General features: G+C 42.5%; 1 protein-coding gene across 1 annotated transcript; it reads left to right on the top strand.

The window, feature by feature from the left end:
* The first annotated feature begins 17,171 nt into the window (after window positions 1-17,171).
* Window positions 17,172-43,724, top strand: LOC311100836 (26S proteasome regulatory subunit 8). Its single transcript, XM_084141811.1, has 12 exons — window positions 17,172-17,245; window positions 17,817-17,888; window positions 17,998-18,067; window positions 18,318-18,415; window positions 18,531-18,587; window positions 18,909-19,139; window positions 19,550-19,676; window positions 20,010-20,200; window positions 29,326-29,424; window positions 37,960-38,070; window positions 39,141-39,227; window positions 42,686-43,724. Exons 1-12 carry the CDS (start codon window positions 17,219-17,221, stop codon window positions 42,737-42,739), a joined length of 1,224 nt encoding a protein of 407 aa, XP_083997937.1. The 5' UTR covers window positions 17,172-17,218; the 3' UTR covers window positions 42,740-43,724.
* The last annotated feature ends 28,365 nt before the right edge of the window (window positions 43,725-72,089 follow it).

The raw sequence follows: 72,089 nt of genomic DNA, 5'->3' as shown, positions 1-72,089 counted from the left end.
TCTTTTACCAGATCTAATTTGTTACATTCTCTTACATTATTTTCACATTTCCACAAACTTCAAAATGTTTCCTTTAAAATGGTATCAAGAATATGCATATCCTTGCTTCAGGTCCTGAGCTACAGGCAGTTAGATATGGGTATGACATTTTAGTCGAAAATTGGAAAAAAGGGTCAGATCGTTAAGAGGTTAAATGTGTGTGTGCATGTGAGTGTGTGAGAGTTAGGCTATGTGAAAGAGATTACTGAGTAGTTTGGTTCATCAGGCTGACCCCCAATCTTCGCTTGAAGTTATTGAGGGATGATGATGTTTTGGCAATATGAAGATAAGAATTCCAGAATATGGTACCTCTATATCAGATAGAGAATTGACTATGTGAGGTGCGGCAGTGGGGAGGGTGAAGGTTATCGCAGGATCTTGTGTTATATAGATGGATTTCAGAATTAACCTGGAAGAATACATTGATGGGTTTAGGTAAACTGATGAAAGTGCATAATTGCTGTACATTAATGTCGTAATTAGACAAGATATTGAGTTTCTTAAACAAAGGTGCAGATGGAGCCAGGTAATTAGAGGAGGTGTCTAGTCTTGCAAATGTATTTTCTATGATGAGTAATTTGTGTAGGTAGTATGTACTGTATGTACTGGCCCAGACAATAAATATGAGATATGGGTCAATTCAGCTTTAGTATATAGTTAGGAAGCAAGCCTGATGAACCAAACCACTAACCTTTCTGATGATACCAACAGATGTCATCACTATGCTGCAGACAAATCCAGGATAACTTTTCATCAATTACAATTCTGAGTTATCTAGTGGATGTGACTTGATCCATTTCATTCCCACCAATTGAGATTATGGCTCTTTTTTTGTAACAATATTTATTTATTATTAATATTTTTCTCCCCAATTTCGATCTTGTCTCATCGCTGCAACTCCCCAACGGGCTTGGGAGGCGAAGGTCGAGTCATGCGTCCTCCAAAACATGACCTGCCAAACCGCACTTCTTAACACCCGCCCGCTTAACCCGGAAGCCAGCCGCACCAATGTGTCGGAGGAAACACTGTTCACCTGACGACCGAGGTCAGCCTGCAGGCACCCGGCCCGCCACAAGGAGTCACTAGAGCGCGATGAGCCAAGTAAAGCTCCCCCGGCCAAACCCTCCCCTAACCCGGACAATGCTGGGCCAATTGTGTGCCGCCCTATGGGACTCCTGATCACGGCTGGTTGTGATACAGCCCGGGATCGAACCCGGGTCTATAGTGACGCCTCTAGCGCTGCGATGCAGTGCCTTAGACCGCTGCACCACTCTGGAGGCCCTACAATATTTATTTTTATTACTAGTGAATACAATAAAGTTAAATTTGTTAACATTTAAAGATTTGTTTATCTGGAACCATTCAGAGAATTTGGCTATGCCTGAGTTGTATGATTAAATCAAATTGGTATCATCAGCCAAGAGAATGGCAAGTATGGTAGAATACACAGCAGCAAGGCACGCCACAGGATATCTTGGCCCTGGTAGATGCACAGCCGTTTGTATAAACAAATTGTTCTCTATCATAAACATAACTATATATCCAATTATATGTATAATCATGAAAACTGTGATAATGCAATTTAGAAAGAAATATTTCATGATCAACCATGTCAAACGCTTTGGATAAATCTAAAAAGATGGCAAGTGCGTATTCGTTGTTGTTCAAGGCTGTACAGATTTTATCCACAAGTTCCAAAAGAGCCATATTTGTGGAGTAGGTTTTATGAAAACCATATTGGTGCTCATATAGAATACAGTGTTGATTTAAAGGTTTCAACTTCCTCTTATACACCACTTTATCTAAGATTTTAGTAAAACATGGTAGTACAGACATTAGGTTATAATTTGTAAAAGATCTGGGATCCCCAGATTTTTAGAGGGGCATAACTTTGGCAATTTTCAAATCTTTAGGAACAATACCATTTTGCATTGATTTGGTGAAGATGTACACTACCAGTAAAAAGTTTGGACACACCTACTCATTGAAGGGTTTTTCTTTATTTGTAAAACATTTAACATTGTAGAATAATAGTCAAGACATCAAAACTATGAAGTCACACATTTGGAATCATGTAGTAACCAATAAAGTGTTAAACAAATCAAAATATATTTTATATTTGAGATTCTTCAAATAGCCAACTTTTGCCTTGATGACAGCTTTGCACACTCTTGGCATTCTCTCAACCAGCTTCATGAGGTAGACACCTGGAATGCATTTCAATTAACAGGTGTTCCTTCTTAAAATTAATTTGTGTAATTTCTTTCCTTCTTAATGCGTTTGAGCCAATCAGTTGTGTTGTGACAAGGTATACAGAAGATAGCCCTATTTGGTAAAAGACCAAGTCCATATTATGGCAAGAACAGCTCAAATAAGCAAAGAAAAACGACAGTCCATCATTACTTTAAGACATGAAGGTCAGTCGCAAAAACCATCAAGTGCTATGATGAAACTGGCTCTCATGAGGACCGCCACAGGAATGGAAGACCCGGAGTTACCTCTGCTGTAGAGGATAAGTTCATTAGAGTTACCAGCCTCAGAAATTGCAGCCCAAATAAATGCTTAACAGAGTTCAAGTAACAGACACATCTCAACAGCAACTATTCAGAGGGGACTGTGTGAATCAGGCCTTCACTTCATGGTTGAATTGCTGCAAAGAAACCACTACTAAAGGACACCAATGAGAAGAAGAGACCTGCTTGGGCCAAGAAACACGGGCAATGGACATTAGACCGGTGGAAATTTGTCCTTTGTCCTTTGGTCTGAAGTCCAAATTTGAGATTTTTGGTTCAAACCGCCGTGTCTTTGTGAGACGTGGTGTGGGTGAACAGATGATCTCTGCATGTGTATTTCCCACCGTAAAGCACGGAGAAGGAGGTGTTATGGTGTGGGGGTGCTTTGCTGGTGACACTGTCTGTGATTTATTTAGAATTCAAGGCACACTTAACCAGCATGGCTACCACAGCATTCTGCAGCGATATGCCATCCCATCTGGTTTGGGCTTAGTGGGACTATCATTTGTTTTTCAACAGGATAATGACCCAACACACCTCCAGGCTGTGTAAGGGCTATTTTACCAAGAAGGAGAGTGATAGAATGCTGCATCAGATGACCTGGCCTCCAGACCTCAACCTATTTGAGATGGTTTGGGATGAGTCGGACGACAGAGTGAAGGAAAAGCAGCCAACAAGTGCTCAGCATATGTGGGAACTCCTTCAAGACTGTTGGAAAAGCATTCCAGGTGAAGCTGGTTGAGAGAATGCCAAGAGTGTGCAATGCTGTCATCATGGCAAAGGGTGGATATTTGAAGAATCCCAAATATAAAATACACTGGAACACTTCCAAGTCAAGGTAAGCTTACTAATTTATTGCCACCGGGGCCCGCTGGTGTAACTGCTTACTGACTGTACACTTAAACGTTACTGCATGATTGTATCGGGTTTACTAACACATTAGTTCTATTAGATATGTTGACTATGACGTTACTTTAGCTAATATGGTGACAACGATGTTGGCTATGTGTAGCGGTTATGATATGGTTTGGCTTGGAAAGGTTTTTTCGCCTGGTCACATACGGTTATGTGTTTGTGCATTGAATTCCACAAGCAAAGGGACAAGGTGAGAGGAGGAGAGCGCATAGATACGAGAAGGAATACAACGTGGCTGCTATGAAAGTGAACTGTGTTTACGCGTGATCAGCTGTGAATTTTTTAGCCGATTCTGTTGAAAAAAAATCTTAAACGGAACAAAATATGGATGAACATGCCTGAATTTGTCCAATAGAAACCCTCTTTTGCAACTGTTGGACTAACGATTACACCCTATATCAGCTAGATGCAGGCAAGAGTGTTCAAGTCGGTATTGAATGTGTCACTGTCTTTCCATGTGTCACTGTCTGTCAGCTCAAAAGAAAATCACAACCTGTGTGCACCTAAGTTGTAAACTTGAATTCATAGGCTAAGTTGTAGCAACCTCATGATGGGTATGAGGAAAATTTGAGTATCATGTAGTAGCCTAAACCTATCGCTTTTACATTTAACTGGGTGAATGGAATATGAATGACAGTCATCCAATATGCTGTAATAGAAATAAGGCCATGCTCATGAAAAAAAAACAACGTCATCCCTAATCTTAAACGTCACTGACCGCCACTGCTGCCTACTGAATTTGAAACGCGGGATAGCCAAATAAAAAATGGATAAGAAAAGGAAATCAAGTTTGATTGCATTTTTCAAGTCCAAAAATCCAGAGAAAGATGGTGAATCGAACCCAGAACGAGCCAGAGAACTGTCAGTGCCGGAGGAGAGGAGTAAGGGGCAAACTGTTCCTGATGGCGATGCCTTAATTAGCAGCGCTGCTAATCCCAGCAGTTCAGCATCGCCACCGGCACCTCCACTAGCTAGTAGGCCTACTAGTGAGTCAGACTCAGCGGGAGAGGGAGACAGGGTGTTGGGGGGGGACCATGGCCGGCCCGCCTATTAGGCAGGATTTGGAGGCCGGTTATGGCGGCAGATTGATGAGGGCGGCATTTTCTGAGCTAAACTGACCAAGACACACCTCCAAAAACACATTAAACGTCACATAATTCTGCCCAAAAACAATGACAATTTCTCTCAACCAGTGGCATATGGGCTTTTTAGGTGAGCTCTGATGCCGCCCTGTGATAAGCAGTGCCCACTTTGTCAAAGGCAGGGGCACAAAATATTTAGCTTGTCCATTCCCAGCACGCCTCTCCAGGGTGCTGATGGAGACACGCATCGTTGTGGCGCTCCACCAACATTCCATCCAAAAAATGATCTAACAAAAATCATGTAGCAGATATACTGTAGGATATGGTAGAAAGAGTATGTGGCCTTTTCTGTAGCATACAGGCTGGAGATAAAATGTATGACAATGAATTGAGATGGAAACTTTTTACATTATGCAGGTTTCTCCGATCAAATAGCCTAAACTAAATGGCACCCAATCAAATAAAAATACGCTGTAATGTTAACAAACAACATATCCTAAAAACAGGACAGGTCAAAGTAAAATGGACAATATGGAATGGACAATCACAAATGTTGTCCAGGAGTTTCACCCCATTGTCATGATCAGTGGTTTCATGTTTGTATCCATACATTTTTGACAAGCTGATCATAGCGAAAAATAAAATACTTCTGCATTTCCCGCTGTTTAAACACATTGCAAATAGGCTCACGATAACTCCTGATAATGTTGGGTAGCTGATATTGAGAGCTTAAATAGCCAAATTGATTAGTCACAGGAATCAAGACTAATAAAGCCAATGCAACGGCCTGTTTTACAAATGGTGGGTCTACCACATAGATGGGCATTCATACAATTATATTGCAGGCCGACATGGTAGGCTACACCCCAGTAAGCACGCGCCGACATCTTTTGGACGTCTTTATTTGGTATTTTACAAACGGTAGGCTTACCACATGGATGGGCATTCATAAAATTATATTTCAGGCAACTCTGTAGGCACCTCAGTAAGCACGGACCGACGCAGACGCCTTTTGGACGTCTTTTTTTGGTGCAGTCCGGACCGGCCTTGATCCATCCACGGACATATATTTTTGGTCCGTCCGGACCAGCCTTGATTTGGCCCAAACACAGACGTGTATAAATTACGTCTTTTCAACTTTCATTCAGAACCAAATATGAGCCTGATTTCAACAGCCGGAAAATACATATTTTCAACTTTCATTCAGAACCTAAAATGAACCTGATTTCAACATCGGAAAATACGTATTTTTCAATGTCCGGAAAATACACCTTTTCAGTGTCCTAGGGCAGCAGAACGGCAAGGACCGGCCCTGGGGGGGACAGTGTATCCACCAATTAAGTGCTTGGAGCAGGTGCAATTTGCAGTTCAAGAACAAGCAAACGTATAACGCCTGGCTTGTCATGCAGAATTAATAGTTGGGCTGTACAACATGCAAAAAGGTAGGGATCTTGGGTCTAGAAACGACTGGAGGGATTAAACTAGCAAAAGAGTGGGTGGAATGTACAGTAAATTAACATCCTCTGCCTCAGACGTAAAAAAACAACAACAACAAAGAGCCCTCAGAAAAAAGGTTTTTGAACATGCCCGAAGCAAGGCGCATTTGGTGGCAGCAAGCCTTGTAGACAAGGCTAAAGAGGACACCCAGGATATAGTTAAAACTCAAAATGAAAAAAATAGACACTACAGCCAGTGTCTTCAGAACAGCCTTAGAATGAGGCTAAACATCACAGCCACAGGCCCGCTCATGGCTTTGAGCAAGAAAATGAATGGACTTGACATGGGGAGAGTCATTGTGGGAGGTTTTGAAAACTAAGGTAGGATTTTTTAATTTATTTTTTACTTGTTCTGTACTGTGAAGTTAATGTGAATATCAATCAATCAATCAAATGTATTTATGAAGCCCTTTTTACATCAACAGATGTCACAAAGTGCTATGCAGAAACCCAGCCTAAAACCCCAAACAGCAAGCAAATGCAGATGTAGAAGCACGGTGGCTAGGAAAAACTCCCTAGAAAGGCAGGAATCTAGGAAGAAACCTAGAGAGTCACTTGGCTTTTCATAGCCGGGAATTTAGAGGTTGAAATAGCAGGTGCGGTAGAGAGAGAGAGTTGAAAACAGCAGGTCTGGGACAAGGTAGCACGTCTGGTGAACAGGTCAGGGTTCCATAGCCGCAGGCAGAAGAGTTTAAACTGGAGCAGCAGCACGACCAGGTGGACTGGGGACAGCAAGGAGTCATCAGGCCAGGTAGTCCTGAGGCATGGTCCTAGGGCTCAGGTCCTCCGGGAGGGGAGGGAGAGAGGGAGAGAGAGAGAATTAGAGGGAGCATACTTAAATTCACACAGCACACTGGATAAGACAGGAGAATAACACCTTATGTGCTTCATATTATCACATAGGCAGGAGGAGTACAGTATATTCTCATATGTTTGTTCTGCTGTAGTCTACATTCATTTTTTTAAATCTGAAGTTATATTCCAATATTGTGATATTTGTTCTACTGCTACATTGATGTCCTGAAAATTATATGAAATTCGGGTCTTGTAAGCCCCACAGCTGAGTATGTGCGAATATGCATATGGCGGGTGTTCTGCAGTGACGTCAAACATTTTTGCTGTACATTGATGTCTAGAAAATTAGGCTATAAGAAATTCTGACTTGTGTAAGCCCCGCAGCTATACTCAAATATCTGGGCATACTGCAGTGACGTCTAAAATGCTTTGAATTCATCAGCACCTTGGAGAGTGCTGTCTGTTTCACCACCATAGACAGTAGGCTATTTGGCTGTTTACTCTGTCTGCTGCGCTGCTATGTTGTGTTTGACACTTTTTTTCTCAAAAGCGCTCTGGTACCTCAGAGCCCCCTGGATAACCCCCCCCCCCCCCTCTCGCGCTCACTATGTGTTCCGGGACCTCCAGATTTACAAATTAAGCACTGACTATAGATCTTATTTCCAAAAATAAATTGAGATGGGATAGTTGTAGATGGCTTTTTCTTATTCAACATGATTTTTCAAGTTTACTTTACATTATTGAACGATTCTTGAAATTTGTTAGTAAAATATATTTCTGGGGATATCCAAAGTAGATGAGTGAATTTGTTATCATAATTTGCAGAATTCAGGGGCGAGGGATTTGTGAGAAACGTTTTATTCAACTTGTTTCTTTAAATTGAGGATTTTTTTAGACCGATTGTAAACCAAGGTTTCCAGAACCCATCTGCTGCTGTCTTACGTGGTTTAACTAAGGGAAAGCAGTGGTGAAATACAGAATTGAAAGATGTGAGAAAAGTATGGTAAGCAGACTCCACATCCGCCTGATTATATATTTTTTCCATGAAATATCATCAATCAACATCTTAAAGCGCTCACAATTACTTTTGTTAAATATTCTACCCTTAATACTACTAATCATTCCCATCTGTTCATTTCCAGCTGCAAAAAGAGTAGTGGAAAATTGGAAAGTGGTCAGAAATGTCAATATAAAGTACACCTGTATTAGCCACATTATTCAAAGAATTTAAAAAATATATTTTCAATAAGTGTGGCAGATGAGGGGATACAGATAGCTGGAGTATAAAGTATTCAAAAAGTCAGATGTCAGTGAGTTTATGTTTATGTTGTAATCACCCAATAGAAAACACATTTTATCTTCATTATTAATCAAATCCAAGGTTGATGCAAGGATTTCAATGAAACTACCAATGTCAGAGTTGGGGGGCTGATAGATGCATACAATTACCACTTTTTTACCACCAAGAAATTAACAGGAGGGAATTTCTATGAAAAGAGATTCAACATCAATATTATCAGATGTAAGTGCGAGGTCCTATCTTACAAAGAATTGAAAATGTTTATGAACAAAAAATGGACACACCTCTTGAGGTTCTACAGTGCAGAACAGCATTATAAGGAGACATGTCATAAAGCATGGTTGTCTCTTCAGTCAACCATGTTTCTGAAAGGGTAACAATGGAAAATTCACGATTGAGAGAAGACAGATAATGAACAAGGTGGTCGTGATTTTTAGGAAGACTGGGAACGTTCAAATGAAAGGTAGAAAATAAACTTGTCTTGGAATTAGATAAACCGCTGTACATAAATTGCTTAACATTATAGTAATCACAAGTGATAAACTCATCTCTGGTAAATCTCAGGAAAACTAGATCAACACAATCATTATATTTATCGTTCGCTTCATTAATATCTAATGGGTTAAAGACCATGTTATCAGGGTTGATATCCTGCCCAACTAAGAGAGATACACAGTCGGAATCATCCAGAGAATGGAACGTAAACATAGAAGTGCATGCCCCACATGTCCAATACAACCATACATTTGTGATAGTTTTATCAATACTGGTGCACTTCCTATGGAATTGAGAACACATTTCACTAGTTTTCCAATCTGATATAAATACTATTCTAAAAAGAAGGCATGCTGATTTCCTGCCATGCATTTCTCCCTATGTTAGAGCTATTTCTTCCTCTCTCCAGACCATCTTGATTTATGTTGCACTATCCACCTTTACAAATTACATCACCATTTTTAGGTATATCTCTCCATTCTCTAACTTTTCCACTGCACCTGGAAGGCAACTGTAAAATAGTCGCTGGGGCAGTTAACATTGGCCCCACCCAGGACCTGCTGGACTGTCGATTTCCAATCATTAGTGACCAAAGTGAATATGCTGACCATACAATACCAGGAACGTTTCCTACTGTACAAGCAAACCCTACACACAAACAACAGGACATAAAAAAAACAATCCTAAATAGTGCCGCGCTCCATGGATCTGGCCATAGACAAGCCATATGCTGTGCCCATTCTTTTTTTTCTTCACCTTTATGTAACCAGGTAAGCCAGTTGAGAACAAGTTCTCCTTTACAACTGCGACGTGGCCAAGATAAAGCAAAGCAGTGCGATTAAAAACAACAACAACACAGAGTTACATATGGAATAAACAAAACGTACAGTCAATAACACAATAGAAAATCTATATACAGTGTGTGCAAATGTAGTAAGTTAGGGAGGTAAGGCAATAAATAGGCCATAGTGCAAAATAATTACAATTTAGTATTAACACTGGAGTGATAGATGTGCAGAAGATGATGTGCAAATAGAGATACTGGGGTGCAAATGAGCAAAATAAATAACAATGTAAATAACAATACGGGGATGAGGTAGCTGGGTGGGCTAATTACAGATGGGCTGTGTACAGGTGCAGTGATCGGTAAGCTGCTCTGTGAGGGAGTTAAGTCTCCAGCTTCAGAGTTTTTGCAGTTCGTTCCAGTCATCTGCAGCAGAGAACTGGAAGGAATGGCGGCCAAAGGAGGTGTTGGCTTTGGGGATGACCAGTGAGATATACCTGCTGGAACGCATACTACGGGTGGGTGTTGCTATAGTGACCAATGAGCTAAGAGAAGGCGGATTTGCCTAGCAGAGATGACCTGGAGCCAGTGGGTTTGGCGACGAATATGTAGTGAAGGCCAGCCAACGAGAGCGTACAGGTCACAATGGTGGCACTGTGATAGACTACATTCAATTTGCTGAGTAGAGTGTTGGAAGCTATTTTGTAAATGACATCGCCGAAGTCAAGGATCGGTAGGATAGTCAGTTTTACGAGGGCATGTTTAGCAGCATGAGTGAAGGAGGCTTTGTTGCGAAATAGGAAGCCGATTCTAGATTTAACTTTGTATTGGAATGCTTAATGTGAGTCTGGAAGGAGAGTTTACGGTCTAACCAGACACCTAGGTATTTGTAGTTGTTCACATATTCTAAGTCAGACCCGTCGAGAGTAGTGATTCTAGTCGGGCGGGCGGATGCAAGCAGCGTTCGATTGAAGAGCATGCATTTAGTTTTACTAGCGTTTAAGAGCAGTTGGAGGCCACGGAATGAGTGTTGTATGGCATTGAAGCTCGTTTGGAGGTTTGTTAACACAGTGTCCAGATGTATACAAAATGGTGTCGTCTGCGTAGAGGTGGATCTGAGAGTCACCAGCAGCAAGAGCGACATTAGTGATATACACAGAGAATAGAGTCGGCCCGAGAATTGAACCCTGTGGCACCCCCATAGAGACTGCCAGAGGTCCAGACAACAGGCCCTCCAATTTGACACATTGAACTCTATCTGAGAAGTAGTTGGTGAACCAGGCAAGGCAGTCATCTGAGAAACCAAGGCTATTTAGTCTGCTAATAAGAATGCGGTGATTGACAGAGTCAAAAGCCTTGGCCAGGTCGATGAAGACAGCTGTACAGTACTGTCTTTTATCGATCGAGGTTATTATATTGTTTAGGACCTTGAGCGTGGCTGAGGTGCACCCATGACCAGCTCGGAAACCAGATAACATAGCGGAGAAGGTACGGTGGGATTCGAAATGGTCGGTGATCTGTTTGTTAACTTGGCTTTCAAATACTTTCGAAAGGCAGGGCAGGATGGATATACAGTATCTCACAAAAGTGAGTACACCCCTCACATTTTGTAAATATTGAGTATATCTTTTCATGTGACAACACTGAAGAAATGACACTTTGCTACAATGTAAAGTAGTGAGTGTACAGCTTGTATAACAGTGTAAATTTGCTGTCCCCTCAAAATAACACAACACACAGCCATTAATGTCTAAACCGCTGGCAACAAAAGTGAGTACACCCCTAAATGAAAATGTCCAAATTGGGCCCAATTAGCCATTTTCCCTCCCCAGTGTCATGTGACTCGTTAGGTCTCAGATGTGAATGGGGAGCAGGTGTGTTAAATTTGTTGTCATCGTTCTCACACTCCCTCATACTGGTCACTGGAAGTTCAACATGGTACCTCATGGCAAAGAACTCTCTGAGGATCTGAAAAAAAGAATTGTTGCTCTACATAAAGATGGCCTGGGCTATAAGAAGATTGCCAAGACCCTGAAACTGAGCTGCAGCACGGTGGCCAAGACCATACAGTGGTTTAACAGGACAGGTTCCACTCAGAACAGGCCTCGCCATGGTCGACCAAAGAAGTTGAGTGCACGTGCTCAGCGTCATATCCAGAGGTTGTCTTTGGGAAATAGACGTATGAGTGCTGCCAGCATTGCTGCAGAGGTTGAAGGGGTGGGGGGTCAGCCTGTCAGTGCTCAGACCATACACCGCATACTGCATCAAATTGGTCTGCATGGCTGTCGTCCCCTCTTCTAAAGATGATGCACAAGAAAGCCCGCAAACAGTTTGCTGAAGACAAGCAGACTAAGGACATGGATTACTGGAACCATGTCCTGTGGTCTGATGAGACCAAGATAAACTTATTTGGTTCAGATGGTGTCAAGCGTGTGTGGCGGCAACCAGGTGAGGAGTACAAAGACAAGTGTGTCTTGCCTACAGTCAAGCATGGTGGTGGGAGTGTCATGGTCTGGGGCTGCATGAGTGCTGCCGGCACTGGGGAGCTACAGTTCATTGAGGGAACCATGAATGCCAACATGTACTGTGTCATACTGAAGCAGAGCATGATACGCTCCCTTCAGAGACTGGGCCGCAGGGCATTATTCCAACATGATAACGACCCCAAACACACCTCCAAGACAAGCACTGCCTTGCTAAAGAAGCTGAGGGTAAAGGTGATGGACTGGCCAAGCATGTCTCCAGACCTAAACCCTATTGAGCATCTGTGGGGCATCCTCAAATGGAAGGTGGAGGAGTGAAAGGTCTCTAACATCCACCAGCTCCGTGATGTTGTCATGTCTCCAGTGGCAACCTGTGAAGCTCTGGTGAACTCCATGGGTTAAGGCAGTGCTGGAAAATGATGGTGGCCATACAAAATATTGACACTTTGGGCCCAATTCTGACATTTTCACTTAGGTGTGTACTCACTTTTGTTGCCAGCAGTTTAGACATTAATGGCTGTGTGTTGTGTTATTTTGAGGGGACAGCAAATTTACACTGTTATACAAGCTGTACACTCACTACTTTACATTGTAGCAAAGTGTCATTTCTTCAGTGTTGTCACATGAAAAGATATACTCAAATATTTACAAATATGTGAGGGGTGTACTCACTTTTGTGAGATACTGTAGATCTGGAACAGTTTGGATCTAGAGTGTCACCCCCTTTGAAGAGGGGGATGACCGCGGCAGCTTTCCAATCTCTGGGGATCTCAGACGATACGAAAGAGAGGTTGAACAGGCTAGTAGTTAGGGTTGCGACAATTTCGGTGGCTAATTTTTTAGAAAGAAAGGGTCCATGTGTAAAACATGGCCAGCCGTAGCAAAATGCTTATTGAAATTCTCGATTATCGTAGATTTATCGGTGGTGACAGTGTTTCCTAGCCTCAGTGCAGTGGGTAGCTGGTAGGAGGTGCTCTTATTCTCCATGGACTTTACAGTGTCCCAAAACTTTTTGGAGTTAGTGCTACAGGATGCAAATTTCTGTTTGAAAAAGCTAGCCTTTGCTTTCCTAACTGATTGTGTATATTCGTTCCTTACTTCCCTGAAAAGTTGCATATCGCGGGGGCTGTTCTATGCTAATGCAGTACGCCACAGGATGTTTTTGTGCTGGTCAAGGGCAGTCAAGTCTGGGGTGAACCAGGGGCTATATCTGTTCTTAGTTCTGAATTTTTTGAATGGGGCATGTTTATTTAAGATGGAGAGGAAAGCACTTTTGAAGAACATCCAGCAAGCAGCAACATAAAGCACTGGTCAAAACACACTGACATTCACCATTCAGTTCCTATTTATGGAGTGAGATTTGTTTATTTTGTAAGTGTGTCTACCACAATCCGTGCGTGTATTCAACATAACTCACAAATAAAACAATGATCTGTGAATATATTACAATATTTTGTAAATAAAACCAAAAATCCATAAATATGTACAAATATTTCACAAATGTAACCATAATCCGTGAATATGTAAAGATATTTCCAAATACTCACCATAAATCACAAATAAAAAAAATCCTCATGAAGCTGGTTGAGAGAATGCAAAGAGTGTGCAAAGCTGTCATCAAGGCAAAGGTTGGCTACTTTGAAGAATCTCAAATATAAAATATATTTGTATTTGTTTAACACTTTTTGGGTTACTACATGATTCCATATGTGTTATTTCATAGTTTTGATGTCTTCACCATTATTCTACAATATAGAAAATAGTAAAAATAAAGAAAAACCCTTGAATGAGTAGGTGTGTCCAAACTTTTGACAGGTACTGTATATGATTATGCATAGCTTAACGCATTACCAATACTTGTGACGAGTACTGAGGATACGAAGAGGCAGGACACAGACACAGGAATTAACAAGGTCAAGGTTTACTGAATAACGAGAAAGAGAATAACAAAGCAAGCGTAAACGTCACGACGCTTAACAATCACACACACAACACAATACAGAACAGTCCAGGGCTAAATAGGGGTGGTGAGATGATGAGGTGCAGGTGCGCTGGAGGTGATTAGGGTGCGTTGGATTTCCATTCCGGTGTTGCTGAGGTGGTGCGCTCAGACCAGTGGCTCAGTAGACCGGCGAATCAGAGCGCCGGAGGGGAGAAGCGGGACGAGACGTGACAATACTTGTCATATTTTGTGTCTTCTTTTCTTTTCAAGTTTTTTTTTAAAGCCAACTGAGAATTTTAATCATGTTTTCTTTTCTGTTAATTTATAAGTAATTTCAAAGTTTATATGTTGAACATTACGGAGTTACTATTCAAAAAGGGGGGACTGTTGGATTCTAGCTTGAAATATACTTATTCATGTTAACATACTCTCAAATTCAATCAATCAAATTTTATTTATAAAGCCCTTTTTACATCAGCAGATGTCACAAAGTGCTATACAGAAACCCAGCCTAAAACCCCAAACAGCAAGCAATGCAGATGTAGAAGCACTTACTGATTACTTTACATGTATAAGGAATGTATATGTTGGGGTCAATGGAGGGTGGATAAGAAGTAGGTGTATGGAATGTTACTGAGTGAGGAAGGGGGAGTGCAGAAAGTTTACATTCTGTCAACACATGGTATTGTTAAATCTCATGGCCCCTATTGAGGGAGGCAAAGGGCAACAGTCTGGTTTCAGTCACTGATAAGGTAGGACAGGCATGGATCAGGGAGGAGCGAGGAATTCGGCCCGAGGTCAGGTCAAATAAAGTGAAAAGGAACAGTCCTATCCCACACACATACTTCCACGCCCACGAAGGTTCTAGCATCAGGCAGGGAAATGACTACACCAGTGACAGAAACCAATGAAGTTCCTGCCAATACAACAGAGATGTATTGGCTGTCTAGATGTGCAAGGAGTTGACTCCGCCTAGTATACTACCGATCAAACGTTTTAGAACACCTACTCATTCAAGGGTTTTTCTTTATTTGTACTATTTTCTACATTGTAGAATAATAGTGAAGATATCAAAACTATGAAATAACACATATGGAATCATGTAGTAACCAAAAAAGTGTTAAACAAATCAAAATATATTTTATATTTGAGATTCTTCAAATAGCCACCCTTTGCCTTGATGACAGCTTTGCACACTCTTGGCATTCTCTCAACCAGCTTCACCTGGAATGCTTTTCCAACAGTCTTGAAGGAGTTCCCACATATGCTGAGCACTTGTTGGCTGCTTTTCCTTCACTCTGCGGTCCGACTCATTCCAAACCATCTCAATTGGGTTGAGGTCGGGGGATTGTGAAGGCCAGGTCATCTGATGTAGCACTCCATCACTTTCCTTCTTGGTCAAATAGCCCTTACACAGCCTGGAGGTGTGTTGGGTCATTGTCCTCTTGAAAGACAAATGCTAGTCCCACTAAGCACAAACCAGAAGGGATGGCGTATCGCTGCAGAATGCTGTGGTAGCCATGCTGGTTAAGTGTGCCTTGAAGCCTCTTCTTCTTATTGGTGTCCTTTAGTAGTGGTTTCTTTGCAGCAATTCAACCATGAAGGCCTGATTCACACAGTCCCCTCTAAACAGTTGATGTTGACATGTGTCTGTTACTTGAACTCCGTGAAGCATTTATTTGGGCTGCAATTTCTGAGGCTGGTAACTCTAATGAACGTATCCTCTGCAGCAGAGGTAACTCTGGGTCTTCCATTCCTGTGGCAGTCCTCATGAGAGCCAGTTTCATCATAGCACTTGATGGTTTTTGCGACTGCACTTGAAGAAACTTTCAAAGTTCTCGAAATGTTCCGTATTGACTGACCTTCATGTCTTAAAGTAATGATGGACTGCCGTTTCTCTTTGCTTACTTGAGCTGTTCTTGCTATAATCTGGACTTGGTCTTTTACCAAATAGGGCTATCTTCTGTATACCACCCCTACCTTGCCACAACACAACTGATTTGCTCAAACGCATTAAGAAGGAAACAAATTCCACTAATGAACTTTTAAGAAGGCACACCTGTTAATTGTAATGCCAGGTGACTACCTCATGAAGCTGGTTGAGAGAATGCCAAGAGTGTGCAAAGCTGTCATCAAGGCAAAGCGTGGCTATTTGAAGAATAAATGGAATGATATCGAACTCATCAAACCCATGTGTTTGATACCATTCCATTCACTCCATTCCAGACATTATTATGTGCCGTCCTCCCCTCAGCAGCCTCCTGTGGAGTAGAGAGAGTTCCAGAGTAGAGAGACCCACAGTAGCAACTGTAATTGAGTACTGGCAGTGTCTGCTGTGGCATGTGGGAAGGTGCAAGTTACCTGAAAAAGATCTAATCTCTCAATGTTTGAATCGCTCAATGTTAATCTCAAAGTGCACCAAATTCATGTATTTAGCTGTTGAAATTATTTTCTTTATTTTTTTGCCGTGGGAGAATGTACCTAAGAATGTACCCCCTACTGGCTTTGGGCTAAGCCCACAATGTCTTCAAATCCTAGAAACGCCCCTGATTGTTTTTATGCGGTTTTTAAAATATTCCCATGAAAATCTGTCGCCAATAGGATGGAAACCTAGCTATTGAGAAAGAGGTCAAATTATGTGAAAATTGGCATAAAATGTTTTCTACTGAGGAGAATTGGAGGCAGCTGACAGCAGCGAGAGCTTAACTAAATCTTGAAGAAACTCGCCATATTAAACAGGTATGGCTGGTCTTACCTGTCTCAGGCCTCTGTTTACCACTCTCCTTGCCAAACTAAGTACACGTATGTCCTTGTGCGCCGCTGGGAGTTGGCTTGAACAAACTTGTGTTTCTCAGCCTGCAGCGTGGTAGGAGATAGACAATAATACATAATTGGAATAGACAAGCCAGTCTGTTTAACTGATAACAGTTGAAAACCACATACTCAATGCCAGCCTCTTAATGTTTAAATAATGTTTCATCTATATTATATATTGCACACTTATTGCACAGTATTGATATAGCTAATATTTATTTTTATTTGATTTGACCTTTATTTACAATGATGGCCTACACCGGCCAAACCCGGTACATCAGGCCCACTCAAAGGACCATGCAAATGGGTTTTACAATATTCAACAAATTTGTGTCTGGCACAGCTTCCCCAAATAGATAAGGTATTTGCAACAAGGACAGAAATAGAGCATGAACTTGCTTTTAGCATCATTAGCTACATTTCAGTTGCGTTTTACTGTACTACACCTCCAGTACAGCATGTTGCAGTAGTACTCCAATTTTAATTGTAGAACATTTACTGAAGAAGAGGTTCGTATTTCGGAAGTACGCTTTCATCCAACGGAAGTTTAGAATTTCAAGATGGCGCTGGACGGAATGGACCATAATGTAAGCGATTTTGTTGTCTTTATTATGACTATCACCATTTTGAGAAAATATTGTAGATAAGGCATTGATTAGACACTTAACGGTGTGTTCTGTAAAGTTGGTTCTTATCAGAAGTTGATAGAACCGTTTTGAATCGACAAAAACGATCTGTCAAAATAGAGAATCCTGCCAGTTTGCTGTCTCATTGTAAGCTACTTTTAGCAAGCTAGCTAGCTAGCTGTTAGCTTTCTAGCTAGCTAATCTAAGTCATTGATTATTATGTTTGTTTCAGGTGACACTCTTTATATTTGTGACTATAAATAACTCGGCATAAGTTAAGTATAATGGACAAAACTATAGTTAGTTATTAAGTAACGTTAGCTAGCTAGCCGCTAGTATGACATATATTTGTCAGTAAACTGGTAGAAATCTTATTTTATAGCTAGTCGTCTTGCTAGATGGCTAATTAGGCCTATAGCTACAACGTTAGTCACCTTGATGTTAATTAGCCAGCTAACGTTATATACGTTGTTTACTTGACAACTTTATAACAACGATCTCAGTTATTTAATATCTTTCGGTGTATTTGCAGATGGAGATGGAGGACAGTAAAGGTGGTTCTGGTCTCCGGCAATACTACTTGTCCAAAATAGAAGAGTTACAGGTAAGCAAACACAGGTTTTCATAAAAACGTTACATGTTGTCAGTTGACACCGTAGTGACACTGCTAATATAATTTGTCAAGCTAAGAAATAACTGGTCTCTGCCTCCAGTTGACAGTGAATGACAAGAGTCAGAATCTCAGACGTCTACAGGCTCAGAGGAATGAACTCAATGCAAAAGGTAGGAATGATGGTTATCTATCCAGAACAACAACAGCTGAACTTATCTTCTAAACAGCAATGTAGCTAACTAGCTAGTAGGTAATTAATTGTGACATAGTCTAATTGAAGCAATAATTGTGTAGATTATAAATTGTAAATGCTGTGTCTGACTACTGTAATTTGATTGCACTCAGAAACAAAATGTCACTTAGAAACATGCATATCATGAATTGACAGTCATTGTTCAAATCTATTTGCTTTGTCGCCAGTGCGTCTCCTTCGTGAGGAGCTGCAGTTGCTACAGGAGCAGGGTTCCTATGTTGGCGAGGTGGTGAGGGCCATGGACAAAAAGAAAGTGCTGGTCAAGGTGTGTATAATAGCTTTTTTATGCTGAAATATAACCCAAACACAAACTTTTACGGTGGTACACTGTAGTTGCTCCCAGATGACACTGACAGTCTACTGTAACTACTTGTCTCCAGGTCCATCCAGAGGGAAAATTTGTGGTGGATGTGGATAAGAATATTGACATCAATGATGTAAGTATGGAAACGTTGTTGATAATTTACCACATTGTGGAGAGAACTAAATATGTTTCTGTGTACAAAGGTACATGTATCTGTGTACAATACAGATGATAAACACACAAGAACCATATTTGAACGATATTTCTTTATTTTTGTCTAATTGGAGTAAGTGTTAAGGAAACAAAATTCAGTTGAAAAGTAAAAATATCCACATCCTATTCAGGTGGCTGGACAGAAGAAGAAAAAAAACGGAAATTAAGAATAAATGGAACAAAGTTCCTTATTATTTATGAGTGTATCAGACTGATTAACCTTGTTGCCCATTCCCAACAGGTGACTCCAAATTGCCGCGTGGCACTGCGCAACGACAGCTACACCCTTCACAAGATCCTGCCCAACAAGGTGGACCCGCTGGTCTCCCTCATGATGGTGGAGAAAGTTCCCGACTCCACCTACGAGATGATTGGCGGTCTGGACAAGCAGATCAAGGAGATCAAGGAAGTGATCGAGCTGCCAGTCAAGCACCCAGAGCTCTTCGAGGCTCTTGGCATTGCACAGCCCAAGGTGGGTGGCCCAAAAGGAATAAGTCCCTTATTGGGTTCTTGCTTAATTCACATGTTGTGTCATCTGTATATGTTACCCACTCTTACAAGGTAAACTCAAACAATTACCATTTGCATTTGAGTTTACCTTATAAGCATAAAGAGTGTCTGAAAGGGATGCAACACTCCAAAATCTAACTTTTGTCAGACCTTTTCATACCTTGTTGGCAGTGTCCTAAGGTCTTATTCTGTCCAGGTCTCACAGCATTTATCACATATAAACCTCAACAGTCTTGATTCCCAGAAGGAACAGAAAGTGGCACCAGCTAATTCCAGCATAATCACCCTAAAATACATCATGACATTTGAGATGCACTATGTGTCATGTCTCTTAGGTTGTCTAACCCCCCTTGTTGTGTGCCTCTCCACCAGGGCGTGCTGCTGTACGGCCCCCCAGGCACAGGGAAGACCCTGCTGGCCAGAGCTGTGGCCCACCACACCGACTGCACCTTTATCAGGGTGTCCGGCTCGGAGCTGGTGCAGAAGTTCATTGGAGAGGGTGAGTCATCAACGGTCATTCAGTCAGCCATTTCGGTTACCATTCGACAGGGTTCCCAACCGTGAAGTAATTCCCGTAATGTCAAGGAATTAAAGTTAGGGAATTCCAGAATCAGGGAGATATGTTTTGCTGCTTCCATTCGCCAAATAGCTGCTGTTTAGCTAGCTCAAGCATATTGAAGTGCATTTCAGTCCATTTTCATGGAGCACTGCAATGAGTGAAAGTAGTAGGCTAAATGTCTCTCACCGTGTAAGTGGTAAAACAGAAGCTGTTATTATTAGTATTTCACTCATCACACTGCTGGCTGTAACCTTGCTCTCTTCCCCATCCCAGGTGCCCGCATGGTGCGCGAGCTGTTCGTCATGGCCCGCGAGCACGCACCCTCCATCATCTTCATGGACGAGATCGACTCCATCGGTTCGTCACGTCTGGAGGGGGGCAGTGGGGGCGACAGCGAGGTGCAGAGGACCATGCTGGAGCTGCTGAACCAGCTGGATGGCTTCGAGGCCACCAAAAACATCAAGGTGGGTGACGCATACAGAGATACACCACTGTCGTCTTTATAATGCCTTATAAATTCTACTCTACAATAAAACTTGCGCTTATATAACACCCACACTCTACACCCTTACTTAATGTGTATGCTATTCCTCTGCTATAACTCTCTTGACACCACTTTATCTGCGGCTTCTCTCACTGATTTCAATCTGTCACTCTCCTGTCAGTACTGACTGACAACACTTTCTTTCCACTGCTCACCAATCAATCACACGCTAGATATTCTATTCTCGATTCACTGTCCTCCCACTCACTCTAACACTCTACAACCTCTCAATCTGTATTTGCATGTTCTCTGTGATGGTACAAATAGACAGAACAAACAGTATTTTTGAAAGACAATTATATAGAAATTAGCAATAAATGCAGATTACAAATATTTCATTATGTCTAAATGTTATAATAAGAAAAACCATTGAAAAAGAGTAGTATAGTTAAAAAATATTTAGAAAATACCTATGTGTTTAAAATATTTAAATTTGATGTTTGAAGACTAAAAGCAGCTATGTCCATGTTGAGCAGTTCAGTTCAGTGCTTGGCCCTCCTTCTTTGAGGCTGCTGACAGAGTGTCAGCAGCCTCAGAGACACCAAGCTGATGTCCACGTCTATCTGGGGCTGCTTGATCCTGCGGCTCAGGTCCAGGCTGTAGCGGCGGGGCTGGCCAGAGGCATTGGCCAGCATGGAGTCCACCATCGAGTGGTGATCTTCTGGGACGCTGTGACCTTTGATCCTCAGGTCCTTGGACCTGCCAGCGGGACTCCTCTCTGGGGGTGCTGGATGGTGGGGGTGGACCGAAAGTCTGGGAGAAAGGCAGCGTTTTTGACAAATCTGACCTCCAGGGGCTCCGCGAGCTCCCGCAGGCTCTCCTCCTGCTCCACCTCCCTCTTCCTCCTCTCCTGATGCTAGAGGGAAGGGGGGATGAATGGACAGAGAAAGAAAGAGTAGGTCAACACCACATGGTATGACAATCACACCCTTAACTCTATCAAAGGGAAAATAGTTTGAGTGGCTCTGTAACAGTACAGTACCGAGTGTAGAAAACATTCAGAACAGCCTCAATTCGTCTGGGCATAGACTCAATTCGTCTGGGCATAGACTCAATTCGTCAGGGCATAGACTCTACAAGGTGTCGAAAGCATTCCACAGTGATGCTGGCCCATGTTGACTCCAATGCTTCCCACAGTTGTGTCAAGTTGGCTGGATGTATTTTGGGTGGTGGACCATTCTTGATACAAACGGGAAACTGTTAAATGTGAAAAATCCAGCAGAGTTGCAGTTCTTGACACACTCAAACCGGTGCGCACGGCACCTACTACCATACCCCGTTTAAAGGAAATTAAATATTTTGACTTGCCCATTCACCCTCTGAATGGCACACATACACAATCCATGTCTCAATTGTCTCAAGGCTTAAAAAACTTTATTTGACCTGTCTCCTTCAGTTGTGTTGTGACAAGGTAGGGGTGGTATACAGAAGATAGCCCTATTTGGTAAAAGACCAAGTCCATATTATGGCAAGAACAGCTCAAATAAGCAAAGAGAAATGACAGTCCATCATTACTTTAAGACATGAAGGTCAGTCAATACGGAAAATGTCAAGAACTTTGAAAGTTTCTTCAAGTGCAGTCGCAAAAACCATCAAGCGCTATGATGAAACTGGCTCTCATGAGGACCATCATAGGAAAGGAATACCCAGAGCTCCCTCTGCTGCAGAGGATACATTCATTAGAGTTACCAGCCTCAGAAATTGAAGCCCAAATAAATGCTTCACAGAGTTCAAGTCACAGACACATCTCAACATCAACTGTTCAGATGGGACTGTGTGAATCAGGCCTTCATGGTCGAATTGCAGCAAAGAAACCAGTACTAAAGGACAAGAAGAAGAGACCAGCTTGGGCCAAGAAACACGAGCAATGGACATTAGACTGGTGGAAATCTGTCCTTTTGGTCTGATGAGTCCAAATTTGATATTTTTGCTTCCAACCGCCGTGTCTTTGTGAGACGCAGATTAGCTGAACGGATGATCTCCGCATGTGTGGTTCCCACCGCGAAGCATGGAGGAGGAGGTGTCATGGTGTGGGGGTGCTTTGCTGATGACACTGAGTGATTTATTTAGAATTCAAGGCACACTTAACCAGCATGGCTACCACAGCATTCTGCAGCGATACGCCATCCCATTTGGTTTGCGCTTAGTGGGACTATCATTTGTCTTTCAACAGGACAATGACCCAAAACACATCTCCAGGCTGTGTAAGGACTGTTTGACCAAGAAGGAGAGTGATGGAGTGCTGCATCAGATGACCTGGCCTCCACAATCACCCAACCTCAACCCAATTGAGATGGTTTGGGATGAGTGGGACCGCAGAGTGAAGGAAAAGCAGTCAACAAGTGCTCAGCATATGTGGGAACTCCTTCAAGACTGTTGGAAAAGCATTCCTCATGAAGCTGGTTGAGAGAATGCCAAGAGTGTGCAAAGCTGTCATCAAGGCAAAGGGTGGCTACTTTGAAGAATCTAAAATATATTTTGATTTAACACTTTTTTGATTACTACATGATTCCATGTGTGTTATTTCATAGTTTTGATATCTTCACTATTATTCTACAATGTAGAAAATAGTAAAAATAAAGAAAAACCCTTGAATGAGTAGGTGTGTCCAAACTTTTGACTGGTTCTGTATAATACAGTGACATGACTCTGCCTCAGCCATGTGAGAAAAGTCATCCAGTTTGGTGAAGAACATGACAGAGCTGGGCCTGGGGACCATAGAATTAGGAATTACAATACTAGAATGGACATGAACCTGCTTATGATGGTCCAAAGCTCAGCCATGTTTGTCAGGTAGTTGGTTAACAATGGTTTGCCAGTGCTTTGATAAGATAGTGTTAAAATATGAATGTGAAGAATGTATCAGCACTGTATGTGTGTGTTAGCTAGCTAGCTAGACAGTTTTAAAGGAATGATTCCATGAATTTTTCAAATTAACTGCCAATATGCCAACATTCCATTCAAACAATGCAGTCAATCCACAGCTACACTGGCTCAAATCAGTTGATGCTAGGACTTGGACAAGTAGTAAATGCAACAAGGACTGATATTGTATCATATAATAGCACTCACCAAGAAAACAACGATTTTACTGAGTTAGAGTTCATATAAGGAAATCAGTCAATTGAAATAAATAAATTAGGCCCAGATCTATGGATTTCACATCACTGGGCAGGGTGGGCCTGGGAGGGCATAGGCCCACCCACTGGGGAGCCAGGCCCAGCCAATCAGAGTTTCCCCCCACAAAAGGGCTTCATTACAGACAAATACTCCTCAGTTTCATCAGCTGTCCGGTTGGGCCTGGCTCCCAAAAAGTTACATTGTTGCCAGCAGCACAGTTACAGTCACCAACGCTCTGGATAACATGAAAACAGCCTAACCAGCTCTGCTAGGGCAAGTAAAATGGTCAGAGTGAGGTGTTCTCTCATTTGTGTCTGGAAGTAGCTAGCAAGCTACTGGTCTGCGTTCCATTGACCTCTTTACTGCATCTATGCGAGTCTGGAATTAGAAATGAGTCATTCATTTTTGAATTATGAGGATGTCATAAGAAGCACTGAAGCACTCAGGAGCCAAAGGCTGCCAGTTCTAGAGTAAATTAATTGTTGTAGATGTACAGGCCCATTTAATAATGCTCATTTTGACTCTTGGGTCAAATGGTTCAAGGATTTGGTGTAGGGCCATGTTGTGATAAAATGTCAACATTTTCCTGGAATGGGCTACTGTTCAGCCCCACACAACCCTCCATCCTTCCCTTTTACTTTGTGTATCACTCTCCTATCTGACACAATACTCACACCACTTCATATAGCTCCTTCTACTGCTTTGTATGATGCCCACATGTAACTGGATTTGAAATTATTCAATTTCTAGAGCAAACCTCTAAACAAAATGCACAGAAACTTGCACAGTTGTAAAAGTATTTAAAGTTATTATCCAACTTCCTATCATATTTGTTTCTAATTCTGTTGAATTTACAGAACAAATGTTGAGACTGGAGTAGCTGGGAATAATTTCTCTGGTCAGACGTGTTAATTCCCTAAACCCTTTCTGTCTAATGTTCTTGCAATCTACAACCTACTTTCCCACACTGCAATATACAGTGCCTTCAGAAAGTATTTTGTTGTTACAGCCTGAATTAAAAATGGATTAAATAAAATGTTCTCACCCATATACTGACAATACCCCATAATGACAAAGTGAAAACATGTTTTTTGAAATGTTTGCTAATTTATTGAAAATTAAATTTGAGAAATATCTCATTTACATAAGTATTCACACCCCTGAGTCAATACTTTGTAGAAGCACCTTTGGCGGGGATTACAGCTGTGAGTCTTTTGGGGTAAGTCTTTCAGAGCTTTGCAAACCTGGATTGTACAATATACATTTATTGTACAATATACATACATTTATTATTTTTTAAATTCTTCAAACTCTATCAAGTTGATCGTTGCTAGACAGCCATTTTCATGTCTTGCCATAGATTTTCAAGCAGATTTAAGTCCAAACTGTAACTAGGCCACTCAAGAACATTCAATGTTGTCTTGGTAAGCAACTCCAGTGTAGATTTGGTCTTGTGTTTTAGGTTATTGTCCTGCTGAAAGGTGAATTCCTCAAAAAAAAAAACACCAGGTTTTCCTCTAGGATTTTGCCTGTGCTTATAGCTGTATCCCGTTTCTTTTTATCCCCCCAAAAAAACCTCCCTAGTCCTTGCCGATGACAAGCATACCCATAACATGATGCAGCCACCACCATGCTTGAAAATATGAAGAATGGTATACTGTGTTGTGTTGAATTTGCCCCAAACATGATGCTTTGTGTTCAGGACAAAAAGGTCATTTCTGTGCCAATTTTGTTTGCAGTATTACTTAAGTGCCTTGTTGCAAACATGATGCATGTTTTGGAATATTTGTATTCTGTACAGGCTTTCTTTTCATTCTGTCATTTAGGTTATTATTGTGGAGTAACTACAATGTTAATTCATTCTGTTTTCTCATATCACAACCATTAAACTCTGTAACTGTTTTAAAATCACCATTGGCCTCAAGGTAAAATCCCTGAGCAGTTTCGATCCTCTCTGGCAACTGAGTTAGGAATGACACCTGTATCTTTTGTAGTGACTGGTTGTATTGTTACACAATCCAAAGTCTAATTAATAACTTCACCATAGGATATTCAGCGTCTGCTTTTTATTATTTTTTACACATCTACCAATCGGTGCCCTTCTTTGCGAGGTATTGAAAAACCTCCTTGGTCATTGTGGTTGAATCTGTGATTTGAAATTCAACTACTCGATTGATTGACCTTACAGATATTTGTGTGTGTGGGGTACACAGATGTCATTCAAAAATCATGTTAACCACTATTATTACTGAACACGGAGTCCATGCAACTTATTATGATATTTGTTAAGCACATGTTTACTACTGAACTTTAGGCTTGCCATAACAAAGGGGTTGAATACTTATTGACTCAAGACATTTCAGCTTTTAATTTGACACACTAAATTCCACTTTGACATTATGGGGTATTGTGTGTAGATCAGTGACAGTGAAAATATCAATTTAATACATTTTAAATTCAGGCTGTAGTACAACATGTGGAAAAAGTTAAGGGGTGTGAATACTTACTGAAGGCACTGTATTATCTCCCCTTTACGTGTAGTAGTAAACATTTCACGGTAAAGTCTACACCTGTTGTATTCAGCACGTGACGAAAATACAATTTGATTTCAGATGTATTGAACATGTATTTTGTTTGTATTGAAAGAAAGTCACATAGGGTTAGCCTTACAGGCTAACATACAGTGCATTCGGAAAGTATTCAGAGCCCTTGACTTTTTCCACATTTTGTTACGTTACAGCCTTATTCATTAAATAGTTTTTTCCCCCTCATCAATCTACACATAATACCCCTTAATGACAAAGCAAAAACAGGTTTTTAGAATTGTTTGCACATTTTATTTAAAAAAACCCGGAAATATCACATTTACATACAGTGGGGAAAAAAAGTATTTAGTCAGCCACCAATTGTGCAAGTTCTCCCACTTAAAAAGATGAGAGAGGCCTGTAATTTTCATCATAGGTACACGTCAACTATGACAGACAAATTGAGAAAAAATATATCCAGAAAATCACATTGTAGGATTTTTAATGAATTTATTTGCAAATTATGGTGGAAAATAAGTATTTGGTCACCTACAAATAAGCAAGATTTCTGGCTCTCACAGACCTGTAACTTCTTCTTTAAGAGGCTCCTCTGTCCTCCACTCGTTACCTGTATTAATGGCACCTGTTTGAACTTGTTATCAGTATAAAAGACACCTGTCCACAACCTCAAACAGTCACACTCCAAACTCCACTATGGCCAAGACCAAAGAGCTGTCAAAGGACACCAGAAACAAAATTGTAGACCTGCACCAGGCTGGGAAGACTGAATCTGCAATAAGTAAGCAGCTTGGTCTGAAGAAATCAACTGTGGGAGCAATTATTAGGAAATGGAAGACATACAAGACCACTGATAATCTCCCTTGATCTGGGGCTCCACGCAAGATCTCACCCTGTGGGGTCAAAATGATCACAAGAACGGTGAGCAAAAATCCCAGAACCACACGGGGGGACCTAGTGAATGACCTGCAGAGAGCTGGGACCAAAGTAACAAAGCCTACCATCAGTAACACACTACGCCGCCAGGGACTCAAATCCTGCAGTGCCAGACGTGTCCCCCTGCTTAAGCCAGTACATGTCCAGGCCCGTCTGAAGTTTGCTAGAGTGCATTTGGATGATCCAGAAGAGGATTGGGAGAATGTCATATGGTCAGATGAAACCAAAATATAACTTTTTGGTAAAAACTCAACTCGTCGTGTTCGGAGGACAAAGAATGCTGAGTTGCATCCAAAGAACACCATACCTACTGTGAAGCATGGGGGTGGAAACATCATGCTTTGGGGCTGTTTTTCTGCAAAGGGACCAGGACGACTGATCCGTGTAAAGGAAAGAATGAATGGGGCCATGTATCGTGAGATTTTGAGTGAAAACCTCCTTCCATCAGCAAGGGCATTGAAGATGAAACGTGGCTGGGTCTTTCAGCATGACAATGATCCCAAACACACCGCCCGGGCAACGAAGGAGTGGCTTCGTAAGAAGCATTTCAAGGTCCTGGAGTGGCCTAGCCAGTCTCCAGATCTCAACCCCATAGAAAATCTTTGGAGGGAGTTGAATGTCTGTGTTGCCCAGCGACAGCCCCAAAACATCACTGCTCTAGAGGAGATCTGCATGGAGGAATGGGCCAAAATACCAGCAACAGTGTGTGAAAACCTTGTGAAGACTTACAGAAAACATTTGACCTGTGTCATTGCCAACAAAGGGTATATAACAAAGTATTGAGAAACTTTTGTTATTGACCAAATACTTATTTTCCACCATAATTTGCAAATAAATTCATAAAAAATCCTACAATGTGATTTTCTGGAATTTTTTCCCTCATTTTGTCTATCATAGTTGACGTGTACCTATGATGAAAATTACAGGCCTCTCTCATCTTTTTAAGTGGGAGAACTTGCACAATTGGTGGCTGACTAAATACTTTTTTTCCCCACTGTAAGTATTCAGACCCTTTACTCAGTACTTTGTTGAAGCACCTTTAGCAGCGATTACAGCCTCGAGTCTTCTTGGGTATGACGCTGCAAGCTTGGCAGACCTGTATTTGGGGAGTTTCTCCCATTCTTCTCTGTAGATCCTCTCAAGCTCTGTCAGGTTGGATGGGGAGCGTCGCTGCACAGCTATTTTCCAGAGATGTTCGATCGGATTCAGGTCCGGGCTCTGGCTGGGCCACTCAAGGACATTCAGAGACTTGTCCCGAAGCCACTCCTACGTTGTCTTGGCTGTGTGCTTAGGGTTGTTGTTCTGTTGGGAGGTGAACCTTCGCCTCAGTCTGAGGTACTGAGCGCTCTGGAGCAGGTTTTCATCAAGGATCTCTCTGTACTTTGCTCCGTTCATCTTGATCTTGACTAGTCTCCCTGTCCCTGCCGCTGAAAAACATCCCCACAGCATGATGATGCCACCACAATGCTTCACCGTAGGGATGGTGCCAGGTTTCCTCCAGACGTGACGCTTGGTATTCAGGCGAAATAGTTCAATCTTGGTTTCATCAGACCAGAGAATCTTGTTTCTCATGATCTGAGAGTCCTTTAGGTGCCTTTTGGCAAACTCCAAGCGGGCTGTCGTGCCTTTTCACTGAGGAGTGGCTTCTGTCTGGCCACTTTACCATAAAGGCCTGATTGGTGGAGTGCTGTAGTGATGGTTGTCCTTCTGGAAGGATCTCCCATCTCCACAGAGGAACTCGGGTTCTTGGTCACCTCCCTGACCAAGGCCCTTCTCCCCCGATTGCTCAGGTTGGCCGGGCGACCAGCTCTAGGAATAGTCTTTGTAGTTCCAAACTTCTTTCATTTAAGAATGATGGAGGCCACTGTGTTCCTGGACCTTCAATGCTGCAGACATTATTTTGGTACCCTTCCCCAGATCTGTGCATCGACACAATCCTGTCTCGGAGCTCTACGGACAATTCCTTCGACCTCATGGCTTGGTTTTTGCTCTGATATGCACAGTCAACTGTGGGACGTTATAGACAGGTGTGTGCCTTTCCAAATCATGTCCAATTAATTGAATTTACCACAGATGGACTCCAAGTTGTAGAAACATCTCAAGGATGATCAGTGGAAACAGGATGCACCTGAGCTCAATTTCAAGTCTTATAGCAAAGGGTCTGAATACTTAAGTAAACAAGGTATTTCTTAAAAACCTGTTTTGGCTTTGTCATTATAGGGTATTGTGTGTAGATTGATTAACATTTATGTATTTAATCAGTTTTAGAATAAGGCTGTAACATAACAAAATGTGGAAAACGTCAAGAGGTCTGATTACTTTCCTAATGTACTGAATCTAGAAAAGAAGGGCATACCAAAGAAGCCAATGGTGATAAGGTGAATAAAGAAGCTGAATAAGACCCAAGGACTAATATTGTATGTTAAATGTGTTTGTTCTGTTTCAGGTCATCATGGCCACCAACCGTATTGACATCCTAGACTCTGCCTTGCTCCGACCCGGCCGCATCGACAGGAAGATCGAGTTCCCCCCTCCCAATGAAGAGGTCAGTACTGCCCAATATTTTTTTTGCCCCTAAAACATTCTGTGATGATCAAAATAGTAAAAATCTGCCTTGGGCCGGATTTAATCTGTTGGTGCTTTGTTAGCTGTGCACCTTTTAAAGAGTGACTGCCCCTAAAAGCAACTCCTCGTTTAGAATGTGGCATCAATTTGAGTCAGAAACATTTATTTTAGTGTCAAAATTTACTACAAAGTCAATCTCGTCCAAAACAGAGATTTGCAAGATGATAGGGGGAAAGATTATGCAACAGAATTAAGGTTACCGTAACAGTTGTCCTTGGGTTGGGTTTATTTCAATTATGCCCAGAGATGGCATCACCAAAGTAATCATCAGTTCTGAGCGCAGCACTACGATACCTGGTCGTAATTTACATTTTAGTCATTTAGCAGACGCTCTTATCCAGAGCGACTTACAGTTAGTGAGTGCATACATTTTCATACTGGCCCCCCGTGGGAAACGAACCCACAACCCTGGCGTTGCAAGCGCCATGCTCTACCAACTGAGCTACAGGGGACTATGGTAATGCCCATGGTCAATTTGGTTTGACATTCGATATCCCTATGGGGCTAGCTAGGGACCATCAGTAAATTACACTATGTACACAATATTTTACATGTCACTAACTCCAAATTTCAATGACTTAAAAACCTCAAACCAACTATAAATTGTAGAAATGCATATACATATATTGAAAGCATTTGAGACAACTAAAAGATGTGCAACATGAAAATATTATTGACGGTCCCTAATTAGCCCCAGAGATAGGCTATCCAATGTCAAACCAACTTTGCCACAGTCGCACACCAGCCAGCTGAAGCTAATTGAAGAAGAAAGAAATAGCACTAGCTATACTAGGCGACTTCAAGACACAAGACCTGGTTAGACTGTTTCAAGTTATCTATCAGGCCGAAAAACGAGGCCAAATCAGGAAGTTCAGCCCCCCTTTAAAGGCAATGTTCCCGCGTTCGCGGAGGACTCATTCACGGTAAACGCTGCATATGTCGGCTCAATCGGAAATTACCTTTAAATGTCAAGCGCACTATAATGTAGATTTTTGCTGATCGGATTGAATCCCGGACTCGGTATGGCAAGACGGCACAGTGCAACATATTTTGAGTGTCGGTAGTAATGATTAGATCTGTTAGTGTTGTATCCTGTACCATTTGTTAATTTAAAAATATATATTTATACAGTACCAGTCAAAAGTTTGGACACCTACTCATTCAAGGGTTTTTCTTTATTTTTACTATTTTCTACATTGTAGAATAATAGTGAAGACATCAAAACTATGAAATAACACATGGAATAATGTAGTAACCCAAAAAGTGTTTTAAAAAATCTAAATATATTTTAGATTCTACAAAGTAGCCACCCTTTGCCTTGATGACAGCTTTGCACACTCTTGGCATTCTCTCAACCAGCTTCATGAGGAATGCTTTTCCAACAGTCTTGAAGGAGTTCCCACATATGCTGAGCACTTGTTGGCTGCTTTTCCTTCACTCTGCAGTCCAACTCATCCCAAACCATCTCAATTGGGTTGAGGTTGGGTGATTGTGGAGGCCAGGTCATCTGATGCAGCACTCCATCACTCTCCTTCTTGGTCAATTAGCCCTTACACAGCCTGGAGGTTGAATGCTATGGTAGCCATGCTGGTTAAGTGTGCCTTGAATTCTAAATAAATCACACAGTGTCACCAGCAAAGCACCCCCACACCATCACACCTCCTCCTCCATACTTCACGGTGGGAAACACACATGCGGAGATCATCCGTTCACCTACTCTGCGTCTCACAAAGACACGGAAGTTGGAACCAAAAATCTCAAATTTGGACTCATCAGACCAAAGGACAGATTTCCACCGGTCTAATGTCCATTGCTTGTGTTTCTTGGTCCAAGCAAGTCTCTTCTTCTTATTGGTGTCCTTTAGAATTGGTTTCTTTGGAGCAATTCACCATGAAGGGTTCGTGACGTGACTTTCATTAATTTGAAGACTGTTATTTATCGAATAATTACCTACTATGTTTAATTGTTACTAGATTAAATTAATCATGTAACAATTAACTCATTAGGAATTTGGGGCACCACGGGAAAAGTTGTTTAACAAGTTACCGTTTCCCGAATTAACTCTAAAGATCAGTGGAGACGGCACGGTTAGCTGTGATCATACTTGGTTGGTTTTCCAATCCATCAGTGGGATAAAACGATCCATCAAGTCTGCTCCGAGTAGCAGGGGTTCACTTTCGAGGCTGGTAACATACACAGGGTGAACAAGCGATACGTCTTCGAAGTGTAGTTTTAGCATGAGTCTCAATGTGAGAGGCGAGGTCTGAGTGAAACCTTGAAGTTTAGTATCCCATCGTTCCGTTTTTAACCAACGTTTTGCTGGGTTCAAAGCCCTTTTGCAATCATTGAACAACGTTTGAGAGATGAGCGATATTGTCGAGCCCGAATCAATTAGCTCGTGACAGGATAAGCAGTCCTCCAGGACTGTTTCCAGGTATGGGCTGTTTGAGTCGCGTTTTTGTGGTCATATTCCCCACAAAGTGGAGTGGTTGTTCGCATTGACGTGATGTGTCATTAGTGTTCATGGTGAAAACAGATCGACTTATCGGGTTTTGAGTGGAATTGGCTAATGCGATGTTTTTTACCTTTTGCTTCGCAGCATTTGTATCAGAGTCTATAGACAAAGCCTGTATGCTTGTTTCTAGATCGAGCGGGCCCTGGATAAGGTCTAGAGTGGGAGTAAGTTGATCGTTTACATCCTCGCAAATTGTGTTAATTTTGGCAGGCCTGTTGTCCGGCAAATCCACATCTAGTCATAATTACTTGTCTTTTTCCCCTTTCTCAAAATGTTTGCACTTCTGTACTTCTCTTAGCAGAACTTCTAGAGAGAATCTGTTTAAGTTGTGATCGTCATTGAACCGTTTGTTACCCTGGTTACCGTTGTGCCCTGACACTTTGTGTGGGTTGGGTGCAGGAACGTAGCGATCAGGTTGATTGTAGCGGTAGTTGTTTCGCTGGCGGCATACTTTACAGTTATTTCGACCGCAGCGGGTATTGGGATCGTGTTTTCGTGGTAGAAACCGTTGTTCTGTGTCATCACTCAACGCTTCAATAGCTGATAACTGGAGTGAGTGCTCCTGTTCAATCTTCAAACCCAAGATTACAAGGCTCTTAGCGTTGCGCACTTTTGATGCCTCAAAAGCTCTGAGGTCTGAGATTGGCAAACCAATGTGGGCTGTAGGACATGTTCGACAGAAACATTTGTTTGAATGGTAATAGCTCTTCCATTCCTGTTTCAGTGAGTAGGCCACAGTAAGCTGAACGAAGCCTATTATAGGAAGCTTGTGGGTGTTCATTCCGAGCTTGTTTGAGAGTGTTAGCCAGCGAGCTGTCGTGTTTACGACTCACTGAACCACTGAATTCTATTTTCAAAGCCATGGCAAGTTTAGCGTAGTTGTTTTGCACGTGTTGCTGTTGTATATGAATGAACCTTGTCACGTGTTTGTCAACGTTTGTTTCAACAGGTAAAGCCTTTCAGAATCCGTAGCGTTCGGGTAGCCATCCAAGGTGTCCTCTATGTCTGCTAGGAACGTCTGTGTCGTTTGGCTTACCTGGAACGGGGTCAAAGGTGCAGAAGTTTTTGACGAGTTTGTCAAGGTGTTCCGTGCCGAGTGAGTGGAGAGGGTTGGCTTCATCCTGTCGGGAATTGTGGGCCAAGAGGAGAAACCAAGCTTTGGCTTTGTTGGCGAGGAGGCGCCATATTACTCTGCCAAATGGCCAAGAGGAGAAAACTGAGGGACACCTGAGAGAGGCGATGTCTGAAACCTTCTGTCGTCTTCACTCCTTTCTGTACCGAGCTCCTGTTGCGAGCTTGGTTGCTTGACTGGGAAGTCACGCTGTAGCGCCAGACTGTTCTGGAATTCCTCCAGATGGTACCTAACGGTTGTAATCTGCTGCATAGCAGAGTCCACTTGAGCGCTTAGAGTACTTATTTTAGACACGTGAGTGTCGCACTTGCTTCGTTCGGCCTCATACTTATCTGTCATGGTTTGCAGGTAGAGGTCTTGAGTACGGAGCGAGAGATTCAGTGATGAGATTTCCTCCGCTTACTTAGAAATCAATTTGTCCCTCTTCATCACCTGGGTTCTCGCATCATTCATTTGGTCAGCGACTTCAATGAGTTCCGCTGATTTGTCATCCAACTTGGTCATTGTGTTCAGTAACTGATCGTCTTTGGCCTGCAGCATTTGGACTAGAATATTATTGCTTTGAGAAACGTTCATCAAAACTGCATGCATGTTGTCAAGTTGGGCGCTCCTGTTTGTAGATGTATCTAGTTTAGCGTGGACCTCGTCATATTTTGTTTTGGCTAAATCGAGTTGTTAATGTAGAACACGATTTTGTTGAAGTTTTTGTGCTCGTTCATCGTAATACGTTTTCGCAATTAATTTAATTGTTCCGTTTTCAAACGCAGTTCCATGGGTAGCAGTATTTTTCCCTTTTCTACTCTTGTCATTAGTGTCCCGGTTCTCTTCACCTGTCCCTTCATGTCAACTGGTTCTTGCTCGTGCTTCTGCTGTGCACTGCAGTACTGGAGAGATGCCAATCTCTGATGGCGATACATCAGGGCTAAACTGGAGAGAACATTTACAAAGCCAGCGCCCGATGGTGTACTTTGGAGGGCGTTTGTCGCAATTTCTGCTGTTTTTCCGCTAATGGCATAGTTAGGGTTGATATCGCTGATGAGGGCAACGATCAATCATTTTATTGGTGAGGGTTCACTAATTAGCGGGGGAATGGGGACCACCCCCTCTGATAGCTTGTACATTATTTAAATTTTGGGTTTTGCGTTGTTGGAAGCTGCAAAAACTATTTTAATCTATTTATATACGTTAATGGACCATCAACTGGATCAGTAATGTGGGAGTTGGATATGAATTAATTTGCAAAAGCAAATGTAATTGATTAATCAATGTTAATGATTAATCATACCTGTATAGGCTATCTGGGAATTAAACTTTAGTTATCCTGATAGCATCGCTGTATCTAAATTAATGTGGAGAAATGTAAAATGTCTCATTGGTTTGAACAAATACATTTGGACCTTATCCAAATGACCAACCCTGAAAAAGGTTTGTTTGACAATTCACCTTCCTGGTTAAATCGAATTTACATTTTACATTTTTAGTCATTTAGCAGACGCTCTTATCCAGAGCGACTTACAGTTAGTGAATAATTTTTTTTTTTTTATACTGGCCCCACATGGGAATCGAACCCACAACCCTGGCGTTGCAATGAGACGATGATATCCAATCAGTTGAGATTGGATGGATATCATACAGTGTAACCCGTTGTAACAGTGGGTTAAGAGTGTGCCCTCGAATTGTGTACCCATGAATAAAAATAAAACAACTATTACTGCCGATTCTTCACCACCAGAGGTCGCTGACCGCAGAAAGCTGAAATCATACGGGAGTCCCGAGGGGGCGGAACTTCAGTTGGAACAAAGGGAGAAACAAAAATGGCTGCTCTCCCGTCATTAGCTTAGCATCTAGTGCAAAGCTAGCCCTACTTGTACAGGAATCTCACATCCAAGTACACACAGGGTCCCCTTTAACAAGGGAAGGGGTTTATTAATGACGTCTCACGTTAACCCTTTCGGCGATTCTTTGCTAGCAATGTTTTACCGGAACACGCGAAAACATAAAATAAATACCTGCCTTGAACTCCTCACGCTACTGAAACGCGAGAGATAATCAGTCTGTTTCCGTCAAACAAATATATCTACTAAAATTTCTATAATTGGCGGGCCCATATGTCTACGCTATAGAAATTAATTATGACCGAGTCTACTCGCTCCTGAACCGCGAGAGACAGAAATAGTACTATGTTTGGCCCAACTAGTCTATTTCTCTTGATACCTATATTGGCTGGCCCATATGTCCTAGCTCGTAGCATACACACTGACTTTTTGTTAGATATACAACACCGGAGTCAATCTCTCCCTACTAGTATCTGGATGAAAAGGGACCACACACACACGCCACTCTCAACAATAATCCTGCGTACAGCGCTATTGGTGTATAACATATCTTGCTACACAATTCCTATAGACTGAATTCAACAGTAAGGCCTTGTTTTATCTTAGACTCCTCACAGGGGACACCAATATGTTGTGACGTGACTTTCATTCATGTGATGACTGTTATTTATCAAATAATACCTACTAGATTAAATTAATCATGTAACAATTAACTCATTAGGAATTTGGGGCACCACGGGAAAAGTTGTTTAACGAGTTACCGTTTCCCGAATTAACTCTAAAGATATCTAGATATCTCATATCATTTAACAGTCACTTATTAATCATTTACCTCATAAGTCTCATTCTGAAAGTCGTAGACTCCTTAAATCCGCACAAAACCGGGTCTTACTGATCGTTCCGTACCCCACAAATTGATTTAATTATTTATTTATTTATTCACTAACTAATTAAAATTATAACACAAGATACAAACACATACACAGTATAAGTTAGGGATTAGAAACGTAATACAATGAAAACAGGTCCCTAGCGGACTAACACAATATGACACTTGTTACAAAAGATGGTCAGTTAGAGAGAGAAGGAACACTTGGATACACATGGAACTACGCTCACAGTAATCCTAATACCTTGCCCCGAACTGCCGCCCGTTCTGCAGTCTGTGGACTGACAGGGTAATGTTCACTCTCCCTGTTTTGGAAGAGTGATCTTCTGAGGACGGCTAATCAGCCGTGTCGATGATCCGTGTCAATGGGGTGATGAGAACAGTGTTGTTGATGATGATTTGAAGAGAGTAGCCAGATGGTCCTACTTAAATTCACTTTCTTAGATATAGTACTTAGAAAATGTTCTCAACCATAGCATTGACTGTTAGAGGCTCCTTTGTCTTCTTCAACCACATGTTGGGTTTCAGGGTCGTGACCAATATAGACCTAGCTGCAGCTTGAGGTCCGTCTAGTCTACCTGTTGATTCTTAACTCAACTTTTTATACACTCTGGTAAAGAGGGCGTTTGCGTCATGCTGACACTCTTTCTGAGTTCCCGTGGGCGTGGCTAGTTACTGGAGCAAAGTATTCTGAACACTATGATTTTGTTAGAGAACCAAAATCATCTTCCTATCTTTACAAAAATATTATCTTCCTACGCAACGTAACGGATGCAAACTTGAAATGCACAGTATGAAAGCTCTTCAAGTTACAATATTTTCGTTATAACGTTTTTATACAAGTTTTAATGACATCACAATATATTCATTAATTTTCCATATTCCCTCTGTCATCATTCCCAACATTCGGATGTTGAAATATACTGTTCCAGTGTCCACCTTTGGTCGTTAGAGTTTTTGGGCAGCAATCACAGAGACATTCAGATCACCAATACTAGGGACTAACAAGGAGTCGTTTGCTGCAAACCATTTAGATTGGTGCGAGGGGTCATAAAACCCCCCACATCAATCCCTAATTTGTTCTGCGGGAGAGAGAGAGATCTGTAGACTGTTACTTCTCTGTATTCTGATCTTGGGCTTCTCACGTGGGACCATCACATGAGTCATGACAAAGGCCTGATTCACACAGTCTCCTCTGAACAGTTGATGTTGATGTGTCTGTAACTTGAACTCTGTGTAGCATTTATTTTGGGCTGCAATCTGAGGTGCAGTTAACTCTAATGAACTTATCCTCTGCAGCAGAGGTAACTCTGGGTCTTCCATTCCTGTGGCGGTCCTCATGAGAGCCAGTTTCATCATAGAGCTTGATGTTTTTTGCGACTGCACTTGAAGGGACTTTCAAAGTTCTTGAAATGTTCCGGATTGACTGACATTCATGTCTTAAAGTAATGATGGACTGTCATTTCTCTTTGCTTATTTGAGCTGTTCTTGCCATAAAATGGACTTGGTCTGTTACCAAATAGGGCTATCTTCTGTATACCACCCCTACCTTGTCACAACACAGCTGATTGGCTCAAACGCATTAAGAAGGAAAGAAATTCCCCAAATTAACTTTTAAGAAGGCACACCTGTTAATTGAAATGCATTCCAGGTGACTACCTCATGAAGCTGGTTCAGAGAATGCCAAGAGTGTGCAAAGCTGTCATCAAGTTAACGGGTGGCTATTTGAATAATCTTAAATATAAAATATATTTAGATTTGTTTAACACTTTTTTGGTTACTACATGATTCCATATGTGTTATTTCATAGTTTTGATGTCTTCCCTATTATTCTACAATGTAGAAAATAGTAAAAATAAAGAAAAACCCTGGAATGAGTTTGCGTGTCCAAACTTTTGACTGTTACTGTATATTTATTTTTAAATAAAGGATTTATCCCAATGAGTCTAGTCCAGCATCCTCACTGTCTCCTCACACTCAGATATTTGTGTATTTGTGTTGCCACTCATTCATCTTCATGTGAGCAGTTTGCTTCTACAGTGTCTTAATTCTGGCCCGTCCCATTTCATTCTGCTCCTCCTCAGGCCCGTTTGGACATTCTGAAGATCCACTCAAGGAAGATGAACCTGACGCGTGGTATTAACCTGAGGAAGATTGCAGAACTGATGCCCGGAGCCTCCGGGGCCGAGGTTAAGGTAATAGACTGAGACGCACAGTTTGGAATAGGGCCCACCATATGAAGGCTAGCACAGGGCTGAGGAAAGACAGTTCAGTGTATGAGGGGTTCAGTGTATGACTGCTAGTAGGGAAGCCTTTGGCCCCGTCCAGAGATGACCCCCTATCCCTTAGACAGTTGTGTAGATCTGTTTGTTTCACCATTGTACATTTTACATTTTGTAATAGTTTGTTGTAGTGGACACGTCCCACAGGGTTTTACATTTACGTTGTGTGTAGAATATCAGGAGAGAATAACCGCAGACTTGATCCTCCCCAAGTTATTGAATGGGGCCCACCACATTAGGGCTAGCACATGCACAAGGGCAGAACATGTACAACTAGGGTTGTTGCAGTGACTGTATTATCGCCACACCGGCAGTCATCAGTCATAACCGCAGTAAAATTCTATGTGACCATTGCATCACGATAATCTCCTAGTAGTGCCCAACTCTCTAATGATCATCAAGTCGCTAATGGACTGGTACTCAGGGCTCTATTGTCCCTCTAACCACTCTGACATCAATGCAAATGCAGTCGAAAATCACAAACACTTATCATCAAACCAGTATGTGCTTTTAAAACTCACCTCCTGTGATTGATCCATTTGAAGAAAGAAGTTCAATAACAGGTTGAAACTGAGTGGAAAACATGGTTGTGGTGGATGTGGTTTCAAAGCCTACACAATGAAATGGAAAGCGCTTTCTAAGTTGATGATTAATCCAAAACAACAATTTTTTAGACTTTTTTTAAATGTAGATGTTCCAAAGGCACTCATCAGCGGCTTGTATGCGTGGAGGCCTGGAGATGCAAAACGTGTTTATGTTAATTAATGGTAAATTACCGTGAGACCGGCAGTCTTTTACATGACAATAACTGGCTGACAAAAAGTCATGACCGCCACAGCCCTATGTACAACTAGCCATCCTGAAACATCCCCTAGCCCAGGGATTGGTAACCCTGTTCCTGGAGTGCCTGTGGGTATTAATTACTTTTTCTTATTTCACCATGGTAAAACCTTTGTGTGTTTCTGTTCCATCTTGCTTCTCAGGGTGTGTGCACCGAGTCAGGGATGTACGCCCTCAGGGAGAGGAGAGTGCACGTCAACCAGGAGGACTTTGAGATGGCTGTTGCCAAGGTTAGTCTTCTATCCTAACACTCTCCAAGAGACAGTTTGTCTCTATTTTACCTCTAGCTCCCTTTATTGTCTATATAATGCCTAATATATCAATACCACACTGAACAAAAATATAAACACAACATGTAAAGTGTTGGTCCCATGTTTCGTGAGCTGAAGTAAAAGATTAAAGACATTTCCCGTACGCACAAAAAGCTTTTCTCTCAAATGTTGTACACACATTTGTTTCCCTGTTAGTGACCATTTCTCCTTTGCCAAAATAATCTAACCACCTGACAGGTGTGGCATATCAAGAAGCTGATTAAACAGCATGACCATTACATAGGTGCCACTCTAAAATGTGCAGTTTTGTCACACAACACAATGCCACAGATGTCTCAAGTTTTGAGAGGGCATGCAATTGTTAACTGACTGCAGGAATGTCCACCAGAGCTGTTGCCAGATAATTGAATGTTCATTTCTCTACCATAAGCTTCCTCCAACGTTGTTTTAGAGAATTTGACAGTACGTCCAACCGGCCTCACAACCGCAGACCACGTGTAACCACGCCAGCCCAGGACCTCCAGTTCCGGCTTCTTCACCTGCAGGATCGTCTGTGCTAAGCCACCCGGACAGCTGATGAAACTGTGGGTCAACCAAAGAATTTCTGCACAAACTGTCAGAAACCATCTCAGGGAAGCTCATCTGCGTGCTTGTCATCCTCACCAGGGTCTTGACCTGAATGCAGTTCGACGTCTTAACCGACTTCTTCAGTGGACAAATGCTCACCTTCGATGGCCACTGGCACGCTGGAGAAGTGTGCTCTTCACGGATGAATTCCAGTTTCAACTGTACCGGGCAGATGGCAGACAGCGTAGCGTGTATGGCGTCGTGTTGGCGAGCGGTTTGCTGATGTCAACGTTGTGAACAGAGTGGCCCATGGTGGCGGTGGGGTTATGGTATTGGCAGGCATAAGTTACGGACAATGAACATAATTACATTTTATCGATAGCAATTTGAATGCACAAAGATACCGTGATGAGATCCGGAGGCCCATTGTCGTGCCATTCATCCGCCGCCAACACCTCATGTTTCAGCATGATAATGCACGGCCCCATGTCGCAAGGATCTGTACACAATTCCTGAAAGCTGAAAATGTCCCAGTTCTTCCATGGCCTGCATACTCACCTGCATATGTCACCCATTTGAGGATGTTTGGGATGCTCTGGATCGACGTGTCGACAGCGTGTTCCAGTTCCCGCCAACATCCAGCAACTTCGCACAGCCATTGAAGAGTAGATGGACAACGTTCCACAGGCCACAATCAACAGCCCGGTCAACTCAATGTGAAAGAGATGTCGCACTGCATGAGGCAAATGGTGGTCATACCAGATACTGACTGGTTTTATGATCCACGCCTCTACTTTTTTTTTTAAAGGTATCTGTGATCAACAGATGCATATCTGTATTCCCAATCATATGAAATCCGTAGATTAGGGCCTAATTAATTTATTTCAATTTACTGATTTCCTTATATGAACTGTAACTCAGTTAAGTCTTTGAAATTGTTGCATGTTGCGTTTATATTTTTGTTCATTGTAGTTGATCAGAGATTTTGTATACAATTTTTATTTTATCTATACTGGTCCCAGATCTGTTTTGTCATCTTTCCAAACTGTTTGACATGACAACGACCATAGGAGTTGGCTATACACAGCTCAAACAGATTTTGGACCAGACTAACTTATATCTGTGTCTTGTCATAAAAAATTAAAAAATAGTCGATTGATGTGCCAGCGTGTCAATTGCATTAATATAATACAAAAATCCCCCCCAAAATCCCCATAAAAATGTGTTTAAGCTAGACTTATTTGGTACCGGTCTGCATCTCAGTCCACCGCATCCGCCTATGTCAGCCTTCCACATCTGCGATGGCAGGTGGCAGAGCTACAGCGCTATTTGTCAGACCGGGAGACATCCCGAAAATCTGTCTTCTCACAAACAAACGTCTTTAGCGTTTTGCTCTACGACCCCCACAATCCCCACGGGACTCGTCTGAAGTCAGTACCACCAATGTGCCAACTTCTGTCTGTAGCGTCCGAACGGTTTGGGCTACAAACTAATATGACCACTAGTGTTGTCACGATACCAGATGTTTTGCTTCAATACCAGGTTTAGTATCATAATACTCGATACTCTCAATCCGTATATGACGTGAGACAAATGACAGAAGTACCGAATGTAACAACGATTCTAGGACTGTACGGTTTTTCATGTTCTAGTATCGGAAAAAGTACATACGTTTCGGTATACCGTGCAACACTAATGACCACATTATGGAAACGAGAGACTCACGAACATGATGGTGTTCTGTCCGTGTTGCCCCCCACAAGTGTCACAGGACTTGTCTGAAGGTAACCCGGTACCGGTTTAAAAAGTGATTGGAAGTATGGAAGTAGTTTTGTGCCAACAAAAAAAGGGGTTTAAATATGTGTCAAAATATATATTTCCTGAGCTTTCATGTATCTCCTAGATATAGGACAGACACTTCAAAACCTTATTTTCTTATGATTTATTTTTTGACTGTCTGTTTTACCATGTATGAATGTTTTATTCAATGCATTTCAATGGGCTATAGCCAGGACTCTAAAGTCTGACCAATTTGGTCGCATGTGCAACAAAATATTTTGCTGTGCGACCAGGAGTTTTATTTTGGGAGCACTGTGCGACTCGGAAAAAAATCTCCCAGATAATAATTGTTGTAATGATAAGGCTTCGCTGTACCGTTGTTTCCGAGTATCCTAGAGAAAAAAGGTGAGTGCAAATTCGATAGCGTCATGGTTACTACAGCGAAACCGGCTTGCTTTTAGCACAACCAGGTCGAAAGATCTGACCCATATTACCGGCGCAATATTTTTATCTTCCTTTTATCTTCCTACAGCAGATCGCCGGGACCGCATTCATAAACCATGTCCTGGGCCGTTCTAAAACTACTTGTGTGTCGTTAACCATTTGTTTAAACTTTGTGCAGTCATTACATCATTGGCGAGCTAGCTAATTTGACCAGTATATCCAAACATTTGGGGGCACAGAAAGAAAGGGATCGGTTATACAGGAGATCAATGATCATAGCAATGAATGAATGACAGATCTCTTGCATGTTGTAGTCACAAACCTGACATCTTTAAAGAGACTGTGTACAATATGAAAATAGTGCTTTTACACAATGTAGAAACCCATATTCCACAAATGACTTTGTAATTTCAATGTCAGGTATTTGTATCAGCATTTTAGCTTTTATAATAAACTAATGTCTTTACATTCGTTTATTACAAAGGTTTATACTTTTAGGGATTAAAATGGACAGATAGACCCCTTTCCCCAGAGTTTGTTGTTTTGCTGATCACTGATTTTAATATGGCTCCTTATGATAAGGTCCTTTATCACTGGCTAACGACTCCTGCCCTGTGTCTTTCCAGGTGATGCAGAAGGACAGCGAGAAGAACATGTCCATCAAGAAACTCTGGAAGTAGACCTTTGGGATTTTTTGGGACCCGAGGGCAGACCTGCAAAGTCACACATGTATATTTTTACTGTTGTTTAGGATTGGTTTATAATTGTTACCCAAAATTAATTCTAAAATAAATGGTGTCTCCCCACTGAGAAACAAGTCCCCCATTTCCCTTTTTTTCCTCCCTATCTCCTCTCCTGTAGCCTGATCCGAGATCTGTTTGTGCTGGGTAGCCTACACGACTATAGGAGTTGGCTATACAGGCTATCACTCCCCGCATTCAAGGTAAATGCTGCAGATGTTGGCTCAATTGGAAATGACCTTTAAATGTCAAGCGCGCTATAGCCTGGTTTCTGATTGAATCCCAGCCTGAATAAGGAATACTCCTCTGGGCAGAATTCCAGGGCTCTTTCTCTATTCTTTCCTCAATTCCTTGTGTCCCATCTTCTCGCCTCTCTCATCCAATAGATCTCATCCATTGAGATTTGTGCGGGGCCTAGTAGAGCCCTATGCTGTAACAGTTTTACTCCAGAAGTCGAGAACCACTTTTTACATGCCAACAATCCAATCACCAGATCAAGAAAACCACATGTTAATGCAAGGTGTAACCAGGGCTAGAAGGTCAATGACAAGTGAGGCCAAATAAACAGGGTCACCTTGTATCTTTATGGAAGAGATTTTCTTGAATGGTTTGGTTAAATATGAGAGATCTCAGAAGCACACAGTCCTCAATTAGTGTTATTTTGCATACAATGAATAATGATTGATCATTCATAATCAATATCTTCATCTTGTCCACATCTATTGTTATGTTTCATTTAAACCAATACTTGTACTTACTAGACTAATCTACACATTGTAGATTATTGTAGAGGGCATAGCTCTGATAAATAGTATATACTGGTTGTCACATTGCTGATTTAGGCCTATAATGCACTACACAAGTCCAGCCAGTATCCACAACTCCCCATTGCACATATACACAATAAAAACAAATCTGTAAACCGAACAAGCTCATACAATGAGGATGAATGAGTAGTACAATTTTTTTTTTTTAACTGTCCACAATGCAAAAGATAATTGATCTTGAGGTGACAAACAGACATCCATTGTCAAGAGCCAGGCAAACCCAAGCAGTTTCAATTGATTCCAATTCCCAAGTACCCTCTTCATTCTCCACTCATCTCAATGTCCTTTTGCCACCACCAACACCATCACTCTGGCAGTGGTGGTCTCTCGTGACTGTTAACGTAAGCGCATGTGAGATTTTGTTCTGGTTGCTGAGATTATGGCACAATGGCAGTGAAACACCTATGTCCAATCCATTCCCATTATCTCAATGTTTCCACTGGCATGGTTTACTTACAGTAATGGAGCTGTACACATTTTTAGTGTATTATATGCAATAGCCCCTCTGTAGCTCCAGGGAGTGTATGCTAGGTGGTTTGGACCCAGCAAACAGCCACCCAGTGGACCTCGGTCTCAACCCTCTGCAGGATGTCCTGGAGTTCTACACAGGCGCTGTCTAAGTCCTCCTTCACAAGGACCCAGTCCATTAGGTGGCCATAACGCTCGTCCATCAGCTCGGCCGACTGCCTCATCTCCTGAAGGTCCTCCTCCTAGCCATGGAACAGAGAGCGAGAGATTCAGAAGTATCAGATGTTTTAAAAGTATGGGTTTTACTGTAGCTACATACAGGTAACTGCCAAAATAATGGAAACACTTTAGTAAATGAGGGATACAATGTGTATTGAAACAAGGTGCTTCCACACAGGTGTGGTTCCTGGGTTAATTAATCAATTAACCTCCCATGCTTAGGTTCATGTATACTGAACAAAAATATAAACGCAACATGTAAAATGTTGGTTTCATAAGTTGGAATAAAAGATCAGACATTTTCCATATGCACAAAAAGCTTATTTATCTCAAATGTTTTGCACTAATTTGTTTACATCCCCTGTTAGTGAGAATTTCTCCTTTGCCAAGATGATCCATCCACCTGACAGGTGTGGCATATCAAGAAGCTGATAATAAACAGAATGATCATTACACAGGTGCACCTTGTGCTGGGGACAATAAAAGGCCACTAAAATGTGCAGTTTTGTCATACAACACAATGCCACAGATGTTTCAAGTTTTGAGGGAGTATGCAATTGGCATGCTGACTGCAGGAATGTCCACCAGAGCTGTTGCCAGAGATTGTAATGTTAATGTCTCTACCATAAGCCACCTCCAACGTAGTTTTAGAGAATTTGGCAGTACGTCCAACCGTGGGTCGGTTGTACTCATGGATAGGACAGTTTATGTAAATGAGTGTCACAGACAACTGCTTGACAACCCCTTTTACAAGAAACTCAGAAGCAGGGGCGGTGTGTTCAATAGGGCGATATGGGCGACGCACTGCCAAACGGGAAAAGGAAGGGATTTTTTTTCTAATCAATTATATCACGGCAACAGTAGTTATCAGTGTTGTAGTCTAGACGTCTGATCTGCCACAGTGCCACTAAATGTCCAATCAGGCTAAAGTCGTGCTTCAAATGCCCCCCCCCCCCCTTTTGGGGCGATTTCAGTCAGGTTGAAAATCGCCCAGAAGTCTGTCATAGACTCCCATGTAAAATCTATTTTTTTCAAATATCAGAGCTTTCAATACAATCTCTATGGGTTTCTGAGGGCTTGCACTTCCGCGCTTTCGTCATACGTAACATAACCATGAACGTAACTAAGAAAAGAGCGGGTAGCCTCATCAATCAATTCACTACTACTGTGAAAATGGCTAGGCTTCAGTGCAACTCGATTGTGTCTTTGAAAGAAGTTCCTTTTTGTCGGCGAACAAATGAAGATAAATTGGCAACGAAACAATTAGGACCTCCCAGACCAAATTTAATAATTCAACAGGTTTCTACTAAAGGGGGGAAGTCCTACACCCGAGGATTTTCCAAAAATTGGTACGAACGAAAAACCTGGCTAGCAGGCTGCGATGTAGCTAATGCAGTCTTCTGCTACCCCCTGCTTACTCTTTCACCCTGAAGGCGGCACGGCAGACAGCACCGCTTGGACAGCGACTGGTGTGTAACGGACATGCACCATCTTTCAGGAAAGATTAAGAAACATGAGCTGTCAAAGACCCACATGGATAGCTGTTTGAGATTGTCTGCTTTGGGGAGAGTGAACATTCCCACTCAACTGGATGAGGGATACAGGCTAGCTGTCCGCCGCCACAACGATGAGGTTAGTGTTGATAATCACAAGTTTACTGGAGAACTGAAACTGACAAGGCTGACAAGATAGGACCCTTTTGTCCATTGTTATTGGATAGGAACAGAACTTATAACCAGCTCCTGACCTAAATAGATCTTAGCACAACATTTTACTCAACATATCATATTCCATATTCACTATAACAAATATATTTACTACGACATTAGCAAGAACCGCCACATCCTCAGCCAGCTAATCCAGTGTGTGAAGTTTTGCGGAGTGTTTGAGTTAGCTTTGCGAGGCAAAGATGAAACTGAGGGCTCCACCAACCCTGGTAAGCCAACACTTTTGAGATCAGTCAATAAATGCTTCTGGTATTGACTTATATGCTGCCCCTGTCTTCATGTTGTTGCTGGACATATCTTTTTTAAAATGTGTGTAGGTCACCTAAATCATCAGAAAAATTGCCCCCCTGAGAATTTTTTCAGGAGCCGCCACTGCTCAGAAGTGACCCCACTTCCCAATTTCAGAACACTATCTTTACTGTCCTAGATGGGTATTTAAGTTCTGGTCAAATCACCAAAAAATAACACGTTTTTTTGGCTATTCAACACCCTAAAATTGCCACGTTCTATACTTTGCCGAAATTACACAAGAATGTTACAAAACCTCCAGGGTGCCCTATTGTAGCGGGCATTGATGCAGCCCCTTTATCGACCTTTGTTGACTTTTTTATTAGACCTCTCGCAGAACAGCTCCCCTCCTTTGTAAAGGACACCAGCAGTATGATCTCTATCATTGAATCTCTTAATCCTCTCCCTGATAATACCTTGTTAGTTACTTTTGATGTTGAGTCGTTATACACATATATTCCACACGAGGGCGGTATTGAAGCCATGGAACATTTTCTTCTGCAACGTGACCCAAATGAACTACCTTCCAGTGCATGCATTATAACATTGGCTGAAATAGTACTCACACACAACTACTTCATGTTTCTAAATTATTTATTTATTCAGATGAAGGGTACTGCTATGGGATCCCATATGTCTCCTAACTATGCTCATTTACATGTGGGTTACATTTTCTTGCCTAATATTATTATTTGGAAACAGTACATTGATGATATTTTTGTTCTATGGAGGGGTGATTCAAAACAGCTCCAGGCATTCCATGCTTTTCTTAACGCTTGTTCTGAGCACCTGAGATTTACTATGCAATCTGACACACGTCAAATCAGTTTCCTTGATCTTCTGATATTGTTTGAGGATAATGTTCTATACCCTGATCTTTACAGGAAACCTACTGATCTTAACAGTTTGTTGAGGGCTGATAGTTGTCACCCGCTTCCCTTGAAAAACAGTTTGCCCTACAGCCAATTCTGTCTAATCAAAATAATTTGTAAAAAACAATCAGATATCGACCAAAATACAGCTGAGACGCAAAAAAAATTCAAGGAGAGGGGGTACAAAAATTGTCAGATTAATACTGCCATTGAGAAAATTCAAAACAAATCGAGACCTGATCTCTTTCAAGGACAGTCTCGCAAAAATAAGCATTATTGCGTTCTAACTACACACGATTCAAAGTGCTCTGAACAAATTAAGGGAATCGCTCACAAACATTGGCACATTCTAAGATCCGATGACAGTATTGGTAATGTGTTTTCAGACCCTCCCTTGGTTGTATTCTCGCGGGGCAGAAATCTCAGAGATCAATTGGTAAACTCTGATTTACCACCCCTAAATATCCCTGCACAACGTCTATTTGCGCCTCTACCGGATGGGAACTACAAGTGTAACGGCTGTGCTCAATGCAATGGCACTTACAAATGTAGATCCTTCAAACACCCCCAAACAGGGAAACAGATCCCAATCAAAGGTGTTATTACGTGCTCCACTAAGGCAGTTATTTATCTTATAACTTGTCCTTGTGGTAAAAATTATGTGGGTAAAACAAAGTGCAAATTAAAAGTACGAATCTCGGAGCATCGTAGCACCATTAGGTGCAGAAACTCGACATACCCAGTCGCTGCCCACTTTTTGGAAGCGAACCACTCGATTTCGTCCCTACATTATATCGGCATCGAACATGTCACCCTTCCTAGTAGAGGGGGTGACCTCGACAACTTATTGTTAAAACGAGAGGCTGCCTGGACCTTTAATTTAAAGACCCTTGCTCCATTCGGTCACAACGTAGACTTTGATTTGAAGCCATTCTTGTGATTATTATGATTTTGCTATTCATTGTAAATGTTTGTGGGCCTATGTAGCCAAGTTGTATCTATGCTCGTATGCTATCTATTCATATTTTTTGTATGTTCTGTTTATCTGTGAATTAACCAATGCTATCAGGCCACACCCGGCCATGATTACAGACACCTGCATGTGTCCTTTGACACTATATAAACTAGTGACCTGCAGTGTTTGTCATTATACCCTGATGAAGACAGCTTGTCTTTCGAAATGTTGGTTATTAGGTTATTAAATTATTGCATCTGAGCTCCTAGAGTGTGCAGCTCTCCTTTTCTTTTTCAAGTGCGTCCAACCGACCTCACAACCGCAGAACACGTGCAACCACGCTAGCCCAGGACCTCCATATGGTTTGATTAGAATGAAAACGATGTAAACCATATGCCATGGCCGTCTCAGTCTCCAGATCTCAACCCATTTGAGATTCTAGAGCGGCGCCTGAGACAGCGTTTTACACCACCATCAACAAATCACAAAATTATAGAATTCCTTGTGGAGGAATGGTGTCACATCCCTCCAATATAGTTCTAGACACTTGTAGAATCTGTGCCAAGGTGCATTGAAGCTGTTCTGGCTCGTGGTAGCTCAACGCCCTATGTTGGTGTTTCCTTTATTTTGCCAGTAACCTGTACCTAGGTATTATCCTGTCCATTTTAAATCATTTTGTCTATTTTGTTCTCAAATTGTGAAACTGAGATGCTTTTCTCTCTTTCAAAGTATGTATGTCAATAGGATATGACCGCTGTCCCTATGAGGGTGGGCGTGTCCATAGGTTGAGTTTGGGGAATTAAAGGGGAATTGCACCGGCTGATTTCGCCTTATTTTTTTGGCAAACGTGAGTTGGCTTGGGGGTGTGGGTTGATGTGGGTGTTTCTTGGGTGTGTCCTTGCCACCACCAAGACACACCAATCTGTCAGCTGTTAACCCCCAGTCAATCACAACAAACAAACCTCCTGCAGGTTGAGTTCAAAAACTACAGGCAGATGTATGGTGAGATGCCAGAAGAAGCTTTGCAGAGGTCAGTAGCCTACAGAGTAATATGAGAAGAATGCAATTGTTGAATTTATGTAGATATTCTAAACTAAGTGTTTTGATAACTTTCAAATATAGTAATGGGTCAATGTAGAATAAACATCCTTTACATAATACCATAGAAGCAGTGTTCTGCTAATATAACAATATGCACCTTTCACCTTTAATTTACCACGTTTACATGCACACCAATATCCCATTATTATTCAGAATACTCTATTATTCTGTTTTTGAGTTGACGCATATAAACATCATATCCCGTTTACAATAATCCGAAAAAGCTTGTGTCCCAGTTATGAGAAACCCGGATAAGATGCCTGGGATAGGCGGATCTTAGACAGGATACTGTGGCATGTAAACATCTAGTTTACTGTTGTTTTTCGCAGTTGCACAGGCTCAAATTCACATATCATGGGTGTTGTGTGACGATGTTTTCATCTGATTGTCAAAAAAATCACTTCAAAAAGTAGGCTGCCTGCCACGATAATAACAATTTATTTTGCTCATACTCTATACTGGACCATATAGCCTACTGGCTACTTTCACCCCTAATTTAGACAAGTTTCTGCTTATAATTTCCAACGTTTGGTAGGCCATTTGTTTGTGCAGCTTCTCTTCTGTCATAACTTGTTCCCCTAGAAGACTAAATAAAGTAGTAGACACCAGAATAATATCTTACATTGAGAGAAGCAATGCATTGGTCATCTAGTTAACGCCTAAAGTTGTCTGTTTTGTTTAGGGACCGGGGAGAAATAACAATGACTCCAAAACAGTGTAAATATTGGTCCTGTGCAAATTGTCATCAGTTTGACCGGTTTTAAGGAAATTAAAAGCTGAGAAAACGATTAAAACACGTTTCTGATAAGACTTCAGTTCGGGCCTCCTGAGTGGCGCAGCGGTCTAAGGCACTGCATCGCAGTGCTAGAGGCCTCACTACAGTTTAATGACTGTAATAGGAGAAAACTGAGGATTGGTCAACAACATTGTAGTTACTCCACAATCCTAACCTAATTAACAGAGTGAAAAGAAGGAAGCCTGTACAGAATCAAAATATTCCAAAACATGCATCCTGTTTGCAATAAGGCACTAAAGTAATACTGCAAAAAAATGTGGCAAAGCAATTACCTTTTTGTCCTGAACACAAAGTGTTATGTTTATGACAAATCCAATACAACACATTACTGAGTACCACTCTCCATATTTTCAAGCATAGTGGTGGCTGCATCATGTTATGGGTATGCTTGTAATCATTAAGGACTGGGGAGTTTTTCAAGATAAAAAAGAAATGGAATGGAGCTAGGCACAGGCAAAATCCTAGAGGAAAACCTGGTTCAGACACTGGGAGATGAATTCACCTTTCAGCAGGACAATATGCTAAAACACAAGGCCAAATGTACACTGGAGTTGCTTACCAAGAATACAGTTCCTGAGTGGCCGAGTTACAGTTTTGAATTAAATCTACTTGAAAATCTATGGCAAGACCTGAAAAATGGTTGTCTAGCAATGAGCAACCAACTTTTCAGAGTTTAAAGAATTTTGAAAATAATAATGTTGCACACTCCAGGTGTGGAAAGCTCTTAGAGACTTACACAGAAAGACTCACAGCTGTAATCGCTGCCAAAGGTGCTTCTACAAAGTATTTACTCAGGGGTGTGAATAATTATGTAAATTAGATATTTCTGTATTTCGTTTTCAATACATTTGTCATTATGGGATATTGTGTCAATTTAATCCATTTTGAAATCAGGCTGCGACACATCAAAATGTGGATTAAGGCAAGGGGTATGAATACTTTCTGAAGGCACTGTACAACAGGAGTTCCCTGATCCTGGTGCAGAATAAACAGGGTTCTCCCTCCCCATATTGACTGATACCATTCAATTCAATAATACATTAAAAAAACACATGTTACAAGTAAAAGTTGTGTCAAGTAAAATTGTAATGCCGAGTGCCATTTAGAGATCAGTATCAAGCCCGTCTGTCAGTCTGGACTTCATCACATCATCTTGCAAGTCTCCATACATGTTTCTGTGAACACATACACACATAGTCACTGTTCTATTACCAATGGCAGTTACTGTAGGATAGGTGATATCTGACACACAAACATGTTGAAGCTTGAACAGGTCAAATAAAACCTACCCAATTACGGTCTCCCCATCAAATGACCGAGGCTGGCATCTGGCAGGAGCATCTACAGTCCTCTCCATCTGTTGAAATAGGCAGAGTTGAGGCAGAGTTCCTCAGTGACACATGGAATGAAAAGGGTGTTGCAAATACTGGACATTTCTGCTGTACTGTATTATTAGTATTCACCTTCAGTCCCACATTGTGGATGTGTTGAGTGCCAGGTCTCTCTACATTCAGAGACATCAGTATCAAGCATGTCTGTTGGTCAGGACTCCATCACATCATCTTGCAAGTCTCCAAGTGCTGGCTCCATAGATGCATCTGTGAACACATACAGTCACTGTTCTATTACCAATGGCAGTTAGGATAGTATATGTTTGTTTGTCAGATATCACCTATGTTGACGTTTGAACAGGTCAGCCTAAACCTACCTAATTCTGGTCTCCCCATCGACGGCCGTTGGTAAGCCTGTCTGGAAAGCTTTTGTTCTCCTATTTCCAACAATGTGGATGTATTCCTATTGCTACTGAAAAAGTTAATTGATAATCATAGTAGAATGGAATTGAATGTAGTAAAATTACTTAGTCTACGTTCCATTTCAATGATCACTTAGCGTCAGTCTCTAAAACACGCACCTGTGTCTGAGGTAAATGTGCATGTTTCCTTGCAGTATTTGTCGAAACAAGAGGAGACATCATCAGACTCACTCCTGCTCCATCCGGAAGGATTCAATGTTTAGCCATTCTCAGGTTCCACTTACGGATTGGGTAACGTTTCTTCATCGTTAGGTTCATGAATTTAACACACTAAGAACGTTTTGGATAATAGGTACTGGTGAGTGTGGGGCTCTCTGCTAAGTAATTACGTGTTAGTTAGTGTTCCGTGGCATAGGTTAGTACAGAAGTGGAACAAGGTATGGTGAGTAGATCTCTCCAGGCTGAAGAGAATGTGGTTTAAGGGCAAGTTAAGGTTGTGTTACCAAAAGCTGGGTCTCAATGGGTTGAGTCTGGGGCCTATCAAGGGTTTAATTTCTGAAAAAATATTTGTATTTCTATTGTCATATACTATTGATCTGATTTGTTAATTTATTTTTTTGCAATATTGCAGATTTGCACAGGGGCTACACTTGAGTTAAGTTGATATTATAGAGGATGGCATTGCACGGAGATCAAGGACCCTGACAAGAATGACGAAAAGCCTGAGAAAGGTGAGAGGTGCATTGTGATTGTTACAGTTGTCGATCAACACAGAATTATGAGCAATTTTGAGACTGAAAAAGCCAACAGCTTTGTTTACCTATATTCACTCTGAGGAAATTTTAGCTCACTTACAAACTATATGTAAAAGGGTGTTTTTACTAATCAGGCTTTTGGGATATTTCATGCATTATTTACTGGACAGCTTAAAGGGTCTCTCCAAGATTTTCAACATTTAGCTTGCTTTGCCACCCATCCCGACCAGTGTTTCCCACAGGTATTTAGGTTACTTGTCATGGTGGCAGGCCGGGAAGGGCAGCATGGCACGACTGGGGAAGCTTGCACCACTGCTGCTGCACTAATTTATTATTCTTGCGAGCTTACACTATTCAGGCAAATTAAGTAAAAGCTGTTACAAATGTGTTTTGAGTACTGTTTTTAGAGCTGCAACTAACAACTATTTTGATAATCAATCTGTCAGTCATTACTTTGATTACTCAATTTGTTTCAATTTTTAAAAGCCTGTTTTGTTTACTGAATATAGGCTGAATGTTTTATCAAATATTAAAATGTTTACAGTGCATTACAGTGCAAATAGCAACAACAATCAAACTCTGTTATTTTGTGACAACTTCCATTAACGTGTATTTCCACATGAGACAGGAGCAGTGTCAGCTCAAGACAATTTGGGAACCTAAGTGAGATTTGATTTCGGTGCCCCTCCTATAGAAGTTGATGGTCATGCTTCCCTGGGACACTCAAGTCTTCTGATATCACTAACATTTGTCTTACCTCTCATTATTGAAGGTCTGCAATAAATCCCTAAGGAGGTTCAAGAGGAGGAAGCGTTTCTAAATTGGGTCAAGTTCTCTACGGAGATTGGTGGTGATAGATTAATACAAGTTTTCGCACAAGAGAAAGGTATAGCATTATCCATTTTGATGTAGTAACATTCATTATCTGGGTTTGGGAGCTGAGAGATAATTAGTTGATATATTTCACTTATGGTAATCAGTTGCCTTTTTAAAGTACTCCTCAGTAGATATAATGATATGGATAAAAATAAGAGGGCTTCCCCATTTCATATACTGAATTATTTTAGAAATACATCTCTCAGTGCTCTTGGACACATCATCAGTGATGTTTCCTAGGATCAAGTTTCGGGTCTTCAACATTATATAACTTCACCCATCAGACCTTAGCTTGTGTCATAAGCCATTCCCAGGCGTGACTAACCACTGGCCAACTCCCTGTCACAAAATAACGATATGCACTTGTTCCTATCGTTCAGTACAATCGTGGAAGAATGGGGCCAACGTGGAGAAGACAGGGTTGGGTGTTTGGGATGATGGAGGTCAAACACAACAGACTGCGCCCAGTTCTTAAAATGGTGGAAAACCATTCACAGGAAACCTTAATCCCTACCATCAGACAACATGTGCGAAGAGGTTCCACCATTCTGAGTGACTGTTGGAGAGCGTATGTCAGGTCTCTGAATAGGCTGGGTTACAATTACCAGACAGACAACCACATAAACAACTTTGTGGATCCTCACACAGGATGTCACACACAACAGATTGAAAGAGCGTGGCAGACAATAAAGGGGCAGGTCTGGAGGCTAAGGGGCAATCGGACCAAAATAGGTTTAAAGAAGCATCTCCATTTTATTGAGTGGATGTACTGGTTGGGTAAAGAAAATAAGAAAGGAGTACTCTCTCAACTCTTCAAAGACATCCGATTAGTATATCAGCTGTACGATTTTTACTCTTAGCATGCACCCCCTAGAGGAAATGGAGCTGGGAGTACCCGGTGCCGGGTACTTTGCCACCAAATTGAAATAGCGGTCAATACCGGCCCTTTAAATGCACGCGACCCCTGCAAGCTCTATTTTGCCGAAAACAACAGAATCTCAACTTTTCATTTATGGCAACCATTACGATATCTTTGGAACTACGATCCTACAGCAAATTAATGTGTTTCATTATTTTGACAGGGTTATAAGCATGTTTTGTTGCTATCAGTGTTTTTTTGGGTCACTCCACTAAAATTGATTTGATATCACATGAAACGGGAGACTCTGGATTCCATTGCTTCCAAACATTTCACTGTCCCGATCAACAGGCTATGCACCAACTCTCAACAAAGTGTATTGCCAAACTTCACATACTACTATCAAAAACACGTTGTAACATAGTAACTACATATTAACTATATGAGTAAATCAAATGCGTTTCACTTTACATTAAGTTGCTTGTTCCTGCGTAGAAACATTGTATTTACAATACTTTTCTTTATAACGACAATGTAATAACTAAACTTTTGATTATACCCTGCCAAATATTTAATAATACTGAAAGTACATAGTAATTACACTTAAGGGTGCTGTAAAAACGTTTTTCCTAGATTGAGATGGATTCCCATTGATCACAACTACAAGTACTGCATTGGGTGTCTGCCATCGTAACATAGTAACTACATAGTAATTACATGAGTAATTCATGATGTTTCACTTTACATTAAGTTGCTTGTTCCTGTGTAGAAACATTGTAGTTACGATAATTTTCTTTATAACAACATTGTAATAACTGACATTTTGATATATCCTGTGAAATATGTAATTGCATTGAAAGTACATTGTAATTACAGTTATAGATGCTGTAACAACAGTTACTGTGTTTCACTTGACTTGAAGCTGCTTGCTCATGAGTACCTACATTAACATTATACATTATATTATTTTGAACAACATTTCACTTACATTGTACCTTTGAAGCCAGAGAAATAAACCCTTAAATCCCCTTTCAAATGCACGTACATAGTATTTACAAAGGTTATACAATTATGTGTTTCACTTTACATTAAGTTGTTTGCTCCTGGGTAGGTACATTATAGTTACATGCATATACATTGTAAATACATTGCTCTTACATTTAATTCAGTACATCCTTTAAGCAAAATATTATGGAAATAAGATAATTGAAGCTGTAGTTAATGAAAGGGTGTGCATTGTTGCAACAGCATTGAGAAGAACTGAAATATTGGCTGAAGATGTGATTTCACAACTTGATGAGGCCATTCAGAATGCACCATGCATTTCTTTAGCTGTGGATGAATCAACAGATACCACCGATAATCCACAGCTTCTAGTATTTGTGAGACAAAATGGCACCATGCTCAGATCTTTAAGTGTGTTTGTTTGTTTTTAGTTGTCCCTTGTCTTACCAACATCTCCCTCTCACATCGCTGCTCGTATTAATACACATTTACACAAAACACATTGAAAACATTTTCACACACTCATTCTCTGAAGCACATCAAATCAGACCTCTACTGTAAAAAGGTCTAAAGGAAATGAATTCTACCATACAATGACTCATCATGATTCAACTACCCTCAAGGGATGCTGACAAAAAGGGGGATAGATCTGAAGTCGGTGGTCTCCATCACCATAGATGGAGCTCCAGCCATGATAGGAAGAAGGAGGGGACTGGCTGCATGTTTGAACGAGGACCACCCTGACCTGACATCTTACCACTGCATCATCCACCAATCTGTCCTGTGTGCCAGTCTAGGAGAAGTGTATGCTGAGGTCATGACAACAATGATGAAATGGATGAACTTTTTGAGAGCATCATCATCCCTACGGCATCGTCTGCTAAGAGGCTTTCTGACAGAGGTTAATGCTAGCTATGATGACTTACTACTGCACAACAATGTCAGATGGCTCAGCAAAGGCAGGGCTTTGGAGCGCTTTTGGGCCATTCGGGAGGAGATCAAATCTTTCCTATCAGAGCAAAAGAGTGAAAAGGCAACTCAGTTTACAGAGTTTTCGGAAGATGGAGAAAATACAAACAGCTGCATTTCTGGTAGACATTACATCACATCTTAATGATCTCAATGTTAAGCTGCAGGGACAGAACAACACAGTGTGTGATTTGATAACAGCAGTCTTGGATTTCCAGAGGAAATTTGAGATTTTCAAGACTGATCTCCATGGAGAACTTGTCCACTTCCCCAAACTTTTGGAGCAAACCCAGGGAGAGAAAGATGTACCCCACCATGGTGATTTCATACAGAAGCTGATGGATAACTTCAAGGCTCGCTTTGATGACTTTGATCTTGGAAGACAACTGCTGCTGTTCATACAGAACCCCTTCTTGGTCACAAATGTCACAGAGTTTTCAGAGGAAGCAAAACAGACCTTCAGATGGGCAAATGTTGCATCACTTTAAATGGAGTTGATTGAACTGCAAGAAAAAGTGGCTTTGAATAAGCAGGATGGTGATTGTGACCCTGTCAGTTTCTGGTGGAAAGATGGTGCCTGCAGCTAGTTTCCCTGTTCTAAACAAAATGGCACTACACATCCTGACCATGTTTGGTTCCACATGCTGCTGTGAGTCAGCCTTCTCCACAATGAACATTATTAAAAACGTTTTGTTGTACTAATTTCTTACATTTCTTTGAAGCAGCATGACAAATAGTAATAGCCTACTTACTACTACAGTACTGCCTGTACAATGCACATTTTCACAGTCAAAATAAAGAAGTTGTTTGTAATTCATTAAAATGTATCTGATTGGTCTCATTTAATGTATTTAATAGTAGTGTACCATGTATCCCAAATCATTATATGGACAATGGTAAGTTTGTTACTATGCTGTACTAGAGCACCAATAAATGACAATATCTATTCTATCAGGACTTTTCCCAATTTGTGTGACTGGACCTTCTCAAATTGTATTTGAATACTGCTGGTGTAGGCTACAGTGGGGGGGAAAAGTATTTAGTCAGCCACCAATTGTGCAAGTTCTCCCACTTAAAAAGATGAGAGAGGCCTGTAATTTTCATCATAGGTACACGTCAACTATGACAGACAAAATGAGAAAGAAAAATCCAGAAAATCACATTGTAGGATTTTTAATGAATTTATTTGCAAATTATGGTGGAAAATAAGTATTTGGTCAATAACAAAAGTTTCTCAATACTTTGTTATATACCCTTTGTTGGCAATGACACAGGTCAAACGTTTTCTGTAAGTCTTCACAAGGTTTTCACACACTGTTGCTGGTATTTTGGCCCATTCCTCCATGCAGATCTCCTCTAGAGCAGTGATGTTTTGGGGCTGTCGCTGGGCAACACGGACTTTCAACTCCCTCCAAAGATTTTCTATGGGGTTGAGATCTGGAGACTGGCTAGGCCACTCCAGGACCTTGAAATGCTTCTTATGAAGCCACTCCTTTGTTGCCCGGGCAATGTGTTTGGGATCATTGTCATGCTGAAAGACCCAGCCACGTTTCATCTTCAATGCCCTTGCTGATGGAAGGAGGTTTTCACTCAAAATCTCACGATACATGGCCCCATTCATTCTTTCCTTTACACGGATCAGTCGTCCTGGTCCCTTTGCAGAAAAACAGCCCCAAAGCATGATGTTTCCACCCCCATGCTTCACAGTAGGTATGGTGTTCTTTGGATGCAACTCATCATTTTTTGTCCTCCAAACACGACAAGTTGAGTTTTTACCAAAAAGTTATATTTTGGTTTCATCTGACCATATGACATTCTCCCAATCCTCTTCTGGATCATCCAAATGCACTCTAGCAAACTTCAGACGGGCCTGGACATGTACTGGCTTAAGCAGGGGGACACGTCTGGCACTGCAGGATTTGAGTCCCTGGCGGCATAGTGTGTTACTGATGGTAGGCTTTGTTACTTTGGTCCCAGCTCTCTGCAGGTCATTCACTAGGTCCCCCCAAGTGGTTCTGGGATTTTTGCTCACCGTTCTTGTGATCATTTTGACCCCACGGGGTGAGATCTTGCGTGGAGCCCCAGATCGAGGGAGATTATCAGTGGTCTTGTATGTCTCCCATTTCCTAATAATTGCTCCCACAGTTGATTTCTTCAAACCAAGCTGCTTACCTATTGCAGATTTAGTCTTCCCAGCCTGGTGCAGGTCTACAATTTTGTTTCTGGTGTCCTTTGACAGCTCTTTGGTCTTGGCCATAGTGGAGTTTGGAGTGTGACTGTTTGAGGTTGTGGACAGGTGTCTTTTATACTGATAACAAGTTCAAACAGGTGCCATTAATACAGGTAACGAGTGGAGGACAGAAGAGCCTCTTAAAGAAGAAGTTACAGGTCTGTGAGAGCCAGAAATCTTGCTTGTTTGTAGGTGACCAAATACTTATTTTCCACCATAATTTGCAAATAAATTCATTAAAAATCCTACAATGTGATTTTCTGGAGAAAAAAAATCTCAATTTGTCTGTTATAGTTGACGTGTACCTATGATGAAAATTACAGGCCTCTCTCATCTTTTTAAGTGGGAGAACTTGCACCATTGGTGGCTGACTAAATACTTTTTTCCCCACTGTATATTACATGGATTTATTCAACTTTCTAAAATGTAGATGTTCCAAAGGTCTGCATCAGTGGCTTGTAGGCTATGCGTGGAAGCCAGGAGATGCTAAATGTGTTTATGTTAATTAACGGTCAATTACCGTGAGACCGGTAGTTATTTGCTTGACAATCACCGGCTGACAAAATGTCATGACTGCCACAGCCCTACTTCAGGCCGATGAGTAACAGCTACTTGTTTTTAGAACCGGTGTCTTCACCAGACGTTGTCCCCAGTCAGCTCCAGAGTCTTCACCTGAACGAATGTCACAGGCAAAATCACAGGCTGCGTCATGCACTTGATGGGGCGTTGCTTACTAGCGCACGTGCTTCACACATTTTTGTCTGTAGTATAAAAAAATAAAAGCTATCTACAAGGGGTGTATACTCTATTTATATTGGCAAATGTAACTTGCAACGTGGCCTTTAACTCTAGAACCGCCTGTGTTGTGGAAAATCATCTTTATCCTCACTCGTTTTGTAGAATCAAGATAGACTTTATTACACAAGCAATAAAGCCGAGGTGGTCTGCAGAGCAACTACATTTACATTTACGTCATTTAGCAGACGCTCTACTCTCCAACCCTCATTTCTCAGTTTATATACAGTTTCGTTCTTGCTCATAGTACACAGTCACCCCTCTTTATGTAAATGACAAACTTCTTTCAGTGTCGCAGGGTTTTCCCTCCCCTTTGACTCTTAACATAGTTATAGTGGTGGCGTGACCAGGATACTTTCCCAAAAAATTATATACATACATACGTTAAAAGATGATTACATAGTGTGTTGATTATAGTTACTATCCGGGCATGCATCTGGATTACAAAGTGTCAATCATACTTATTCTGTTTTGCCCTTAACATTTCATGACATATGTACTGGAAAATTACCCATATATTCCCCCCTTTGGGACTTTATATGTCCCACACATTTCAAAACAATATGTGTTCCTTAATTCATAATATCTCAAAACATTAAAATACATAAGGCAAAATTGCAGCTTTGCTTTAAACATAATATCTATATAAGGCAGTTATCTTGCATATGTATAAGCAATACATTAAATAATAATACATAGTTTTTCCCCAAATCACCCATATGGTTATATTCCCCTATAATACCATTTTACTACCGTACTCGTTTGAGAAATATCATCCCTTATAATATCATCCCTTGTGTTTTACAAGGTCTACATTTACATTTTAGTCATTTAGCAGACGCTCTTATCCAGAGCGACTTACAGTTAGTGAATACATTATTATTATTTTTTATTTTTTTTATACTGGCCCCCCGTGGGAATCGAACCCACAACCCTGGCATTGCAAACGCCATGCTCTATCAACTGAGCTACATCCCTGCCGGCCATTCCCTCCCCTACCCTGGACGACGCTGGGCCAATTGTGCGCCGCCCATGAGTCTCCCGGTCGCGGCCGGCTGCGACAGAGCCTGGATTCGAACCAGGATCTCTAGTGGCACAGTTAGCACTGCGATGCAGTGCCTTAGACCACTGCGCCACTCAGGAGTCTAGTCAAGTGTGCTCTCCCTCACGGACATCTCCCTGACAACCATTTTCTGAATCTAAGCAGAACCTGTTTAGGGGATTAAGAGCCTGGTCCGTGGACACTCGTAACCAGAAAATCCTATGTTACATACATATACTACTTAAGCAATACATGAGGGAGGCCTAATCTTCATTTATCCATTTAAATGTTACCTCACCCACCTTTCTACATTAATGCTTCATCTGTGTGTACTTAGTTATAAGCTGGGTTTATGATCATGCAGAACTTCTTCCAGCAGTTCCCTATGCTCATGCCTAGCGTCTTCATCATCACTAATGTAGTATGGACCTGGGTATAAATCCGTGAGATTAATATCTCCAAATCCTGTTTTCACCGGTTGATGTTCTTGGTAGTCATGAGACGCCCATCCACCTCCTGGAGTTACCCCATACAGACATTCTGGGTTGCCGTATGGGCAGTTCCTTGGTCCTGTATTTAATTCCATTCTGTTCTGGTTTTTATCGTTGTGCGTTGGACAGTCATCTGTTTCACTGTGGTTTGGACCAGGAGTGATTTCACCAAAGGCATTTGCAGCAAAAGACCACTCCCATTACCACCAGTGTTACGCCTGACATGATTGCCATTTTTGCAAACATTGCTCCCCACTTTCCCAGAGTTAAGTCCATCCAGTCCCAGATGTGAGCATCATGCCCAGCATTGTCCTTAACTTCCTGTCTAAGTCCTTTAAGTTTAATCATATCTTCAGTAAAGGATCCTTCTGGGTTGGTGTTATTGGGGATAAAGGTACAACACTGTTCCCCAAACATTACACAGACTTCTCATGTTTCCGCTAACAACCAATCCAACGCCTGTCTGTTTTGCCAGGTCATTCTACTGGTTGCGTCTACTTGCTCTCCCAGAGCTGTCAGTGTAAAGTCTGTGTAATTGATAAACCTCTGTTGATTATAGTAAATGTAAATTATCCACTCTAGATTTTTGTTAGGTGATATCCAGAGAAATATTGATTCAAATCCTGATGCGATCTCATCCCTCGCCTTATATTCTTTTGGGATCCCTCTTGGTTGTCCAATCGCATCCAGATAAACTTTTGGGTCCGCCTTATAAGCTCTTCTAACTCTTTTTGGGGTGATGTGGTAATTCTCATTTTCCAAGGGGTCCCAGTCTACTATTACCACTTGTTGCACAAGCTGCACCCTAACACAAAGTCCTTCCCATCCTTTTGGTAATGCTACTCTGAGTTGCCCTTGACAGATCCAGAAGAAATCTGCCACGGCCAATGACTGATCCTCATAAGGAGCGATCAGCGGTAATGCCAGTGTCTGATTCTCGCATACTTCAGGGGAACTATCACTCCAGCACTTGACCCTGCTGCATGATAGATTTTCCTTTGCGGGGTGTCTGCATTCCAAGAGATATTCCTATCCAGGTGCCATGTAGTTTCACATTTTCCCTTGAATTTTTCCAAATCATGTACCCCAATTGTTTTTGTTGTAGCACTCATACATCTGCCCATAATCTATTTGATATTTCTCCGGTGCTTCCATTTTCCTGGTTTCTATTCTAGCATCTAGTTGCTTGCACTTCTCCCCCACCCTGTCTGACTATAAAATTGTTTATATTCCGGGTTTCCTAAATATGACATACATTCTGCTGGACAATACGGTCTCTCCCAGTCTCTTAGATGACAGAAGTTGGGGTTAAAATCAGCACAGTCCTGGTAGCTGTGGGGATTTGGTACTATTATCAGTTCCTTTAATGAGGAGGGGGTGTATACTAGACAATTGTCTTTCTTCAGTTTTAATGTAGTATATTGTAACCACTTATACCAGTCATTGCCCAGCTCCTCCTTCCATACCCTTACTTCCACATCTGTTGGGGCCCTAGCAGGTAAGGGGGCTGGTGTACGTGCCCATGGAATAATTACTTCAGCATTGCCTCCTGGGAATGCCGTGCTTGTAATTACTACATCATATTGTTTATCTGGGTCTTGGGCTGTTAATCTTATGTCTATGGTCCACCTGTCTCCTTCTTTTATTATCTTGATATCACAGTTACTGCTGTCTCATGTGGTTTCCCCAGAATCCCGGTGATGAGTCCACCCACACAATCCATCATCTGACCCTTGCTCCTTAATAGCGAATGCTTTCTGAATTCCTGTCGTGGTTCTTGTTTGTGCAGGAATGGACATTCTAATCCTGTCTGTTTCTCGTCTTTGTCTTGTTTCTGTGCTTTTCACTACTGCCAGCATGCACTTTTCCTTATTCAGCTGTTTTGGTTTCCAATTTCTGTCAGGGGGACCAGTCAAAGGCAGATACATCAATGGTGGGGAGGTCTGGTGAGTCTTGGAGGTCTGGGAAGGTCTTTCCCTCTCTGGTCTGGACGGTCTGTCCCTCTACTGAGGGAATCAGCCATAGTACGTAGCTCATCAACAGCATTCCAACTGCCATCCTCCCCCATCTCCTGATTCTGGCCACCCCCAGCAGGGAGTGGTGATTTTGATTGAGCTTCCATCCTTTCTCCTTCTTCTTCTGTTCCTGTTTCCTCTTCTTCCCTATCAGGTGTTTCAGCATCCTCAGATTCCTCATCTCTAGGTTTTTGTTCTCCTTGTGGTACTCTGGTGCAGTGGTTTAGGTGATACCAGGTCGAGCTCCCCTCTATCCGTATGGCCGTTGGTGTAGCCTGGGTGACGGTGTATGGTCCCTCACGTCTTGGTTCGTTCCATTTCCTTCTGAAGACCCGGACGTAGACTTTGTCACCTGGCTCTACTGGTCGTGGTGGATATTATAAAATAAGTATTTGCTGGAGTCCAAGTCAAACTAAGATTCCTTATTTTTCTGAGCTCAGAGAGAAATAAACAGAGTTACACAGCGCAGTGTAGACAGTCTGAATTTTCCGAAGCATTTGGTGATAAGCACATATCTTTATAGTTTCTGTTCTTGGGCGGAACTCTGTTCCGTTTTTATCTATACAAGGACACAGGTGCAGCTGGTTTGCAACACAGGATTATACTCCCCAGAACAGGAGATGATAATAGGACAATTTCACACAGTTTCACAAGGTTAGTCACATACTCACTTGTGTGAACACATACAATTAAAATGTCCCATTACACTCCTACCTGTTTTTAATTCCTTAACAATTATATAATCAATTTTAAATGTAGCAAGCTTCTAAAGGCACAATATCATGTAGCCCACCAATTCTTCCATGTAAGTCTCATCCGTTGTGAAACTGAGTTTAAAACCTTTAACCTTCTACACATACCATATACAGTTCTAACTTGCCAGTGCCTGCTGATGATTAGGTATAACAAAGATAGCCAAGTGCATCCTTTCTCAGCAAAGCGTTTGCTCCCAGAGTGCGGCTGCTTAGGAAAGAACACCTGGCAATCACAGAGTCTGGGCGTTCAGCCAATATTCCACTCCCACTGAACCGACCTTGTGAGAGCAAACCTCTGTCTACAACAGGCACATTTCTAAGTATGCAACAGGTCAAACATCACAGTCTTCAGCAGTAAAGGGTAGCTCAGCTAATCCTTCGCAACCTGCATTCTGGCCCTGGGTCATGGCAACATTTAACATTACATTTGGCCTTGAATTTGTTACCAGTTTTAAACACATATTGCAGCAAAACTTCAACATGAAGATGAGCAGCAAAATCAATACAATGACTAAAACAATGGTCAGACACAGTTGCATGATCCACCCTCCAAACCCGGTATTATCTGGCCTAGCAAACGACGGTGGGCCTGTGTGGTTGTGTAATACAGAGAACGTCATGGGGTCAGGGTTACATGGTATCTCTACTAAGAATGGTGGTAAACCATTTGCATATTCAGATTTCCCCTATGGGAACTCCTTCTGGCAGCGTACCAATAGGGAAGCTGAGAGTCACTGCTGCAAAGATACACAGACACAGACAGACAGAAAAGAAAACAATGCTACGCAGTGGCGGGCCATCTTCCTCTTCTGGGGTTGGAACTCTCCTACAGTGGGACACATGGATCCAGGTATCTCTCTCTGCTACTTTCACCGCAATTGAGGTAGTCAGCAACACCTGGTACAAGCCTCTCCACCTAGGGTCTTTCCAGCTCTTTCTTCTGTAGTCTTTTACCGCCACAAAGTCTCCAGGGCGCAGACAATGCTGAGATTCTCCTTCTAGGTTGGGCAGAGAAGCCTTCTCCCGTGGGAAGAGAGTCTTAAGAACATTGTTAAGTGAGACACAGTATGCTACTGTACCATGTCTTCTTATCAGTCAGAAGAAGCCTTGAGATTAGGAAGTGGACATTCTTGCAGCTTGTTGCAGTCCACTAGTTTCAGAGACAGGCCCCCTATTAGGTTGGGTGGTGGACTCAGGTGCAGAGACGGACACACGGACAAAGAGAGTAAAATTAGGATGAAGTTTATTCAACGTGTATTGGCAGAGAGAATTAGTCAGGGTGGAATAGCTTCAGGCTGGGGTAGGAGCTGAGTGGGGTGGAGAGCCAGTAGTCCTGAGAGCTGGATAACGAGGATATCAGGCAACAGAGGAGCAGGTAGCGGCGTGGGAATGGCAGGCAGGCAGGCAGGCAGGCAGCAGGAACAGACGAGATCTGGTCGAAGGAGAGACAGGTTACAAAACGTGGCAGGAACAACAATAATACTGAGAGAGTACAACTACACTGAGAGTGCTGTACGGGCCAAGTTACCACTGGAAGTGTAGGAACGAACTGGCGCTGGAGAGGTGTCCAGCCCGGGTTGATATCTGCTGCTTGATTGGTGCCAATGAGCTGCAGCTTGATGTAACTGCTCTGGTGATAGAATGGCCACGCCCGCTGACCTAGAACCTCTGACTGCACAGCAGGGGGAGACAGACACAAACAACACACACAGGGGAGAAAAGGGAAAGGAACACCAACAGGAACAGGACCAACAGAGCCGGACCGTAACAGTACCCCCCCCTCAACGGGCGCCACCCGGCGACCCACCCGGCTTGTCAGGGTGGTCCCTATGGAAGTCATTCACTAGCTGAGGATCCAGAATAAAACGTCTGGGAATCCAGGACCTCTCCTCGGGACCGTATCCCTCCCAGTCCACCAGGTACTGAAACCCTCTACCACGCCTCCGGACGTCCAGCAGTCTCCGAACCGTGTAGGCTGGATGGTCGTCAATAATGCGCGGTAGCGGAGGGGGATCCGCCGGCGGACACAAAGGACTGGAGGAGACCATCTTCAGCTGGGACACGTGAAATGTAGGATGGACTCTCATGGCCTGGGGAAGCTTCAACCGAACAGCCGAAGGGTTGATGATGGATTCGACCTCAAAAGGACCCAAATATCGGGGCGACAGCTTACGGGAGTCAGTGCGCAGGGGAATGTTGCTGGAGGAGAGCCAGACACGCTGACCAGGCTGGAACTGTGGAGCGACTACCCTGTGCCTGTCCGCCACCCTCTTATTCCTCTCTTCTGTCCGTAGAAGGGCCTCACGGGTGTCCACCCACACCTTGCGGCAGCGACGAAGGTTATCCTGAACTGACGGAACGGCTAACTCCCTTTCCTGAGACGGGAACAATGGCGGTTGGTACCCCAAAGCCGCCTCAAATGGTGAGAGGCCCGTGGCAGATGAGGTGAGGGAATTGTGGGCATATTCGACCCACGGGAGATGTTTGGCCCAGGTGGACGGGTTCTGGGATGTCACACAGCGTAGAGCAGCCTCCAGGTCCTGGTTAGTCCTCTCAGTCTGGCCATTGGACTGGGGATGGAAACCTGATGAGAGACTGGAGGCACCCAGAGCCGAACAAAACTCCTTCCATACCCGAGAAATAAACTGTGGACCTCTATCGGACACTATGTCCACAGGTATTCCATGGGGACGGAATACATGTAGGACAACGAGGTCGGCTGTCTCACTGGCAGATGGTAATTTTGGTAATGCAACAAAATGGGCAGATTTAGAGAATCTGTCCACGATGGTGAGTATAGTGTCATTACCCTCAGACATAGGAAGTCCAGTGACGAAGTCCAAGCCCACGTGAGACCAAGGGCGACTCGGGACAGGGAGAGGCCGCAGCAGGCCCGAAGGAGCCCTGTGGGAAGCCTTATTTTGGGCACAGATGGAACAGGCCGCCACGTACTCCCGGACGTCAGCCTCGGCGGATGGCCACCAAAAGTGCCTCTTGAGTAGCGATAGTGTACGTTTCATACCAGGGTGGCAGGAGAAGCGTGAGGTGTGGATCCAGTTGAGCACTTGCGGCCGCACGGCTGCGGGAACATAGAGAAGGTCGGGAGGCCCATCGGCCGGTCCAGGTTCCAACTCTTGTGCCGATCGGACGAGGGACTCGATTTCCCAATGAACAGCCGCCACCAAACAGGAAGCGGGCAGAACAGATTCAGGATTGCTGGAGTCTTCAGTGTCTGTAAACTGGCGAGAGAGAGCATCAGGCTTGACATTACGTGTGCCAGGACGATATGTTAAGATAAACTTGAACCTGCTGAAGAACAGAGCCCATCTGGCCTGACGGGAGTTCAGCCTCTTGGACGACTGGATGTAAGCCAGGTTCTTGTGGTCCGTCCAGACTATGAAGGGTTGCTCTGCTCCGTCTAGCCAGTGCCTCCATTCCTCCAACGCCAACTTGACAGCAAGCAACTCCCGGTTACCCACGTCGTAGTTCTTCTCAGCAGGGGTCAATCTCTTGGAGAAAAAAGCCACCGGATGGAGCTTCTGGTCCGTGGGGGAACGTTGTGACAGGACAGCCCCCACCCCCGAATCCGAGGCGTCCACTTCCACAACAAACTGCAAACTAGTGTCTGGATGAATAAGAACAGGTGAGGTGGTGAACAGTTTCTTCAATGTACTCACGGCTGACTCGGCCTCAGGCGTCCACAGGAATGGCACCTTAGGGGAGGTGAGCTTGGTCAGGGGGGCAACCACTCGGCTGAAACCCCTGATGAAGCGGCGGTAGAAGTTGGCGAAACCCAGGAAGCGTTGTAGCTGCTTCCGAGACGTGGGTGTGGGCCACTCCACAACCGCTCTGATCTTCTCAGGGTCTGGTGACACTTGTCCCCGCTCGATGATAAAGCCCAAAAAGGGGACGGACTGCCGGTGGAACTCACATTTTTCTGCCTTCACATACAGTTTGTTTTCCATGAGGCGTTGGAGAACCAGACGGACGTGGGAGACGTGTTCATCCTGTGACTTAGAGAATATCAGAATGTCATCCAAATAGACAAACACAAAACGGTGTAGAAAATCCCTCAACACATCGTTCACCATGGCCTGAAACACTGCTGGGGCGTTAGTGAGACCGAATGGCATGACTAGGTATTCAAAGTGTCCGAGAGGGGTATTAAACCCAGTCTTCCATTCGTCTCCCTGCCTGATCCTAACGAGGTGGTAAGCGTTCCGTAGGTCGAGTTTGGTAAACACAGTGGCACCATGAAGGGAGTCAAATGCTGAGTTGATGAGAGGCAGGGGGTATGTATTTCTGACTGTGATGTTATTAAGTCCTCTGTAGTCAATGCAGGGCCGTAAAGTTTTGTCCTTCTTCTCAACAAAAAAGAACCCAGCACCAACAGCGGACGATGAGGGACGAATGATGCCAGAGGTTAGGGAGTCGCCTATGTAGGTTTCCATAGCTTCTCTCTCAGGACGGGACAGATTGAAAAGCCGACTGGACGGCAAAGGCGCTCCAGGCAGTAACTCAATAGCGCAATCGTATGGCCTATGAGGTGGTAATGAAAGTGCCTTGGACTTGCTGAATACCTCGGCCAGGTCCCGGTACTCCTCCGGGACTGAAGAGAGGTCTGGGGTTTTGACAGGGGAAGCAGGGGAGCCGACCGAGGGCGGAATAGCCGACCCAAGGCAAACAGAATGGCAGTGAGTGCTCCAACTGTGTATCTTGTGGTTTTGCCAATCAATATGGGGGTTGTGAAGGCTAAGCCAGGGAAAACCGAGGATAAGGGGGGAGGCCGAGGAGGCGACTACTTTGAACTGGATGGTTTCTTTGTGATTGCCGGACAGCATGAGAGAAACGGGGACAGTTTGGTGGGTGATGTTGGCAAACTGATGGCCGTCAATAGCGGTTACTGTTATAGGCTTAGGCAGGGGCTTAACAGGGATCTCAGCCTGAGTAACCAGGCTAGCGTCAATAAAACTATCCTCAGCACCAGAGTCGATGAGAGCAGTTAGTGGGAGAGATAGATTCCTGAACTGGACTGTAACTGGGATCACTAGACGGGGTGCTGTGGGCATTGAGTCTGGTATAACACTCGCAAGTACGCCCATCTTTACCTGCGAGCTTGGTCTTTTTGGGCGAATCGGACAGTTAACCAGGAAATGAGTGCGGTCCCCACAGTACATGCACTCACCAGCCCGTATGCGCCGTTCCTTTTCGACATGGGACAGACGAGCACGGCCCAGCTGCATGGGCTCGTCTAGTTCCGTGGAGGGCTCCGCTGAGGTGTGTGGTCAGTGTCCGAGTGGTGGTGTAGCTCGGACTGCAGAAAGCGAGGGAGCCCCGTTAGAGGTGTGGACCCGACCGCCCCTCTCCTGTCTCCTCTCCCGTAGCCTGTTGTCTATTCGTGTAGCAAGGGAAACGAGAACATGAAGGTTAGCAGGCTCATCACGAACAGCTAGTTCATTCTTAATTGTGTCACTTAGACCGTTAACAAACGCTCCCTGAAGAGCTTCGTCGTTCCACTTGGAATCGGCTGCCAAGGTCCAAAAATCAATGGCGTATTCAGCCACGCTACCCGTGCCCTGTCGTAGCTTCAATAGTCTCTTTGTGGCGGTTCCGGCATAGTCCGGGTGATCAAACACAACTTTCAATTGAGAGGAAAAATCGTCAAACGACAGGCTGGTAATCTGCTGAGTAGAACAAGCCGCTTCTGCCCACATCAAAGCTTTGCCCCTCATTAACCCCAGTGCGTAATGTACCTTTGAGGATTCCGTGGCGAAAGACAGGGGCTTCTGTTGGAACACCAAGCGGCACTGAAGCAGGAACCCACGGCATTTGTTCAAATCCCCGGTGAAAGGTTCGGGTGCAGTTGTAGGGGGTTCCCGAAGGACAGGAGCGGAAGCCGAGCCTGGAGCCACTGTAGGAGGAACAGGCGGAGGAGAAGCAGAGGGAGAAAGGGTAGTGAGTGTTACCAGGTTAGTTACCTGAGAGGTGAGATGAGATACTTGATCCAACAACTGCTGGTTGTTATCCAATAGAGTCCGGATGAGTTGGTCGTGTTGTCCCAATAGTACTCCTTGTGAATGGAGGGCGTGTTGTACGCCATCACCCGTTGTTTCATGTGGCATCTCTGCTGAGTCCATGTTTGGGCCAGTTCGTTCTATTAGGTTGGGTGGTGGACTCAGGTGCAGAGACGGACACACGGACAAAGAGAGTAAAATTAGGATGAAGTTTATTCAACGTGTATTGGCAGAGAGAATTAGTCAGGGTGGAATAGCTTCAGGCTGGGGTAGGAGCTGAGTGGGGTGGAGAGCCAGTAGTCCTGAGAGCTGGATAACGAGGATATCAGGCAACAGAGGAGCAGGTAGCGGCGTGGGAATGGCAGGCAGGCAGGCAGGCAGGCAGCAGGAACAGACGAGATCTGGTCGAAGGAGAGACAGGTTACAAAACGTGGCAGGAACAACAATAATACTGAGAGAGTACAACTACACTGAGAGTGCTGTACGGGCCAAGTTACCACTGGAAGTGTAGGAACGAACTGGCGCTGGAGAGGTGTCCAGCCCGGGTTGATATCTGCTGCTTGATTGGTGCCAATGAGCTGCAGCTTGATGTAACTGCTCTGGTGATAGAATGGCCACGCCCGCTGACCTAGAACCTCTGACTGCACAGCAGGGGGAGACAGACACAAACAACACACACAGGGGAGAAAAGGGAAAGGAACACCAACAGGAACAGGACCAACAGAGCCGGACCGTAACACCCCCTTTGTACTTTGTCTCCGGCCACAAATACATTTGCACATAAAACATTCCATCTAACCCATAAAACATTAATTACTACTGCTCAAATTCTTAATACAATTTGCATATTTACCAAAAGGCCCCAGGGGACCGGTAATTCCCCCTTTGGACACATGACTCATATCGTGATTCATGCGCCCAAAAAAACAAAACAACAACACTGCCTGTTAAATCAAAATAACAAATCAAATTAGAATGACAACCCTTGATAACATCTTAACTTGTATCCCATAAGGTAATTCAAGGAATAGTAAAATTGACTAGCGACAGGTGTCCCTCATTCAGGGCTAGCGCTTTCTCTCTGTCCTTGTCATGGTCCGAATCACACATAGGACTATTGCTAAATTATAAACTTCTTCCTAATCATTAGTGTTTACATATTACATTTAAATCTCACCCAATGTCTCTAGGCTCTCTAGTGAGGGTGATCAGGCCTCACCAGAAAGTCAGAACAGAGGTCAGAGGTCATTCAACCCCATAAAGTGAGTGTCTCTTTCCCTTTTCTTCCCCTGTACCTCAGACATTATTTAAAGATATTTCAAACATTTCAAACATTTTGTGTACCAGGTTTACATTGGGTTTTTCAGTACATTTCTTATCAGGAGAATTTACATGTGTGCACCAAAACTTCAGAAAATGTCATTTGTGTGCCCTTTAAGGTGTATCATTTCTAACCCGTGAAAAACCCACTACAACCAAAATAAAAGACACTACACAACTAACAAATATTCATAACAGGTGGGTGGTGTGTGCTGGTGTATGTGGTAAAACGTAGGGCAAAAACAGACAAATGGCCAGGCCTTACTTAATTGGGTGCTCCTTCTAGGGACTAATCCGGATACTCGTATACTTATAAAACTGCCGAATTTCACTAACAGCTCTCCCCAGGCCACAGACTCGGGAAACATTCCAAAGAGAGATAATGATCCCCAATTCTCCTGGAAGAGAAAGTGTACATGTCGTTAACATTCACTATAGCACATCTTAATCAGCAACCCAAACGTTTTAATTACAAACAAAACATGATGAAGATAATTCCACTGTACTCCCTCAAATCATTAATAGTTTGTTTTAATCTAATTCCTCGTGACTACTCCAGAATAAGACAACATAAAATCTCTCACGAGATGAAAACACCCAAGGTTCTCTGAGTTTGCAAGGAATATTTTTAATTGATTACCCTTTAGACTCCATTGTCAGTAACTCTCGCAAGGATTATCCAACCCCAAAATCGGCTCCATTTGCTCCCATGTCAAATTAACCTTGTATCGTTACTGGATCAATGTCCAACGACATACAGTTGAAGTCGGAAGTTTACATACACTTACAGTGAGGGAAAAACGTATTTGATCCCCTGCTGATTTTGAACGTTTGCCCACTGAAAAAGACTTGATCAGTCTATAATTTTAATGGTAGGTTTATTTGAACAGTGAGAGACAGAATAACAACAAAATAATCCAGAAAGACGCATGTCAAAAATGTTATAAATTGATTTGCATTTCAATTACGGAAATAAGTATTTGACCGCTCTGCAAAACATGACTTAGGCAATCACAGAGGTCAGACGTTTCTTGTAGTTGGCCACCAGGTTTGCACACATCTCAGGAGGCATTTTGTTCCACTCCTCTTTGCAGATCTTCTCCAAGTCATTAAGGTTTCGAGGCTGACGTTTGGCAACTCGAACCTTCAGCTCCCTCC

This window comes from Coregonus lavaretus, assembly GCF_964263955.1.
Source record: "Coregonus lavaretus genome assembly, chromosome: 25".
NCBI lineage: Eukaryota > Metazoa > Chordata > Actinopteri > Salmoniformes > Salmonidae > Coregonus > Coregonus lavaretus.
This window is presented reverse-complemented; position numbering and strand designations above follow the sequence as displayed.

Excerpts from the sequence above, each read along its gene's own strand:
- LOC311100836 (XM_084141811.1), top strand. The coding sequence starts at position 17,219 with ATGGCGCTGGACGGAATGGACCATAAT. Across the intron at positions 19,677-20,009 it reads GCAGAAGTTCATTGGAGAGG|GTGCCCGCATGGTGCGCGAG; the intron begins GTGAGTCATCAA and ends TCCCCATCCCAG. Across the intron at positions 38,071-39,140 it reads CCTCCGGGGCCGAGGTTAAG|GGTGTGTGCACCGAGTCAGG; the intron begins GTAATAGACTGA and ends CTTGCTTCTCAG.